The sequence below is a fragment of the Coenobita brevimanus genome, chromosome 31 (assembly GCF_032717465.1).
Source record: "Coenobita brevimanus isolate Jiangsu-jjx chromosome 31, ASM3271746v2, whole genome shotgun sequence".
NCBI lineage: Eukaryota > Metazoa > Arthropoda > Malacostraca > Decapoda > Coenobitidae > Coenobita > Coenobita brevimanus.
In genome coordinates this window covers 22475052-22547140 of record NC_136984.1, presented here as the reverse complement: position 1 = coordinate 22547140, position 72089 = coordinate 22475052, and the positions used below count along the sequence as shown (strand labels likewise).

The following is a 72089-nucleotide window of genomic DNA, read 5'->3' as shown; positions in this document are numbered from 1 at the left end:
CTAACACTTCAAGCTTAAATAGTATTCCATAAGTTGAACAAAGTCACCTGAAATTTGCACGAACTAGTGATCTTTCCATGCTGACTAAGATCGTACATGGGTAGCAAGGGAAATATTTACCTGTATGTCATCGGAATTAGTGTTAGTATTACCTTGCATGCCATTAATTTCTGTCTAATATCAACATAGTATGCGTCAACACAAGAGGATATAAATGTGTAATATGGAAACTAAATCGCCCAGGAAGAGGCATTACAATATCTTCCAAATCAGTGAAAATACGACTACATTTTTTGAAGACTCCATGTTTTGTGTGGAAATGAAACTCTAAAAGGGAGAAAGACTATGCAAGGGATAGGAAGCTGGTCCCCATATACTCTAAGACACCCTAAAACACGTATTCTTGTCGGTTGAGGAAGCTCCCTAACACCTTTTGCTAGGCGATTTATTTTAATTATTACACCTTACTCTCCTCTTCCGTGTTCCATAAATCCTTCCAATATCGCCATACTCTGCACTAATATCATACAAAATGATATTAATCAGCCATAAAAAAAAAAAAGGAATAAATACATCGCTAAGAAGTTGAGTCAAAGTTTTCTTAACCCCAAACAAACCCTAACCTAACCCGCCACTCCTCGACCACCCGCCAACCTACCCCCCTGTCCCCCCCCCAAAAAAAAAAAGCCCTTGTCCTCACCTCATTTACCTCCCTTGACCACTCACCCTCCCCAAACCTCTCCTTCCCACCCCCCTCTCTGTGTCTCTGTGTCTGCGTGTGCGTTTGTGTCTGAGTTTACGTCTGCCTCTGCCTCTGCCTCTGTCTCTGTCTCTGTCTTTGTCTCCTCCTCACTTCTTTGGTTCCTTCCACTTTCCTATTATATCACCTTCATTCCTTTCTTTCAGTCTATTTCAGTCTATTTAATTGACTGGCCTTTTTTCACACAAAGTCTTAATTCTCTGTTCTATGTATCTTTTCGTATTTGTAAGCGGGTAAGTTCAAATTAGAGATGGTTACAGGTCTTACAATAACTTTGTAGCTTCTTGTAGTGTTTTTTGTATATCAGTTAGATATATACTAGACTCGTGGACGAGCGGTTGTTATACTTGAGTAGTTTTGTAAGTAGATAATCAGCGTTCCCTTTTGTCATGCAATGACAGGAGAGGTAAAGATTAGTATGGGACTATTTATATTTGTCTTGGAAATATTAACAAAGTCTCTCACAAACGAGTGAAGTATAAAGTAGAGTCCCGCTAACTACCTTCCTGTCTCTCTCTCTCTCTCTCTCTCTCTCTCTCTCTCTCTCTCTCTCTCTCTCTTCCATGTTGCTAGCCTCCTTCTCCCTACTACCTGTCGATTCTATGGCTAACCTCCTTCTGCGCTCTGCTTCCTAAATTCCTATTTTAGCAGGGGTCGTGTCATGTGGAATATACTGATGTGAAGTTTCTAGAAGCCTGTGTGTGAGTATGTGTGTATGTGTGTGTAAGGTCACGAGGCACAGGTCGTGTGCCTGTCAAGCATTCCTTGAGTTAGAGTGTGTAAGCATGTTTACCATTGCTCGATTCTCGCTGACACTACGTATCTCATCCCCTGACTTGCTGCTTCTATCTGTCTATCTATCTATCTATCTATTTATTCATCATGCTTTCTGTTATGATTTGTAATTATAATATGGAGTCCTGACATTGCTCGGTCACACCGCTGGAGGTCCTCGACAGCAGTCATCATTGACATATGCTAATCTATTAGTACATAATATTGATCATAATATTGTATACATATAATAGTCATCTTAATATGGTAATGGTTCAGTAATATTATATGTTATACAAGTTGTATACATAATTGAACAAATACAATATGATTAAATGGGTTACTGTATTACATTTTGTAAGATGTGTATGTATAACAGACATACACATTATAATTGTGCAATGGTAATACTGCTAGGTCATTACATTACATGTGGAGTTGTCCGTTTAGTAATGTCTAATATTTCACCTAACTTGTATGAGGATTGTGGTAATACAGAATGGTGGTAAAATTTTATGACTTGTTACATAATATTGTAGTAACATTGTTGTAATAACTGTAACATTGTATGAATTGTTACATAATATTGGAGTAATGCATCACTGTGTTGGCCTTATAATTGTAGTTACATTCTGTTAATGCAACTGTTACATAACTGTGTTGGCCTTATAACTGTAGTTAGTGTTACATAAAAGTTACATCTTGTTAATGCAACTGTTACATAATTGTTACATATTGTTTGTATATACATAATTGTACCAAGTGTAACATAATGCAATAGTATGTCGTTACATAATTGTTACATATTGTTTGTAGTTACATAATTGTAGCAAGTGTAAGATAATGCAGTCGTTTGTCATTACATAACTGTTACATATAGTTTGTAGTTACATAATTGTAGCAAGTGTACCATAATGCAATCGTTTGTCTTTACATAATTGTTACATATCGTTTGTAGTTGCATAATTGTAATAATTGCAGTCCTGACACAGGGAATGATATGGTCAGTGAAGAAGAAAAACATTAGTGTGTGTGTGTGTGTGTGTGTGTGTGTGTGTGTGTGTGTGTGTGTGTGTGTGTGTGTGTGTGTGTGTGTGTGTGTGTGTGTGTGCGCACAGCATCTTTTCTTTAGCGCCCTTGTAAGTTCATTTAAAGATATTAAGGATACTTTTAAATAAATAAACCACAAGGGAATACTAATATGTAATGTAAAAAATAAATCGCAATAGAAGAGGTATTACTGAATCCGGGTTAACGAAAATAACAGCCACTAACGGACAAAACGTTAGAGAGAGAGAGAGAGAGAGAGAGAGAGAGAGAGAGAGAGAGGGTGGGAGGACAAAACACGGTGTCAGAGCAAAATAAACACGATGGAGCCACAGTCCTACTCTATTATGATGATGGAAGGAAAATTAGTGGAAAGTGCAGGTTAAGAGCCCCGGGAAACGTTATTACTGAGTGACACGCGGCAAGGGGCAGAGTGACTGATGCGGAGGCCTATTGGAGGTATACAGTATATTGTACTACCGCAATTCTGTTGAGTAAATCTGTTTAAAATATCACTTAACATTCACAAATTATACATGGATTCAAGTCAGCAGTGAGCTCATTTATTGCAGGAACACTGGAAAGCAATAATGTACATATGCTCTTGAAGACAAAACCAGAGCCAATGGGCAATAATTCACTTTGAGATGACGGAGACCGTGTAAAGTGACAGACATAGCTTTTTGATGGTTGTGTGTGCTTCAGGATGCCAAGTTTTACTTTTGAAGGTACAGTATATGTACTGTCTGATTATGATCCTAGTACAAGGGATATGATCCTAGTACTATGAGATATTTTTGTAGACAACGACGTACCACGGAGTGATTGCTTTTAAGTAAATGAACGTAAACATAGCTCAGTATGAGTAATTAACGCATATCTTTTATCTAATGGCTTATTCTGTATCCTGATAATCCTAAACAACCTCCTTGGATTGCATTTATTACTATGGAAACTCATCCAGTGTAACTGAAAATGCAGCAGTGATGATCACTATGAAGACAAGGAACACTAGGTGCAAACATGTGTAACAGCCATGTCCGTCAATTGGTTGTAGTATCGAACATCTGACTTTGCTCTATGTCCTCGAACTTTGATTCTTCTCCTAATCGAGTTTCTTCACCCTTGTCGGACCCTCAGTCCTTCCTCCAAATTTGGTTCAGATTATATCAGATCTGTCTGAGTTGACTTTTCTCTGTGGCCTTGAGATCTGACCTATAGTTATAAAAATCATCCATGGTTGACCCTTCATCCTTCCACCAAGTTTGGTTTAAATCGAATAAAAACCCTTTGAGTTATGGGGTCGAACTTTTGACCGTTCCCTGTGTCATTGAGCTTTGACTCACCTCCAAATCAAATCACTTCATCCCTGCCTTACCCTCAGTATCCTACAAAGTATGGTCTAAATCACATGAAAGTTGTTGAAGCTGACTTTGCTCTGTTACTTTGACCTTCGACTTATTGTTCTGAAAACATTGAGTTACCCACGTGGCTTACCCTCAAACCATGCACTAAGTTTGGCTATAGTCGGTAAACACTATTTGACTTGTACTGTTCAGAAGCAGTCAGGCAGATAGATCCATGTACACACGCTGTCGGATGCAATACACTCGTAGCGCTATTGCACACACAGGTGTAACGAGGCGTGTAATACATTTAAGCACAGGTGTTGACAGCAGACATAGCAGTGGTACCAGTTATCTCTATAAGGATGTCCCTGCGATGTCACGCCCTGGGATACACAATTAAAATCTGGCACTGACTGTCTGCAGAGTTGTGTATGTAAAAATGTAAAGTACGCTGTACTTATAGACAGAGTTAGAGAAAGAACAGAGAAATTAGTTGGAGAAGAACAGGGAGGCTTTAGGAAGGGAAGAGGTTGTGTAGATAAGATATTCATTCTTAGATCTTTAGTGGAAAATTTCTAGAGAAGGGAAAGAAGTTGTATGCTGCTTTCATGGATTTGGAGAAAGCATATGACAGGGTGGATAGACAAGGATTGTGGAAAGTGTTAAGAATATATGGAGTAGATGGGAAGTTGTTGAATGCTGTGAAGAGTATGTACGATGGTGCGAAGGCTGCAGTGCGTGTGGATGGTGAACTAAATGAATTTTTCTCTTTGAAAGTTGGTTTGAAACAGGGATGTGTCATGTCTCCATGGTTGTTCAATCTGTACATGGATGGGGTAATAAAAGAGGTACAAGGTAGGGTAGTGGATGTTGGAGTGGCCCTGGTGAGAGAGGATAGTGTTTGGAAACTCCCTGTACTGTTGTTTGCAGATGATACTGTGTTGTTGAGTGAAGACGAAGGGGAGCTGCAAGGCTTGGTGGATGAGTTTGGGAGTGTGTGTAAGAAACGGAACCTAAAAGTGAATGTAGGGAAGAGTAAAGTGATGGTCTTTGAGAGAGGTGAAGTTAGTGAATGTACAGCGAGGTTGGATGGTGAGGAATTGGAGAATGTGAGTACGTTTAAGTATTTGGGTAGTGTGATGAGTAAGGATGGAGGTTTGGAGGGTGAAGTGCTTGAAAGGGTACAGCAGGGAAGAAAGGTTGCTGGTTCCTTGAAAGCAGTGATAAGAAACAGGGAAGTGAGCATGGAAGTGAAAAAGTTACTACATGACAGTATTGTGATACCAACTCTAACGTACGGAAGTGAAGCTTGGACATTGTTGGAAGGACACAAGTCAAGAGTGAGAGCAGTGGAAATGAGTTATTTAAGAGGAGCCTGTGGAGTCACATGGAGAGACAGGCTGACGAATGAGGATATAAAGGAACGTTGTGGTGTGGATGTGGATGTGATAGGAAGCGTTATGAGGAATACACTGAGGTGGTTTGGCCATGTGGAGAGGATGGAGGGTGAAAGACTGACGAAGAGAGTGTATATGAGTGAGGTGGAGGGGGAAAGAGGGAGGGGGAGGCCGAGGATGAGATGGAGGGATGGGGTGGAGAGGTATATGAGAGAGGGGGGTGTGAGTTGGGAGCAGGGCAGTGTAATGGCGGGGGACAGGGCGACTTGGAGGCGATTTGTTTGTGGCCACCCCAAACGAGATTGAGGCGTCTGGCAATAGATAGATAGATAGACGCTGTAACATTATACTGCCGTGGCGGTTCAGTGGTTGCCATTATAGGTGAGAATTTCCAAGACATGAGATCACATTTATTCGGTAATTCCTCTTTACATTTTATTATTATTATTATTTTTTGAATGCAAGGAAGAAGGAACCAAAGGCCAGGAGCCCGTAAGCCGTTCCTTCAAAAAAAAAAAAAAAAAAAAAAAAAGCCAAATTCAAGATCAGTTCATTTCGAGATGCCTGGACACACTGCGTTTGAAAGACTGGAGATAATAGGATACAGGAAAAACAGGCAAAGGGAGACAGTTTCAGAGCTGACCTGCTGCATAAATGAAGGACCAGAATCGTTAATTACAACTGGTGAATAAGCTTAAAAGGTAACAATGATATATATAATCAATGTACTTAGTGGGTGGCAGAACCTATCATCCACTCACTCGTTGTAGTGATGACATTAGGTAACTCTATACTGAATGATAAGCCAAATGATTTTCTGTAACCTAGGAAACCATTCATTCGCTGGGTGGCAACCATATAACCAAAGGGTCAGAGGAATGTATGCGCCAACGAGTTTAAGTTCCAGTCTCAGAGATGACAGATTTTTCTTCTACTATGTAAGTCTTGTCAGGGACGTAAGGGGGTCTCATCTCTCTCGCTCTGGGTTCTCAGGGGCCCTCAGGGGGATACGGAGGGATCCCCCCCTCCCTTTTATCGTACCTCAATCAATTGTGTTTACAGCTTAGATGAATCAGTGTGTATATTATGTAGATAAACTAGATTTTATTAGGTTCCATACACAAAATTTAAATACCGGTTCGAGACTGCAGATTCTTCCAATTATCCAACATTTTGGTATATGGTTATAATTGTTCCATTACAGTACTGAATATTTTATGGACAAAGTACAGCATAAAGGCCACCCTCTCACCCCTTCCCCCACCGCGTGTCACATGGCAATCACGTTACCCATGGCTTTTAACCTCCACTTTCGACGAATTATGCGTCCCTCATCATAATGGATTGTGACTCCATCGCATACCATTGACTCTGCGACTATATTATATCCACCTTGTAGCCTCTAAATAACCCCATTCTTTACTATGCCAACTCTGGGATTTTCCTCCTTTACCTTTAACCTTTACTGATAATATAATCAAAGAAGGAGGAGAATTGCGTCAAGTTATCGTTATAAATAGTGCGTCAACCCTACCCCTCCCCCTCCCTTACACACACATTAGATGGCGTTGTTAGCGTTGAAAATATCGGCTTGATATCCATTATCAAAAGCTTCCAAATAATTATATTACACTGCCATATTTTACAACAACACTTTAGACCGACAGGACCTCTCAGAGTGATTAATGGTTTTGTACTTGGGGTAGGGGAGTGGAGAGGCGTAGTGAGAGTCGTGGAGAAGGGAAGAGAGTGAAGGGGAGAGGAGGGGTATGTGAGGAAAAATGAGAATGGGGAGGGGGAGAGGGGAGATTCAGTGGCTATGGAGGGGGTAGAGCTCATCTGACTGGCTTTGTGGGCGGGTCGTGGACGGTCACAAACTAACACCAGTCTGCAACAGTCATCCAAACCTACACCATACCACTGCTTTGTACCACTTTCTGTGTCACCATCTATATCTTGTATCTGTCCTGCACTATCACTGGCCACTGTCACCGTCTTCTGTGTCACCATCTGTACCCTGTGTCTCTCCTACAATACCTCTGCCCACTATCTCCGTCTTCTGTATCTCCGTCTATGCCCTGTATCTGTCTTGCACTATCACTGTACACTGCCACCGTCTTCTGTATCACCATCTGTACCCTGTATCTGTCTTGCACTATCACAGTCCACTAGTACCGTCTTCTCTTTCACCGTCTTTGCTTAGTATCTGTCCTAACGCATTTCTGAGTCTCCATTTCCCCATGAATTTATTAAAGTGAGTAGGGATAAGGCCTTGGAGTGAGGAGTGAGGGATATAGCACTAAACAAATAGGTGAGAAGTGAAAGGAGATGGAACAGCAAGGAATGGGGTGAACTACAATAAAAGAGAAGGCAGGCAAAAGAACTGATATATAAAAGCTAATAATCAGAGGAACAGAAAATAAAAAAAGAATTAATGAAGAATAACGGAATTGGAAGTAATAGAAAGGCACAATTTGAGAAGTGAATCTGTTTTGTAAAGAAGCAATACGGTTTGGATCAGAACACTAAAAAGAAGAATGTGGTGGACAGGTCGATGCTATGGGAATACACACATATGACTCAACCAAGTGGGTAAATGGGGTGTGAGAATTTGACAAGGTGTGTGTGTGTGTGTGTGTGTGTGTGAGAGAGAGAGAGAGAGAGAGAGAGAGAGAGAGAGAGAGAGAGAGAGAGAGAGAGAGAGAGAGAGAGGAAAAGCAAAGAGATCGAGAACGAGGCGAAAAGATATGATGAAAAAGAAAGAGAGAATGGTGAGAGTGAGAGACAGACTTGATGAACGCACGAGTGAGATGGTTGGGAGGAGAAGGAACGAGACTGAAACAAGATGGAGAGAAAAGGTGTGAGAGAATGTAATACAGGGTGGCATCGTGGGGACAGGGGTTGTTCCTAATTAAGGACAAAAGTACCTTGAGGTCCTTGTGTCAACGCCACCTGTCACAGGATGCAAGATGAGGCAGCAGACAGAACAGACAGGTAGAAATGACGAGAATAATATTGAGTGTGGAGAGTGGAGATGGAAGTATGAGGCATGAAGGATCTATCTATCTAAATACCTAGGCTGCTTTTCCTAAAGAAAGGGAGGTAGCCGAGACAGGACGACACACTCCCAATTTACTTATTCACACACACACACACACACACACACACACACACACACACACACACACACACACATTTATTCGTATCCTGAAGGTTGTTGAGGAAAAAAAAACGTGAATTATAATAAAGACATTGAACTTGAATATTAATGCATGGAAAGAACGAGATAGGAAGAAAAGGAGACATGCAAAAATCCAAGATGTTCTCATTTTTCATAATACAATAAAGGGAAGCTTCTGGGAATGAAGGCCGAGTAAGCAGGCCCGCATCCAGGACTGTGCACAAGGTGCACGTGCACAGGGGCCCCCACATCAAGGGGGCCCCCACCAAAAAAAAAGTTTGGATGTTTGGAGAGAGTAAAACTCCATCATTAATTCATTTTCATTCATTGCCAGACGCCATGTATCCCAACCGGGGTGGCCAAGGGCTTAGAGTTAATTGTTTTACAGGGAGGGCCATCATTAATTTAAAAAAAAAATTAAAAAAAAATCAAAACAAAACAAAACAAATCAAATCAAAACAAAACAAACCTAACCTAACTTAACCTTGAACAAGCTTACATTAGGGCTTTTGTTCAAGGTTAGGTTAGGTTTGTTTCGTTTTGTTTGTTTTGTGTGTCCGTGAATGATTTTTTGTTCTTTATCGCATGTATCGCTAGCCAGTGCATTGGTACTGTATACTTACCATGAGAAAGTAAAACATAGATTTCCCTAATTTTTCTCTTTCTATAATTGTCTGAATTACTTTTTAAAAGTTAGTGCTATAACTAATTTTCTTACGTTTTCTATGGTTTCATTATTGATATCTCGTACAGTTCTCGTTCATTTTCTGTACTGGACCTGGCTCTGATCCTTGGCTTCAGAAGTTCACACAATCACTTGTGTTCTGGCTTTCATTGCAGCAGGATAGTGTTGTCCACATCAGTTCTTGGGTATCGTATTGACGTAGTTCGTATAACTGCAATGTTGTGTTCTTATCACAGATGAACATACTGTAAGAAACTATTTTTTTCTTTTGTTTTTGGACGACATGCGCCTGGCACATTCATAAAAAGAACCTCGTTTGAACATCTTCATTAATGAGAAAAACGACAAAAGAGCCACTAAAAATGTGTTGTTGTATACGACGTACCATTATTCAAACTTACTGTTATAATATGCATTCATTGTATCCTATTAAGACACTTTTCAGTTGAAAGCAAAAAGTAACTTTTGTTCAGTAAATGAATACATCTAATAATATTTCCGCAAGGTTATCACTGATCCTTTTTGTATCTATGTATTGCATTTATATTGGCTGGGGGTACGAGAAAATTTCCTGAGATATCAAGGGGTACGGACACTGAAAAAGGTTAAGAACCACTGGCCTAGACTTACAGTATACTGCTACTGCTGCAGGTCCCCTACTTATACACTGTACCGTATGCTTGTAATTCCATGCATGTACAACGACAAGGCAGACCAAATATCTCATGAACACTTCTTGTACAAGTTGATTATAGAGAAAGGGGTCCAGGACACTTTTCCTAATGTAGAGACTGTTCTTAGACTCTACCTTGTTCTTATGGTGAGCAATTGCTCTGGAGAGCGATCCTTCAGCAAGCTAAAGCTAATCAAGAACAGGCTGCGCACATCAATGGCACAAGAACGCCTCAACCACCTCACACTGATGAGCAGTGAGCATGACATTTTGCGACAGATAAGTTTTGATGATATCATACATGACTTTGCAAACAAGAAAGCTCGCAAAGTCCAAGGACTGTCTTGAGTGAGCTTCAGTTCAGTAAGTGTTACTCAAGATTCAGGTGATGTAATTACTTTAACATTATCCATTATACAGTAATTGCTTCATATCCTGGTTATCAGATGATGTGTTTCTCTACTCCATTATGTGTTGTTCAAATAGGTATTAAAGATTTTATGTTGTTCACTGATGAAACACAAGAAAATTGTTTGTTTTTCTTAAAATGATATTACTTTTAAAGACTTTAGCTAGCGTGCATGCTGTAATTGGGGATAAAGCACTGGGAAGTAAGAATACCATACTTTTTCTCCATTTTGTTCTTGAGTGACACACACCAAAACCTGTCCAGAAGTATCCCTAAAATGCTCAGAATGCATCTCAGAGCATCTTAGAACCGTTGGCTTCTGGGGGCCTAAAGCGGCCCCCAGACCCCCTGCCTAGATGGCTTTGGCCCTTTGGGCCTCGCATTTGCCTTACCACTTTCGGGGCCCCCACATAGCCTTGTGCACAGGGGCCTCCACACACCTTAATGCGGCCCTGCGAGTAAGCCAATGATTTATGATGTAAGGGTATTATACTGGAAGCCAGGAGAGGGTCTGGGATGATTTGTGATGGAAAAATATTGAAAGCTCTATTCTTCTCTCTCTCTCTCTCTAAAAAAAAAAAAAAAAAAAAAAGCTATTATCATTTTATGGTAAACAATAATATCTCCTGCATTTCGTTATTATTTTTTTTTTAATGCAAGAAATAAGGAACTAAAAGCCAGGAGCCTGCAAAGTGTTCTCTCCAAGAAATACAAACACAAGATAACACCCACATTCAAGATCCATTCATTCGAGGTGCCTGCACACACTGCGTTTAAAAGACTGGAGATCATAGACAGTAGGAAATACAGAGGAAGACAGTCCCAGAGTTACCTATATATTCGTTAATATTTGCAGTGACGTAGGTTTCATTATACTCTTGCAAGGATCAGTGTGTCGTAGATGAAGTATTTATTATACTCTTGCAACGTTCAGTGTGTCGTACATGAAGTCTGCAGTGATATCACCCATTTCCTCAAGTCAGTGTATGACGATTTCAAGCATCAAAATTTATTCCGTGTATGGACATGATCAGTCAGTAAGTCTATCTATCAATTGCCAGAAGCCTTAATCCCGTAAGGGGTGGTCACAAACAAATCGCCTCCATGTCGCCCTGTCCCCCGCCATTTCACCGCCCTGCTCCCAGCACACATACCCCTCTCTCATATACCTCTCCACTCCATCCCTCCATTTCATCCTTGGCCTTCCCCTCCCTTTCCCCCTCTCCACCTTACTCACATACTCCCTCCTCGTTAGTCTCTCACTCTCCATCCTCTCCACATGACCAAACCACCTCAGTGTGTTTCTTCTAACGCTTCCTGTCGCATCCACATCCACACCACAACGCTCCTTCACTTCCTCATTTTTCAGTCTGTCTCTCCATGTGACTCCATATACTCCTCTCAAATAACTCATTTCCACTGCTCTCACTCTTGACTTCTGTTCCTTCAACAAGGCCCAACCTTCACTTCCATACGTTAGAGTTGTTATCACAATACTGTCATGTAGATACTTTTTCACTTCCTTGCTCACTTGCCTGTTTCATTTCACTGCTTTCAAAGAACCAACAACCTTTATTTCTTGTTGTACTTCCATCCTTACTCATCACACTACCCAGGGACTTATATGCACTCACAGTTTCCATTTCCTCCTCATCCAACCTCACTGTACATTCACTGCCTTCAGTTCTCACGAAGACCATAACAATACGCTTCCCTAGATTTACATTTAGATTCCGTTTTTTACACACTCTCCCAAACTCATCTACCAAGCCTTGCAGTTCCCCTTCGTCTTCACTTAACAGAACAGTGCAAACAACAGTACAGGGAGTTTCCAAACATTGCCCTATCTCATGAGGGCCACTCCAACATCCACTGCCCTACCCTATCCCTCTTTTATAATCCCAACCATTTACAGATTGAACAACCTTGGAGGCATGACACATCCCTGTTTCAAAATGAAAAATTCGTTCAGTTCACTATCCACAAGCATTGCAGCCTTAGCACCCTCATATACAGTATACTCTTCACAGCATTCAACAACTTCCCATTTACTCCATATATTCTTAATACTTTCCACAATCCATGTCTGATCACCCTGTCATATGCCTTCTCCAAATCCATGAAGGCTGATACAACTTCTTTCCCTTCTCTAGAAACTTTTCCACTAAAGATCTAAGAATGACTCTATGATCTACATAACCTCTTCCCTTCCTGAAACTTCCCTGTTCTTCTCCAATTAATTTCTCTCTTATTTCCGTAACTCTATCAACAAGTATCCTACCATACACTTTTCTATTACACTAAGATGACAAATGCCCCTATGTTTACCACACACCTTTTCCCTTTTTATTTTGTACAGGGGAACAATTATACCCGACTTCTAATCCTCCAGGACTCTACCTTCCTCCCAGGCCAATCTGCACATCTTCCACATCCATTCTACTACTATCTCGCCCCCATGCTTCAGCATTTCACCAGGCACTCCATCAATTCCTGGGGCTTTCCCCATTTTGACTTTCTTCAGTGTTTCCACAACTTCCATCCTACTGATTTCTTCCTCTCTTCTCACATCCCCCCGTCTCCCAGCCATTCCCTAGCCACTTATACTCGCATTACTAATATTCACTATGTTCAACAATTCCTTAAAATGTTCTCTCCATCTGGCCACTTTTTCTCCCTTTTCCACTAGTAATCAACCATTTTTATTTTTCACTCTACAACTAACTTCTTGGACATCCTGTCTAAATCTCTTTTCCTCTTTCCAGAACATATTCTTACATTCCCTCCACTTTTCACAACGCTCCTTCCAAATTCCTCATCCACTCTCTTCATTCTATCTATCTATCTATAGCCCAACGCCCTAATCCCGCAAAGGGTGGCTGCAGACAAAACGCCTCCAAGTCACTCTGTCACCCACCATTTGACTCCCCTCCCCCCAACTCACCCCCCCCCATATACCTCTCAACTCCATCCCTCCACCTCATCCTCGGTCTACCCCTCCCTCTCCCTCCCTCCACCTCACCTAAATACACCCTCTTAGTCAGTCTTTCATTCTCCATTCTCTCCACATGTCCAAACCACCTCAGTGTATTTCTCCTAATCTTTTCAACCACATCCACATCTACCCCACAACGTTCCTTCACTTCTTCATTCGTCAACCTGTCCCTCCACGTCACTCCACATGCTCCTCTCAAGTAACTCATTTCCACTGCTCTCACTCTTGACTTGTTCCCCTCTTGCAAGGTCCACGCCTCGCTTCCATATGTCAGGGTAGGGATCACAATACCATCATGCAGTGACTTCTTAACTTCCATACTCACCTCCCTATTTCTCATCACTGCTTTCAGTGTACCAACAACCTTTCTTCCCTGCTGTACCCTTTCACGTACTTCATCTCCCAAAGTTCCATCCTTACTCATCACACTACCCAAGTACTTGAATGCACTCACGTTCTCCATATCCTCACCATCCAACTCTCTTCATACTCTCTCATATTAATCTTTTTACCTCTCTCTTCCTCACTGCATATAACTCTCTTCCATCTCGCAACTTCTCCTACCCCCCTGTTTCTCATCCACTTACTATATGCTTTCCCCTTTTGTGCCACAGCTTGTCACACCTCTTCATTTCACCATGGTGTTCCTTGCACCTCCTTTCGTCTTCTCATCACCCCACACACCACCTCATATGCTACACAGATTTCTTCTGTGAATATCTTGCACATACCTTCCAAAATTCAACAAAAATGGCGTCTCTTCACCAAGCCTCGGAGTCCCCAGGGGGGAGGACCATAAATGCCCCCACCATCCGCCCCTCTCCCGGTGACGACTCGAGGTGCCTGGAACCACTGTCTGACTCTCTTCTTCATTTCTGCAACATTCGCGGCCTTTCCTCTAACTTTCTCTCTGTTGAGCACCACCTCTCCTCCACTAAACCTCACCTTCTTTTTCTAACGGAGACTCAGCTGTCTGAGGCAACTGACAGCAAACCCTTTTCTGTATCCTCCTACTTTCTCTATACTCATTTCAAAGCCAAAGGTGGCTGTTGTGTATATATACGCAACGACTTATCTTGCTCTCGTGTTCCTGAACTCGATTCTTCTGAATTCTCTACACTCTGGCTTCGGCTTTCCTGTCATTCTCTGAATAAATATATCTGTGCTGTTTACTTATCCCCTAATTGTACTGACTATCAAAAATTCTTCGACTATCTTACTTCTACGATGGAACACATTCTATCCATTTCTCCTTTCTCTGAAATCTCCATTCTAGGAGATTTCAATGTTCACCACCACCTTTGGCTCTCCTCTCCTTTCACGGATCCACCTGGTGAACAAGCCTACATTTATTCTATTCTTAATGACCTAGAGCAGCTTGTACAGCACCCAACCCTTATCCCTGACCGCCTTGGAGAGAGCTCCAACATACTTGACCTCTTCCTCACAACTAATCCTTCTGCTTACTCTGTTAATCTTTTCTCTCCGTTGGGCTCCTCCGATCTCAACCTTATTACCTTAACCTGTCCTATCACTCCGGTATGGCCTACGGACCTTCCTGGGAAACGTCGTCTGTGGCATTTTGGAGCCGCGGACTGGGAGGCCCTCAGGCAGTACTTGCTTGATTTTCCCTGGAATGATTATTGCTTCCATGGCCGGGAGCCATCTGAGTGTGCCTTGCGCATTATGGAGGTTATTCTCTCGGGCATGGAAGCATAAATTCCTTTCTCATATCCTTTGACTAACGCAAGAAAGCCTTGGTTTAATCACGCTTGTTCTAATGCTGTCCGCAACAAGGAGAGGGCCTACAAAAGGTACCAGACCCAACCCACCCCTGAATCACATCATCTTTACGTTTCTGCCCGGAATCATGCTAAGTCTGTTCTTCGCTCTAGTAAAAATAATTTCTCCATACTAAATGCTCTCAACTCTCCAACTCGAATTCTTCCCACTCCTTCTGGCACTTTGCCAAGAATCTTTCTAACAGCTTTACCTCATCATCCTTCCCTCCTCTTTTCTACTCTGATGGTTCTGTAGCTATTTCTTCTACTGATAGAGCAGATCTCTTCGCACAGACTTTCTCCTCCAATTCCACCTTAGATGATTCCGGTGCTGTTCCTCCATCACTTCCCCCCTCTGACTTCCTCATGGCTGACATTAAAATTTCTTCAGTTGATGTATTTTCTGCCATCACTGGCCTCAGTACTAACAATGCATATGGGCCTGATGGGGTCCCTCCTGTTTTTCTCAAGAACTGTGCTTCTGTGCTTACACCCTGCCTAGGCAAACTCTTTCGCCTTTGTCTGTCAACTTGTACCTTTCCTTCTTGCTGGAAGTTTGCTCTCATTCAGCCAGTCCCAAAGAAGGGTGACCACTCTCAACCCTCCAACTATCGTCCAATTGCTTTAACGTCCTGTATTTCAAAAGTTTTCGAGTCAATTCTCATTAGAAAAATTTTAAGGCATCTTTCCTATCACAACCTTCTTTCCGATCGTCAGTACGGGTTCCGTCAAGGATGCTCCACTGGCGATCTTCTCACCTACCTTTCAGACTCCTGGTCATCCTCCTTTCGGGATTTTGGCGAAAGCTCTGCCATTGCACTTGACATCTCAAAGGCTTTCGATCGAGTCTGGCATAAATCTTTAATTTCCAAACTGCCCTCCTACGGTTTCTATCCTTCTATCTGTGCATTCATTGCTAGCTTCCTTTCTGGTCGTTCTATAGCCGCTGTTGTAGACGGCCATCGTTCTTCTCCTAGATCTATCAACAGTGGTGTTCCTCAGGGCTCTGTCCTATCACCAACTCTCTTCCTCTTATTCATCATTGATCTTCTAAGCTGTACATCTAACCCTATCCAATCATACACTGATGACTCCACCCTTCACCTTTCCATTCGGTTCCCGCAACGCCCATCTCAACAGTTACTTCAACAAACAAGGGATGAGGCTATGGCACACCTAATGTCTGACTTGGCTCGTATCTCTGACTGGGGTAAAAATGATATGGTTGTTTTTAATGCATCTAAGACTCAGTTCTTACACCTATCAACCCGACAAAATCTTCCACAGGTATACCCACTAATGTTCAATAATATTCAGCTTAATCTTGCATCATCCTTGAACATGCTTGGGGTTCATTTACTCGGGACTTATCTTGGAAAGATCATATTACATCTCTTGTAAAATCTGCTTCCAAGAGATTGGGTGTGCTAAGCCGACTCCGCTCTTTCTTTACCCCTGCACAATTGTTGGCTCTATACGGGGGTTTTATCCGCCCCTGCATATAGTACAACTCTCATGTGTGGGAAGGCTCCCCACATACAGCTCTTCTCAATAGGGTGGAGTCAAAGGCTTTTCGTTTCATTAACTCTCCTCCTCTTACTGACTTCCTTCAACCTCTGTCTCTTCGCTGCACTTTTGCATCTTTATCTGTTTTCTATCGCTACTTTAATGGTCACTGCTCCTCTGAACTGTCTGCTTGCATTCCTCCACCTCTACGACGGGCGCGTAACACCCGTCTGGCAGCAAACTCTCATCCCTTTTCTGTCCAACTCTCTAATGCAAGAGTTAACCGTTACTCCCAGTCTTTCATTTATGCGACAGGTCAACTCTGGAACTGTCTTCCTCTGTCTGTATTTCCTGCTGCCTTTGATCTCCAGTCTTTCAAACACAGTGTGTCCAGGCATCTCAAAATGATCGGATCTTGAATTTGGCTCTCTATTGTATTTTGTTTTTCTCTTGGAGGGAACTGTTACTGCGGGCTCATGGCCTTTGGTTCCTTCTTCCTCGCATTTAAAAAAAAAAAAAAAAAAAAGTCCCCCATCTGCTCCAGTCCATATTTACCCAATTGCTCCCAACTTCTCTCTTATATTGTACCATTTTTCCATCCTCTTGCAACCTTTATACCGTCCTTGTATGAACTACTTCCTCCTGTCCTTCCCTTCTTCTATGTCTCCATTTCATTTGGACCTTGATTCTCACCACCACCAAGTGGTGGTCAGAAAGTCCACTCCCCCAACCTCTATATGATCTTGCATCCAATATACACCTTCTCATCCTATCATCCACACACAGTTAATCAATCATTGCCTTCTGTTCATTCGGTGCACCACCCTCCCTCCTCATCCCTCGCCACGTATACCTGTGGATCAATTTTCGCCTGAAAAGGGTATTGGCTATCACCAACCTCCTTCCGGCACAAATGTCCACTAGAGCACTGCCATTCCCACCCATCTCTGCAGGCACACACCACTCACCAACTACTCCATCCAAGTCCATCTATCTAGAAAATCCAACTACTCCAACCAAGTTCATCTATACAGAAAATCCTCCATATCTACAATAGCAAACTTACAATAAATTTGTCACATATATGTACAGTTCCCTTCAAATATTCTGTTCTTCCTCTGCTGCTCAATGACTTGCAACATTAAAGCTGAGCAAAGTTCCGTACAGTCACTGCATTCTGTTTGGTTAGTTAAACAGTTCTGTTGATGGTTAGTTATAATCGCCCTGGCTATTATAATGAGTTACAGAAGGGAAGGAATAGGTACGGAACTTTTGAAGGTAAAAGCACTTGGTGTGTTGGAGTATGGTAGACTAAATACATCACCACCCCCTTCATCTAACATCCCCGTCTCATGCTGGTGTGTAAGTGCTGGCAGACGGCGTGGAGTCGTGTTGTATGGGTGTCAGGCGTGTACTGGATTAACACTTGTGCGGGGGTGATATTATGAACAAGGGGATGGGGGTATGATAGAGTGGGACCATGTGGAGATAAGCAAAGGAGGGGTATGTGGAGGAGAGGAAAGGGGGAAAGGTGGGAATGCAAGTTGGGAATGTGGGAGAAAGAGGAGACTACTTGGTAAAAAAAAAAAAAAAGGTGATAGAGTTAAGGAATAAGAGAGAGAGAGAGAGAGAGACCCTTGAAAAAAGAAAAAAGAAAAAGGGAATGTAATTTATTGTAGAATAATATGGGTGAGAACAAACAAAAAGAGAAGGGTAAGAGCAGGGGAAAGGAGCTGAAAATAAAGAGAGGAAAGGGACAGGCAGGGAATGGAGGGAGAAAGGAGGAGGCGGAGAGAGAGAGGAGGAAGGGGGGAAAGGAAATTTAGGGATATATAAGGGGCGGTTATGAAGGTGGGGAGGAATGAAAAGGGGGATAGGGGAGGCAATGGAAGAAGGGGAAGCAGTGGTGACGGGGGAGAGAGCAGGGGAGGAAGGGAGGGGTGGAATGAAGGACTGGTGATGAGAGGGGGAAGGAGGTGAAGGAAAAAAATCCCTTTTTAGTTCAGACGATACAAGAATTTCAGGATACGAGCTGCTTAACCAACTGACGTTATGGAAACCACCCATGGAAATCTACCAGTCACTACATCCCCACCGAGCCGTAGATATTCTCAGGTTTCGAAGGGCATTGTGAAAGAGCCCGAGAGTGCGATCGAGGGCAGAAGGCAGGAGATGGGGTCAGGTAGGAGGTCTGCTGTCACGTTAAGATAGGCTGTCAATCACATCTCGCTATAACTGTGTACAATAAACTCCGTAACCCAAGAGTGCCTATAACACATCACACCAACGTTACAAGGTAGACAGGGAGGCCAGTAAGACAGAGTGTCACCCATCCCGCAACGAGCTTTCCAACGCCTCACAATTTTATCAATAGCTGCCCACATTAATCTCCACTTCTGAGCTACGATTATCTAAACGGGCAGCACCATCAACACTGGTGACTGTTGCAACCTTCGATACGTCTACGATATACCTACAATCTCCCTCAATCTAATTAACAACTCGGCTACGTCTATCAACGCAACAAAATTTATGCAGTATATACATGATCTTCATCATGATTATCATGATCATCATGATCATCATCATTTATGCCTCTTTCCTCACCCTTGGATGGAGGAAATCATTGGGAAAAATTAGTGTAGGCAACTGTGTGAGCCAGTGATGAGGTGAACTCTAGTTCCAACCACTCAACTGCTTCACAAGACTCGTCCTCACTGCGGCTCAAAGATGTTCAATTGTGCTCCCCTCTGTCAGGCGAAAAAACTGGCACACCCCACGTCAGAAATTTACTGCCGTGTGTGTACAGGGACAGACGCCATGAGATGCTTATTATCTGTGCCTCTCTTTGTAATTTAGGCTTGAGACTTTAGTGGGTAATCCACATATTGTCCTGGGATACAAAGCCACTGCTTCAGTCTGGTTACCACAATTACCTCTGCTCGGTGCTGCGCTAAGTACTCATGTTACGTACTAACCCACAAATGGGAGCCAGAGTCGAGTGGCGGATTTCTTCGTCACTTGTAATTACTGAATCAGAGAATGTCTTCTCGGTCAGATAATTTGGGGTTACACAACAACTCATTCACTCCATTACACTCCTAACAATTGCTCAACCACTCACTTATTCTTCTCTCACTAGCACTCATTAAATAACTCCGATACTATCATACCACTTAATCGCCTATTGGTTTCACTTTGATAATCACTTTAATTAACTGAATCTCTCCACCACTATCACCATTCAGTCACTCATTTATTCCATTTTCAGTTTCTTAATCACTGACTAAATCACAGCATCAGCCACACGGATATAATTTCTAGCATAATATCATTTCGAAGACCTTACGTTTTAGTGGATAAAGTAGACCCAAGAAAGACATAAAAGAGGTTGTACAGAATAAGAGGTTATTGTGCCCCATCGTTAGGACGTGATGAACCACATTCCTGGGGCTGAGTGGCAGAACAGTCCCAATTCCATTTCATTAACTTAAACTGACACCAACTAACATAAACATAAACATTTTGAAGGGTAATGCATTGCCTATTACCTTGAGAAGGAATTAGATGATGATATTTACCAGGCGTGATAGCGAAGCTAGTATTGTTTTCAGTTTTCTGTTTGTCTGTCTGTCCTATCTGTCTGTGTTTCTGTTACCACGATAACTTCGCAACCGCTCAAAATATCATCAAAAAATTATGGAGGTGTGTAGTAGGAAAAAATACGATCACAATTCCGAAATTGGTGGCGCTAGGTCAAGGTATGTGTTACCACGATAACTTACCAATCGTTCAAGTTATCATCACAAAATTTTCCAAGTGTGTAGTGGGGATGAAAATCTGTGAGTTCGAAACTGGTGAAAGTATTGCAAGGTTAAAGGCATATTCCGAACCGCGCTAGATACGTATCGCCTCCCAACTGGTGTGCATGATTCCCCTTAGGTGGGGCCTTAGTTACAAAGATGATTACGATTATGATGATGATGACGATGATAAATGACAGAAAGGATTGACAGCCTTCAATCCACTAATTTACCTTTACTCAATTTCATTACCAGCTTTTCATGTGTTAACATTGCTTTAAATTACATCACTGGTGAGGTAGAGGAGACAGGTAACAACCACGTGTACACTTTGGGAAACATCAGTCGCTAGTGTAGTGATGTCTGAGGCTAATACAAACACATAAAACACAGCGACCACCGTCCATTAACTGGTGAGTACACATGCAAGACAAACATGATCGTGGTTATCAAATAGGATACATAAAATACTAAGAAGTTCATTACCAGTTAGACCTCTACACGCGCCCAAAAGGTGTTTCACTCATCCTCTGTTTGCACCTTTCTGTATTGAAAATGGGTCGGTCCATATTCCCACGTGACTATTTGTCCGGAAACAAGTCAGAAATTAGATATACAGTATATTGGCAGGCAGGGGGAGGGGGAGAATAAGAGAAGAGTGGATGAGGAGACTGGACAAATGTGAGTGTAAATAAGGTGGAATGTAAGAACTATTTTTCAGAGGAGTCAAGAAAGTAAAACAGACTGAGAAGGGAAGCAATAGACGAATGAAAGATAAGAATGGCAGAATGATGGTGGATAAGAGGGAGGAGTCAAGCAGCTGGAGAGAACACTTCAAGGAACTGTTGAACATACAGAATAAAATTGGTGCAACTAGAATTGGTTGCAGAATGGCTGGGAAAATAGAGGCAAATACGGAGGAGAAATATCAGTAAGAAGAAGTTATCTGAAACAGTGAAGAAAGAGAAAAGGGAAAAAAAACCTGGATTTCATGGGGTGTGTCGTGAAATGGTGAAATATGGGGTAAAATAGACATAACATGGACAGAGAATATGTGTGGTCTGGGACGAAGATAGGGTCCCAGACGATTGTAAGTTCGGTATAGTTGTTCCTCCATTTAAACGAAATTGGGGAAGTGAAGCGTGTGACAGCCATAAAGGTATTTGTCTACTCAGCGCAATGGGAAATCTCTCTCTCTCTCTCTCTCTCTCTCTCTCTCCACACACACGCAGACACACACTCACACACACACACACACACACACACACACATATACATATATATATATATATGATATATATATATATATATATATATATATATATATATATATACATATATATATATATATGATACTTATCAAAAGAGGAAAATAGCCGAGGATTTGTTGGAAATTAACAAAAGAGGTTCCGTAGATCAGATGTTAGTTTTAAGATGTTTTGTGGCAAAGTATCTAGAGAGGGGAAAGAAGTTGCTATCATCATCGATCTGGAGATAGCATATGAATGATCTAATAAACAAGGAATGATCAAGGTATTAAATGGAGTAGATGGGAAGCTGTTGAATGCTGTGAAGAGTATGTAACAGGACACTATAGCTGCAGTGCATATAGACAGTGAACTAGGCAAGTTGTCGGACAAGAAATTGGACTGAAACAGGGATGTGCAACGTCCTAATGATTGTTAAGTTTATATGCGGCTGGAGTTATAGGAGATTCAAGGTAGAGCAGTTGGTGTTGGGGTGTCTAATGAGAAAGCATAGGATCTGGTAACTTTATGTATTGTTTGAATTTGTATGCGAGGAAGAAGGAACCAAAGGCTGAGTCCGCAAAACAGTTCTAAGACAAAAAAAACAATATCAAAGTCAGCCAAATTCAAGATCCGTTTATTTCGAGATGCCTGGACACACTGCGTTTGAAAGACTGGAGATCATAGGAAGTAAGAAATACAGACAGAGGGAGACAGTTCCAGAGCAGACCTGTTGAATAAATGAAGGACTGGGAGTAACGGCTAACTCTTGCATTAGAGAGCTGGACAGAAAAGGGATGAGAGTTTGTTGCTAGACGGGTGCTACACACTCGTCGTAGAGGTGGAGGGATGCAAGCAGACAGTTCAGAGGAGCAGTGACCATTGAAGTAGTGAAAGAAAAGAGATAAATATGCAACAGTGCGATGAAGAGACAGAGGTTGAAGGGAGCCAGTAAGAGAAGGAGAGTTGATGAGACGAAGCCTTTGACTCCTCCACCCTGTTGAGAAAAGCTGTATGAGGGAAGCCTCCCCACACATGAGAGTTGTACACTAAACAGGGGCAAATAAAACCCGTGTATGAAGTCAACAACTGTGCTGAGGTAAAGAGGGCACGGAATCGGCTTATCACACCTAATCTCTTGGAAACAGATTTTACAAGAGATGCAATATGATCTTTCCACGATAAGTCCCGAGTGAATAAAACCCCAAACATGTTCAAGGATGAAGCAGGATTGAGCTGGATGTTATTAAGGATAGAAAAGGTGTATGTTTGTTCACCAAGTGAATCAGTGCTGACGGTACTTTGTTGCTAAGGCAAGAAAAATGGGAGCTACAAGGCTTAGTGAAGGATTCTGAAAGTATATGTAGGTAGTGGAAGGTTAAAGTTATCGTGTTTGACAGAAAATGGTCATAAAATGCACAATAACACCAGAGAGTAAGAAAATGGGGATTGTGAGTACATTGAAATGCTTGGAAGTTTAGGGGTTCGAGAGGGTGCAACAGGAAAGAAAAGTTGCTGGTTTACTGAAAGCAGTGACACGGAATAGGAAAGTGATCATGGCAGCAATATGAGTCCCATTCTAACGTTTGGAACCGAAGTTTGTACCCTGATGGAACAACATAAATCAAGGATGATAGAGCAGTGGAAATGAGTTATTTGAAAAGAACATGTCGAGTTACATGCATAGACAGATAAATGAAGAAGAAAATGACCGTTGTGGTATTAATTCTGATGTGACAGAATATGATAAGAGAAATACTCTGAGATGGTTTGGCCACGTGGAGGGAGCTGAAGGTGAGACTGACTAGCAGAGTGAATGTGAGTGAAATGGAGCGGGAGAGAGGGAGGGGCAGATCAAGGATGAGATGAAGTGATGAAGTGGAGAGGTATATGAGAAGTGGGGGGGGGGGGCTTGTAAGATGGAAGGATGGCAGCAAATGGCTTAGGACACAACGTGGGGTGATTTGTTTGTTGCACTTCATTACGGGATGATGTGAATGAGGTAATACGATTTTGAGAGTAATCTCTACAAGGTAAAGGTCAGTAAATTCAGCCCTCAGACCAACTGATGAGTGCAGGTGTTGCATACTCTGAGTGGACTGTCTTCATTATTATGAAAATGTTCATTACATAATTCGACGGGTGCGCACACACACACACACACACACACACACACACACACACACACACACACACACACACAAAATATTTAGTCAGTGGGTGAACTCTTTTGGTGTTGGTTTTTCGACAGACGGCACAACATAGGTCATAATGAGAATCCAGCTGTTCACTGCTATAACCTCGATGTTCATGAAACCTGAAATTCTTTGTTTACGGAAGTATGGCACACTTTCAAGACAGTTTTATGAACTTGACTTTCTCGGAGATCCATCAGTTCCTCTTGATATTTAATCGGTAAAAATCTGTGGATTTTTTTTTCTGGTTCATTTATTCTGTAATATGAAACATTCTTGGAAGAATCCTTGATAATTCCAAAGACCTTCCAACCATACTCATACACATTCCTGGAATCCTAATTCGGGTCACAGCATTGGGTTTGAAAACCACTGCCTCAAACCTTACCTTCGGTTCTCTCTCTCTCTCTCTCTCTCTCTCTCTCTCTCTCTCTCTCTCTCTGTTCATCTGTCCATTTCTTATGGGTTTCTAGCAGATAGTCTTTAAAGTATTTAAAAAAGAAAATCACAATGCCTGTTTTTATTAGTACTGTACAGTATAACAATTATACATCATTATCAGTCTTACAAAACTTCCTTATGTTCTCCCAGGTTGTTCTGCTTGTACGAAATTAGGTAATATATATTCTGGGGTTAAGGTGAGGTTGTAAGGAGTGGAGGGTTATAAATCTTTGAGCTTAACTTAATCTAGATTTGTGTCTTAGTGCTGCCAATTTCCCGTTACTCGATGGCAGAATAAAACACTAGTGCGTCCCCACATCCTTTCCATGACATTTCTTCATGAGCAGGGTCATGTTCTTGTGTTAGTCTCTGGCTGTAACTCAGCATTTAATTAAGATAGAGAGATGGCAATTTTAGGCAAAGTTGATATGAATTGGGTACAATGGCAGTGAGAAACCAGGGTGATCAAGTTTGCTTGTTTTTATTTATTTATTTTTTTTTTTCTTAGATCAAATTGGCCATTTCGGATCTATAAAAATTTAGCTTTATGGCCAAACTACCTTAGACAATGTTTTGAACCGTTTACGGCCAGTGTCACCGACTCTTAGAGGTAAATGTACGCAATATTTACTGAGTTCATTTATGTTTTATAGTCTTTAATTCATTACTAACACAATCAACCTTTTTTATGTGGACATTTTATGATTTCCAGTGCCAATTCTGATGCTCATTGATGCTGATGATTACTGCATCTTGGTTAAAGTTTCCCTTCTAGCTGACAACCAGAAAAGGTAATATACTTGATAAGATTATTCATGCATTTTTGTAAGATCTTATTCTGTACTGCATTAATTTCCCCATCCCTCCCCACTTTTAATGTGGACGTTTTGTAATTTCATTCTAGTGTTATATTTTGGCATATAACTGAGGCTCCTAGGAGACGGTGCACTGGTTTTTTGGGAGGGTTTACATATGAAACACGCTTCTTGAATAAGTGATTTTATCATATGCAGGGAGGTTGTTTTGCAATGTAGTATTCGGTTAGTTTAAAGTGGTGCCGGAAGTACCAGAAGAATATGATTTTTTTTTTACAGCATGGTAAATCAGTAGGGCAGTAAATATCAACAGATGCCATCAACACTAGCTTTCACCAAATTTTCAGCAGCTTAATACAGTTTGACTTATTTTGGAGTTAATTATGCCATTTACAGATATAGTCGACCTTGTAGCCCTGGCGGAAGGCGCGGGGGAAGGGGATAAATTCAGCCATTGCCGTACACTGATGATGGTGCTCCTCATCCCGTGTACTGCCATCTAGTTTCCTGGATGATTTCTCAGGCACAAACTGTTCCCATGGCACTGACGGCACCATAGTACAAGAAGATGGTATCACAGAGTACCTAGTGTTTTATTTGCATTTTTGACTACAATAGAGGATTTTATTATACTTATGACAGGCGTTTTGGATGGGAGGGGTAAGATATAGCCTTCATTACTGCCTTCCCAACTAAAGAACCTTCTTAAAGTAAATAAAATGGTGTAGGTGCAGCAGGGGTAATATGAGTATGAGGTCCTGTCATCCCACATACTGGCAACTGGTTTCGTGAAGGATGACCCAGACGTACACTATTCCTAAGACATTGACGGCAGCGTAGAACCAGTATAATCCGGCCAGCGTCAGCCCCTCCACCATCGCAGAGTATAACTGGATGTTCAGGAAAAGTGTGACACCGCCCACCAGGAAGCATACACTCGTGGCCTGTTGCAAGAAGAAAAACAAGGCTTAATCACCGTAGTCTAACTGGCTAGGGAGATTTCGTAGCACCTGTTCCTTAGCGATTTTACCCGCCCTGTACCCAAGACGTATGATGCACATTGCAACTTTTTTTCCTGCTCAGTCCTGACTATGTACGATGCACGTTTTGCTATTGCAAGGTCCATCGTTTGCACATTTTTCAAATTTCGTGCGTGATTTTTGGTACGTATACACGGGACACCTTTCTCTATCACACCTTAGTACATTTTAGTACATTACTGATAACGTGTGCTTGAGATAACACTATGATGGCTATAATAGTAAGACCTGTAAATATGCGATAATATGACACTCACTATAACAGTAACGCCTGTAAATATGTGATAAGTTATATAAGGTGGAAACTGGTGTAATGTTAGTGAAAAAGTAAAATGTATGTTGAAATATAGAATGTAAGCTGAGACATCCCCCCTGTGGCGGGGGGGACACAATCTGGCCGCACTATGGGGTGGTACTACTACTCTGCGGCCAGGTTGTGTTAGGAAGAATACTGCCACCGTATTCCCTGCGTGTCGTAAAAGGCGACTAAAAGGGGCGGAGTGAGGGGAATAGGGACCCCCTCCTCTGTTTTTTTAGTTCCTAAAAAGAGACAGGCCAGAGAAAGGGATGGGGGATGGAGTTATCCCCGTACCCTGAAGATTGGGTCTATGAATGTGCGTGGATGTAGTACGATTGAGGCTAAAAGGGAGGAGATTGGGAGAATGTTTGTGAGAAGAAAGTTGGATGTGTTAGTTTTGAGTGAAACAAAGATGAAAGGGAAGGGTGAGTCTATGTTTGGACGTGTGAATGGAAGATTGTCAGGTGTTGATAGAGGAAGGGCAAGAGAAGCTGTGGCCTTGTTAGTGAGTCCGGAAGTACAGCAGTGTGTGATTGAATGGAAGGAGGTGTCATCGAGACTGATGTGGGTGAAAGCGAAATTTGAACGTGAGTTGTGGGTGTTTGTGAGTGCATATGGGCCTGGTAGTGAAAGGGATGAAGAAGAGAGGGAGTCTTTCTGGAATGATGTTGATGAGTGTCTGCAGAGTTTTGGAGCCAATGTGAATGTGGTAATGATGGGAGATCTGAATGCTAGAGTGGGAAATGTAGCAGTTGAAGGTGTAGTTGGTATGCATGGTGTGCCTGGAAGAAATGAAAATGGGGAACGAATGATAGCGATGTGTGTTGAGCGAGATATGGTGATTGGAAATACGCTGTTTGAGAAGAAAGATATTTATAAGTATACATGGGTGAGACAGGAGGGTGGAAGGGTTGTTGATGGAGCTTTGGTGGACTATGTGGTTGTGTCTAGGAATGTAATAGGAAGATTGTTGGGCGTGAGAGTTCTGAGAGGGGAAGGTGGAGGTATGTCTGACCACTACCTGGTGGAGGGAAAGTTAAGAGTAGGTAAGAGATGGGTGAGAGCTAGGAGGGTTAGGTGTGGCAGGGAGGTTTTGAAAGTGAGTGAGTTGGATAAAAGAGAGAAAAAGATAGAGTATCAGGAGAAATTGAAAGATGAGTGAAACGCAGTGAAAGATCAGGAAAATGGTAGTGTGGAGGAGGAATGGCAGTTGTTTAAGAGTGCTGTGGTGGGGCATGCAGAAGAGGTGTGTGGTGTGAGACGTGTGGGTGGTGGTCTAAGAAAAGGAAGTGAATGGTGGTGTGAGGAAGTAAGTATGGCTGTGGCTGAGAAGAGACGTGCATATGAAGTGTGGCTGCAGAGGAAGGATGAGATGTCATACGAAAGGTATAAGGAAAAGATGAATAGGGCGAGAAGGGCCGTGCGTGATGCTAAAGTGGCAGCAGATGAGAGGTGGGGTAGGCGGCTGACAGAGAATTTTCAACAGAATAAGAAAATGTTTTGGAAGGAGGTGAAAAGGGTGCGGAGGGGAGAGTCTGGGAAGGAAGAGTGAGTAAAAGCAGAGGATGGAAGGATATTAATTGAGATGGATACAGTAAGGAAGAGATGGGCAGAGTATTTTGAAAGATTGTTAAATGTAAAGGAGGAAAGGGTGGCTAAGATTGTGGCAGATGGAAGGGTGCAAGGAATAAATGTATTGGGAGAGTTGAATGATTCTTTGATCACTAAGGACGAAGTGGAGAAGGCAGTAAAGGAGATGAAAACAGGGAAAGCTGCAGGTATGGATGGGTGTGCTGTGGAATGCTTGAAGGGTGGTGGAGTGACTATTGTTGACTGGTTAGTAAGATTGTTGAATGTGTGCTTTGTGAAATGTATGGTGCCAATTGACTGGGCAAGTGCTTGCGTGGTCCCGTTGTATAAAGGCAAGGGTGATAAGTATGAATGTACTTGCTTTAGGGGTATAAGTCTGTTGAGTGTTGTAGGTAAGGTGTATGGTAGTGTTAATTATGAGAGTTAGAGAGGGTACAGAGGGAGTGATTGGCGATGAGCAGTGTGGCTTTAGGAGAGGGAGAGGATGCGTGGATCAGGTGTTTGCTGTGAGACAAGTGTGTGAAAAGTATTTAGCGAAAGGCAAGGATGTGTTTGGGGCATTCATGGATTTAGAGAAAGCGTATGATAGAATTGATAGGGAGGCTTTGTGAACTGTTTTAAGATTGTATGGACTTGATGGAAGGTTGCTAAAAGGGGTGAAAAGTTTTTATGTAAATAGTAAAGCGTGTGTAAGACTGGGAAATGCTGTGAGTGAATGGTTTCCTGTGAGAGTGGGGCTACGACAGGGATGTGTGATGTCGCCTTGGTTGTTTAATATTTACATGGATGGTGTTGTAAGCGAGGTGAATGCAAGAGTTTTAGGTGGAGGTCTGAGTCTGATGAATGTTGATGGTGGAGAGTGAAATCTGAAGCAGCTGCTGTTTGCAGATGATACTGCACTGTTTGCTGATTCAGAGGAGAGATTGAGACAGTTGGTAGAGGAGTTTGGAAGGGTGTGTGAAAGGAGGAAATTGAAAGTAAATGAGAATAAGAGTAAAGTGATGAAGTGTACGAGGTTGGTAGATGGTAGGGGGATGAATATAGTTTTGAATGGGTAGTTGCTTGAGGAGGTAGAGTGTTTTAAATATCTAGGGTCACATGTTGCTGTGGATGGACGAATAGATGCAGAAGTGAAATTTAGAATAAATGAAGTAGGAAAGGTGCTGGGAGGAATGAAAAAAGTGTTTAGATGTCACTTGCTTAGAATGGATGTAAAGAGACGGCTGTATGAGGGTGTTGTGGTACCGACTGCATTATATGGGGCTGAAACATGGAATATGGGTGTAGCAGAGAGGAAAAGTTTGAATGTAATGGAGATGAGGTGTCTGAGGAGTACGTGTGGAGTGATGCGTATGGATCAAGTGTGAAATGATGAAGTGCGAAGGAGAACTGGAGTTGTTCGGGAGATGGCTGGTAGAGTTGAGCAGAGGGTGTTGCGATGGTTTGGGCATATGGAGAGAATGGATAATGAGCGATTGGTGAAAAAGATAACTAGATCTGATGTGAGAGGTGTAAGGCTGAGAGGAAGACCACGAATAGGATGGATGGACAATGTGAAGAGAGCGCTGGATGCGAAAGGGATGTCTGTTGAGCAAGGAAGAATGGCTATGTGTGACAGAAATAAATGGAGAGAAATTGTGAATGAATAAGTGATGACGCAGCCCTGAGGGGATATTCTCCCGCATTTGGTCTGATCAGCTAGTCAGGTTAGCTATGGGTAAGGGGATGGGTCTGTTATGATGTGGCAGGGGTAAACCAGCTCTGCTGTCGGCCCCTGCTGCGGATGTCACTGATTGCATTGCGCAGTTGACCCTTGTGCGATGTGGTGCGGTGAGGATCTATCCGTTCTCCCCTTTGGGGCTAAGATGCGAATGAATGTGTTTGAATGGATGAGTAAATGGGGAGTATGTCGTCCTGTCTCGGCTACCTCCCTTTCCTTGGGGAAAGCAGCCTAGGTATATAGATAGATAAATATAGATAGAAGCTGAGACAACAGTCATAGTGAGTCAATTGTGCAAGAACTCGGCAATTTTCATGTGTTCGTCAATGAAACAATGCTAATATAGCATATATTTTTGTGTGAAAACCAATACATTCTTGTACTACATGTAAATTTTTACCAAATTAATAAATATGTACGTATTTTGAATCGTTTCCAATAGTTACCTCTACCATAGAAAACGCGACAGTAACAGCACAGCTACAGAGAACATACTATCAGATATTCAGAGGGTCACCTGTCGAGACCATTTCTAGCCTCAGTTGAGCACTTTCTTGGTAATTTTCCATTGTTTCTCACCAAAAGCGAGGTTTGAGCCTCTCCCACAAAATAAAAAAAATGTTTGGTTTTGGGGATGGGTTTGGTAATAAATTGGTTGGTACGGGGCAGGTTAACCTGCATATGAAAGGTGCTACGAGGCTCTCAGCTGCGACGCCCCTCTCTGTAGCTTAAGGCAGTGAGCAGATGGTGAGTTATTCATTCACTGTCCTCGGATACAAGGCCTGAGGGCCATCCAATTACCACATTTGCGTCCATTAGGAATTGCCCTAGCTACCGTACTCTTTTTACCCAGCAGCCCACTAACGGTGCTTCATCACTTGAATCACGTGACGCTAATTACATGCACCAGGAATCGAGCCCTGGTACCATCAGGCATCAGCTTCTTGTTAGCAAAACGACCTGCTCAGCCACTGCAACATACAAAATACTATGTTATTTCTAAAGTTTCTGATCTCTTCTTAGAAACAAAACAAAACAAAACAAAACAAAGCACCTTTCATATCACAATCCTCTTTCCAATCACCAATATGGGTTCAGCCAAGGACGCTTCGCTGTTGATCTTCTCACCTACTTTTAAGACTCATGGTCATCCTCCTTTTGGGACTTCGACGAAAGCTTTGCCAATGCACTTAACATCACAAAGGCTTTCGATTGAGTTTGGCACAAATCATTAATTTCCTAACTGCCCCCTTATGATTTCTATCATACTCTCTCTTCCTTCATTTCTAGCTTCCTTTCTGTTCGTTCTATATAGCTGCTATTGTAGACGGCAACCATTTTTCTACTACAGCTATCATTAGTGGTGTTCCTCAAGGCTCAGTCCCATCACCAATTCTCTTCTTTTTATTTATCAGTGACCTTCTAAGCTGTTCTTCTAACTCAGATCATTCACAGGTAGATGACCCCATCCTTCACCTTTCCATCCGTTTCTCTCAGCATTCATCTCAGCAGTTACTGCAACAAACAAGGGATGAGGCTATGGCATACTTGATGTCCAACTTGGCTCATACTGTATGGCACACTTAATATCAGATCTGACTCATATTTCTGACTGGCATTAAAGTAATCTTGTTTTTAATGCATCAAAAACTCAGGTAATTAATTTTTCAACTCCTCAAATTCTTCTGCAGGAGAGTATCCTCTAATTTTATACAATATCCAACTCAAATAAGCATCATATTTGAACCTACTTCGGGATTCATTCTCTCGGGATTTGTCTTGGAAAGATCATATTACCTCTCTCGTAAAATCTGCTTCCAAGAGTTTACGTGTGCTAAGCTGACTCAGTGATTTCTTTACCCCTGCACAGTTGTTGACTTTATACAGGAGGTTTATTCGCCTCTGTGTACAGTACAACCCTCATGTATGGGGAGGCTCCCCACATACAACTCTTCTAAGCAGGGTGGAATCAAAGGCTTTTTCTGTAATGAACTCCCCTTCTCTTAGTGGCTCACTTAAACCTCTGTCTCTTCGCCGTACTGTTGCATCTGTATCTCTTTTCTCTCGCTATTTCAATGGTCACTGGTCCTCTGAACTGTCTGCTTGAATCACTCCACCACCACGGCAGGTGCGTAGCACTCTTCTAGAAGGAAAGTCTCATCCCTTTTCTCTACAGCTTTCCAATTCAAGAGTTAACCGTGACTCCCAGTCCTTCACGTATGCAACAGGCTAATTCTGGAACTGTCTTCCTATGTCTGTATTTCCTACCACCTATGACCTCCAGTCTTACACAGTGTGTCCAGGTATCTCGAAATGAACAGATTTTGATTTTGGACGTCTATTTTTATCTTTTCTTGGAGGGATCAATGTTGCGGGCTTCTGGACATTGGTTTCTTCTTCCTTGCTTAAATCAAAGAGTAAAGTAATGTATGTATAGAAAATATACAACAAAGTTTCATCATATACTATAGTTTCAAAATGGCATCCCATACATAAGGCATAGGGGTGTGCACCGGCATGTACACGAAGCCCAGCTTTAAACATACAGGCAAAAATATCCTCGCAATTTAAGTGCAACCCTCATCGAAAATCCTTGCTAATCTTTGTACCAGTCTAGTTATCGGATCGCATATAATTACATTTTAACTACCAGGTGATCGGTGGTTTCCCAAATCACGTTTTGTCCTAAGGTATAGATTAAGCAAAAGATAGCATATTTTATATGGTGTATAAAACTCCTTCACTGGGTACCGATAAAAACATCAAGTAAAAACACTTATGAATGTTATTGTAGAATTATATTCAAACTCTTCATCAACTGTTCCAACTTCTCTCTCCATAATTTTGTATCTGTTTATCTATCTATCTGTCTTTCTATCAGTGTATGTATAGCAAGACGTCACCCAGTAAGGGGTGACCACAAGCAAATCTTCTCTATGTCGCCCTGTCCCCAGCCATTACGATATCCTAAACCCAGTTCACACACCCCTATCCCATATACCGCTTCACTCCATCACTTCATCTCATCCTAGGTCTTCCTGTCCCTTTACCCCCTTTCACCTCGTTCATATACACTCGCCTCGTTAGACTCTCACTCTCCATGCTATCCACTTGGTCAGACCACCTCAGTGTAATTCACCTAACCCGTTCTTTAACATCCACATGCACATCACAACGTTCCTTCACTTCCTCATTTGCCAGTCTGTCTCTCCATGTAACTACACATGCTTCTCTCAGATAACTCATTTCCACGGTTCTCACTCATGTCTTGTGTCCTTTCAACAATGTCCAAGCTTCGCTTCCGTACGATAGAGTTGGCATCACAAGGCGATCAAGCAGCAACTTTTTTACTTCCATGTTGACTACCCTGTTTTATATTAGACCTTTCAATAAACCAACGTTTCTTTCCTGTTGTACCCTTTCAAGCACTTCTTCCTCCAGACTTCCATCCTTTCTCACCGTACTATCCAAGTACTTAAATGGATTCACATTTTCACTTTCCTCACCATCCAGCCTTACTGTACATTCAGTGACTTAATTTCTCTCGAAGACAGCGACTTTACTCCTCCTTACATTCACCTTTAGAATCCGTTTCTTGCACACTCTCCCAGATTCAATCACCAATCATTGCACTTCCCCTTCATCTTTATTTAACAATACAGTATCATTTGCAAACAAGAGAACAGGAAGTTTCCAAATGCTGCCCTCTCTCATTAGGGCCGCTCCAATATGCACTGTCTTACCTTGTATCTCTTCAATAATTCCATCCATACACTACTGAATGATAATGGAGACATGACACATCCCTATTTCAATCCAACATTCAGATATGATAATTCACTCAGTTCACCATCCACATGCACTGCAGCCAGCAACCTCATGCATACTCTTCACAACATTCAGTAGCATACCATTTGCTCCATATATTCTAAATATTTTCCACATTCCTTGTCTATCCACTATGTTCTATGCTTGTTCAAAATACATGAAGGCCGCACACAACTTCTATCTCTTCTCTAGAAGCTTTTCTATTAAAACCTTAGGAGGAATATGTGGTTTATACAATGTCTTTCCTTCCCTAGACCTTCCTGTTCTTCTCCAATTAATTCCCATACTGTTTCCCCTAACTCTGTCAGTATCGTACAATCTACTTTTCCTATTACGCTAAAAGGACAGATCCCCCTATGATTTGTACATACTTCTTTTTCCCATTTACCTTTGTACGTGGGGGAGGCGTGGCTGATTCGATAGAGAGGTGGCCTGCAGTCCTTATGGACCCAAGATCGGATACCGGCTGGGGCAGAGAACAGTTTAAGGATATGAATATCATAAAAGCAGACTTTACTGCTCTACCAAAAGTGCCGGAAACAGTGAAAGTACTCACGCTAGTATGAATACATCAGCCCTGTATGAAACAGCCCATATCATGTATTCAATATGGACGGTGGGTGTTGGCGTCAAAGTGGCGACATGTGGAGTATGGTGTGCGGGAAGAGTACTCGGCCTTGGGAGCAGGCTATGAAGCCTATGTCCAGAGATGGACACATACACACACACACACACACACACACACACACACACACACATATATATATATATATATATATATATATATATATATATATATATATATATATATATATATATATTGTTACATAGCCTATGATTTCATCATCCTTTGTATAATTCTAACGTACAGTATGCTGCATGTTTGATCACGATTCGCCTCGTGGCTTCCATAGTGCGTGTTCTACCTCACTCCCCCCTTCTCCCCCTTATAGTAGAGTAAGTCGTTCTTTCTGTTGTTCAGAGCAGGAGTGTCAACTCTTTGTCTTCTGTGGCTTCATTTGCGCGTCCTTCTTACAAGTTGTATCAAGCTCTGCTGGCCCCTATATAATGAGCTCAGTCTCTGCAGTAATTGCCACTTAGATCTACTCCTCATTTTGTTCACACCTCTCTCCTCCCCTGTACAGTTGTTATTATTTTTGTGAGTGCTCAAGAAGTCTCCAACCATCTAGCTGCTGTGTAATTTGAGTATAAGTGTTATTACATTTTTTCCTTGTACTGTATAGTATAAGGTGTTAATTCGTGGGCCTGGTGAGGTTTTTGTGATTCATGTGGAGTTTTTGATGTCAGCCATCATTAATAATATTTTCTATCTGTAATAATATATCTTGCATTCACTAAGCATCATCCGGTTTTCTCATTTTATCAGGGCTGACTTAGATAAATTTACTCTTGCTAATTTCGTGTTAATAGAGGCTATTGCAGTTAACCATATATTTAACCTGTTTTTTGCCATTACATTAGGCCTATCTTTATGAGTCCTGAATGTTTAGTTGTTAGTTTGAGCATTAAACTTTAACTTGTAATTTTACCTAACTCCTTTTGTTTTGAACCTGGAACTTTGCGGGACAGTAGTGATTTTTAGTATTCTCACTTGAAGTGTTCATTATCTCTTTCTGTTCCGTAACATAAATTTGGCGACCTCATATCAGGATATTCAGGATATTATCATAAGGATATTGCTTGATATTTTGTGACTGTGATTTATTCATGATGTCTACTATTACTACACTTGATGAAGCCAAAGATTTTTTGTCAAATATGCAAACAGTGTGTGATGTAGAAAACAGAACAAAGAATGAACTTAAGCTTGTTGCTCAACAATTGGGAATTGCTGTTCGCTCTCATCATTCTAAAGATCAAATTGTTGACATGATTAATAAAAGCTTGTTTAATGTAACTCCTCCAGATGAGCAAACGCAGATTGAAATAGCTAAGTTACAGCTAGCCCTGCAGGAGGCTCGTGCTAAGGAGGCTGAGTTTCAGGCAAATGCTAAGGAGGCTGAGTCTCAGGCTCGTATTCAGGAGGCACAGACACAGGCTCAGGCACAAATTGAACTTGCTAGGATTCAGGCAGACCATGAGTATCTCATGAAACAAGGTGGAACTGGATCATCTTGCTCTGATGATTTTGATGTGGCTAAAAATGTTAAACTTGTCCCTCCTTTTAATGAATCTGATTTAACAAAGTATTTTCAGTTGTTTGAGAGGGTAGCTACAGGTTTTAATTGGCCAAAAAAGTATTAGCCAATACTCCTTCAAACTGTTCTCACCGGTAAAGCTCAAGTAACTTATGCATCTTTGCCTCAGGATCAATGTGATAATTATGATGTAGTTTGCCTCAGGATCAATCTGATAATTATGATGTAGTTTGCCTCAGGATCAATCTGATAATTATGATGTAGTTAAGAGCTTGATTCTTAAGGCCTATGAGCTTGTTCCTGAAGCCTATAGAGTAAAATTTAGGACAACTTATAAGCAAGATAAGCAATCCCATGTTGAGTATGCAAAAATCAAAGAAGATCTGTTAGAGCAGTGGTTAAATTCTAAGAATGTAAATTCTGATTTTGATAAATTTAAGCAGATGATTTTGTTGGAGGACTTCAAAAGGTGTATTAATAATGATGTAAGCCTATATCTTGATGAGAAAAGAATAGATAATTTGTCTGATGCTGCAGTTTTAGCTGATATGTTCTCACTCACAAGAGATATTCTAAAGAAAAAAGGAAAGCTGAGAGTAAGTACGTTGCCTCTACTCAGAGTACAGGTAACAGGAAAGAGAATAAAGATGATGTTTCTCAGGAAGTAAATACCAGCTCCACCTCTAGATTTCAGAAAAGTAAATGTACTTATTGTAGTAAGCTTGGTCATACTACGGAGAAATGTTTCAGGAGACAGGGTGATGTGAACAAAAAGGAGTCTTTAAATATTCAGTCAATTGGTCTAGTGTCCACCCTTGAGGGTTCCCAGAATTCTTTAATCGAGTTAACTGAACCTGCTTTGAGGGGTAAATTAAATTCTCATGATGAAGCTCCTCTTTTGAGCAGTAACGTGGGTGACACTCTCAAGAGTTCATGTGCTAATTTCCTGTCTGATGGTTTTGTCAGTCCTCTGGACAGTAATGACAGGAAATCAGTTAAAATATATCGTGATACAGATGCTTGCCAATCCCTTATGCTAACCAGTGTTCTAGGCTCTAATGTTAATTCCTCTGATGAAACTGTAATCTTACAAGGTGTAGGGAATAATTACTTCTCTGTCCCTCTGTGCAGAGTGAATTTAGAGCCTGGTTTTGTTAATGGTTCCGTTATGGTTGGGTTTGTTGAGACACTCCCAATGTCAGGTGTAACTTTCTTACTTGGAAATGATATTGGTGGAAGTCAAGTGTGTCCAGCTCCTCAGTTGTCTAGTAAGCCAGTGGCTGCGACCCAGGATTGTGATGTCCCTGATGTGTTCTCTGCATGTGCTGTCACTAGGGCTAGGTCTAAAGTTACTGGTGACTTAGAGTATAATGATGATGATGATGTTATCCTAGCTGACACTTTTCTTGCTAATTTGGACCACTCACCAGATGAGGCAATACCCCGTAGTGTTGATAATTTGTCTCGTCAAGAGTTGGTTGAGTTGCAGGTTGCTGACCCTGAGTTGAAAGGTCTAGCTAACTCTGCTTGCAGTGAGGAAGTCAGCTGGTGCTTCTATTTGTTATTATATAAAGTCAGGAGTACTTATGAGGAAGTGGAGACCCCCAACAGCATCAGCCGACTGTGAATGGGAGGTTGTACATCAAGTTGTCATCCCTCGTGTTTGTAGGCAGGATATCATTAGAGTGGCTCATGATTCCAGTTTGGCAGGACACCTTGGAGTGAGGAAGACTGTGGCACGCATTTTGAAACACTTCTACTGGCCAAGTATCTTCAGAGATGTTTCCTGGTATTGTAAGTCTTGTCACACCTGTCAAGTTGTGGGGAAGTGTAATCAGACCGAAAAGGTTGCACCTCTAGTTCCCATTCCTCCTTTTGAGGCGCCATTCACCCGTGTCTTGGTGGATATTGTGGGCCCTCTTCCTAAGACTTCTTCAGGATTTTCTTATGTGTTGACCCTGATTGATATGGCTACTCGTTATCCTGAAGCCATTCCACTTAGAAATATCTCAGCAAAGAACGTGGTTAAGGAAATGCTAGGGTTCTTCACAAAGTTTGGTCTGCCCAAGGAGGTACAGTCAGACCGGGGAAGTAATTCCATGTCAAATGTTTTCAAGCAGTCTCTGAAAGAGTTGGGCATCACCCAGATCACGTCTTCAGCTTACCATCCCAAGACCCAAGGAGCGTTGGAGAGATATCATCAAACACTCAAATCGATGATCAGGAAATACTGTTTGGAACATCAGAAAGACTGGGATAAAGGTCTTCCATTCGTTGTATTTGCCGCAAGAGAATCTAAATATGAATCACTGGGCTTCTCACCCTTTGAACTACTGTTCGGCCATGAAGTAAGAGGACCCCTTAAGCTACTCAAGGAATGCTGGCTGTCGGAGGAAGATGACGTCAACCTGCTGGAGTATGTGATGAAGTTCAATGAACGGCTGTCCACTGCTTTACAGCTGGCGAGAGAGAATTTAGGAGCTGCTCAGGAGAAGATGAAGACTTGGTATGATTAGAAGTCCAGGTTACGCCACTTTCAGCCAGGAGATCAGGTTTTGATTCTGCTACCGGTGCATGGGCAACCTCTTGAAGCTAAGTTTAGTGGTCCTTATTTCGTGGAGAAGAAACTCAGTGATGTCAACTATGTCACCGCCACACCAGATCGTAGAAAGAACAAGCAACTTTGTCACATCAACATGCTAAAGTTATATCACAGGTGGGACGAAAATAACCCAGTCTGCACTGTAGCTGTTCCACCCGAGTCTGCAAGTGAAGTTCTCCCATGCAGCATGAGCCTGAGTGATAGTTTGGGGAAGAATCCTGATATCATGAATGATCGCCAGACTAAGCTTTCTCATTTAGCTCCCGAGGAAAGGCAGGAGTTTTCGGCATTACTGCAGGAGTACCCGCAAGTGTTCTGTGCCACTCCAGGAAGAACCACTGTGTTGATGCATGATGTCGATGTTGGAGACGCAAAGCCAATTAAACTGCCTCCTTACCGTGTGAACCCAGTGAAAGTTCCTCTCATCCAGAAGGAGCTTGGCTACCTGTTGGACCACAAGATGATTGAGCCCTGTCAGAGCGAGTGGAGTTCTCCTGTCACTCTAGTCCCTAAGCCAGGTGGGTCACAGCGGCTTTGCATCGACTACAGACGTGTTAATCAGATAACCAAAACAGACACTTACCCTGTCCCTCGCGTGGAATTTTGCATAGACAAGATCGGAAAGGCTAGGTACATAAGTAAGTTTGATTTGTTAAAGGGATACTGGCAAGTACCTATGACTGAACGTGCTAGGGAGATCTCATGTTTTGTAACACTAGGAAAGACTTTTGCATGTTCTGTAATTCCATATGGTATGAAGAATGCACCAGCCACATTTCAGAAGCTCATGAATGTTGTAACAGAGGGTTTGGCAGGGTGTGTTGTTTATATTGATGTATTAATCTTCAGTGACAACTGGAAAGATCACCTATGCCATGTCAGTAAATTTCTTGAGCGTGTGGTTCAGGCTAATCTTGTAGCTAATTTATCAAAGTGTGAGTTTGGTCAAGCTAAAGTTCAGTACCTTGGGTACGTAATTGGTGATGGACATGTTGCACCACCAGGAGCTAAGGTTCAGGTTATAAGTGATCTTCCCAGACCTAAAAGTAGGAAAGAACTACAAAGATTTTTGGGAATGGTAGGTTATTACAGAAAATTTGTTCTTAACTTTTCAATTCTTGTATCACCACTTACAGACCTACTGAAAAAGGGAGTTAAATTTGTCTGGACCGATAACTGCGAACCCTCTTTCAGCAAACTTAAAGCTATCCTATTAAGTCAGCCAATGCTCGCTACTCCAAATTTTGATAAGCCTTTTAAGATGGCTGTTGACGCAAGTGATACAGGAGCTGGGGCTGTTTTGCTGGAAGAGGATGATCAGGGTATTGAACACCCTGTATCTTATTAAAGTAAGAAGTTCACTCCACCTCAAAAGAACTACTCAACTATTGAGAAAGAGCTTTTGGCCTTGATTTTGGGTTTACAGCATTTTTCATTTTATTTGTGTTCTGGTTTTGACCCCATAGTCATTTATACCGATCATAACCCACTGAAATTCCTTAGTAATTTTAAAGATAAAAATCAGAGATTGACAAGATGGAGTCTACTTCTTCAGGAGTATTCATTAGACATACAACATGTCAAGGGGAAAGAAAATATTATTGCAGATTGCTTATCTAGACTTTAGACAGATTGTTTTAGAGTAATAAGAAATTTATTTTTCTTTGTGGGGAGGTGTTACATAGCCTATGATTTCATCATCCTTTGTATAATTCTAACGTACAGTATGCTGCATGTTTGATCACGATTCGCCTCGTGGCTTCCATAGTGCTTGTTCTACCTCACTCCCCCCTTCTCCCCCTTATAGTAGAGTAGGTCGTTCTTTCTGTTGTTCAGAGCAGGAGTGTCAACTCTTTGACCTCTGTGGCTTCATTTGCGCATCCTTCTTACAAGTTGTATCAAGCTCAGCCAGCCCCTATATAATGAGCTCAGTCTCTGCATTAATTGCCACTTAGATCTACTCCTCATTTTGTTCACATCTCTCTCCTCCCCTGTACAGTTGTTATTATTTTTGTGAGTGCTCAGGAAGTCTCCAACCATCTAGCTGCTGTGTAATTTGAGTATAAGTGTTATTACATTTTTTCCTTGTACTGTATAGTATAAGGTGTTAATTCGTGGGCCTGGTGAGGTTTTTGTGATTCATGTGGAGTTTTTGATGTCAGCCATCATTAATAATACTTTGTATCTGTAATAATATATCTTGCATTAGCTGAGCATTATCCGGTTTTCTCATTTTATCACGGCTGACTTAGATAAATTTCTTTCTATCTATCTATTGCCAGACGCCTCAATCCCGTTTGGGGTGGCCACAAACAAATCGCCTTCAAGTCGCCCTGTCCCCCGCCATTTCACTCCCCTGCTCCCAACTCACACCCCCCTCTCTCATATACCTCTCCACCCCATCTCTCCATCTCATCCTCGGCCTCCCCCTCCCTCTTTCCCCCTCCACCTCACTCACATACACTCTCTTCGTCAGTCTTTCACCCTCCATCCTCTCCACATGGCCAAACCACCTCAGTGTGTTCCTCATAACGCTTCCTATCACATCCACATCAACACCACAACGCTCCTTTATATCCTCATTCGTCAGCCTGTCTCTCCATGTGACTCCACAGGCTCCTCTTAAATAACTCATTTCCACGGCTCTCACTCTTGACTTGTGTCCTTCCAACAACGTCCAAGCTTCACTTCCGTACGTTAGAGTTGGTATCACAATACTGTCATGTAGTAACTTTTTCACTTCCATGCTCACTTCCCTGTTTCTTATCACTGCTGTCAAAGAACCAGCAACCTTTCTTCCCTGCTGTACCCTTTCAAGCACTTCACCCTCCAAACCTCCATCCTTACTCATCACACTACCCAAGTACTTAAACGTACTCACATTTTCCAATTCCTCATCATCCAACCTCGCTGTACATTCACTGACTTCACCTCTCTCAAAGACCATCACTTTACTCTTCCCTACATTCACCTTTAGATTCCGTTTCTTACACACTCTCTCAAACTCATCCACCAAGCCTTGCAGCTCCCCTTCGTCTTCACTCAACAACACAGTATCATCTGCAAACAACAGTACAGGGAGTTTCCAAACACTATCCTCTCTCACCAGGGCCGCTCCAACATCCACTACCCTACCCTGTACCTCTTTTATTACCCCATCCACGTACAGATTGAACAACCATGGAGACATGACACATCCCTGTTTCAACCCAACTTTCAAAGAGAAAAATTCACTTAGTTCACCATCCACACGCACTGCAGCCTTCGCACCATCGTACATACTCTTCACAGCATTCAACAACTTCCCATCTACTCCATATATTCTTAACACTTTCCACAATCCTAGTCTATCCACCCTGTCATATGCTTTCTCCAAATCCATGAAAGCCGCATACAACTTCTTTCCCTTCTCTAGAAACTTTTCCACTAAAGATCTGAGAATGAATATCTGATCTACACAACCTCTTCCCTTCCTAAAGCCTCCCTGTTCTTCTCCAACTAATTTCTCTGTTCTTTCTCTAACTCTGTCAATAAGTATCCTACCATACACTTTTCCTATTATACTAAGAAGACAAATGCCCCTATGATTACCACACATTTCTTTTTCCCCTTTTCCTTTGTACAAGGGAATATAAATTTACTCTTGCTAATTTCGTGTTAATAGAGGCTATTGCTGTTAACCATATATTTAACCTGTTTTTTGCCATTACATTATCCTTATGAGTCCTGAATGATTAGTTGTTAGTTTGAGTATTAAACTTTAACTTGTAATTTTACCTAACTCTTTTGTTTTGAACCTGGAACTTTGCGGGACAGTAGTGATTTTTAGTATTCTCACTTGAAGTGTTCATTATCTCTTTCTGTTCCGTAACAATATATATATATATATATATATATATATATATATATATATATATATATATATATATATATATATATATGTGTGTGTGTGTGTGTGTGTGTGTGTGTGTGTGTGTGTGTCTATCACTCTCATCTTAAATGTCGGGAGCAACTGCCTAGCCCCGGGCTTCTACGCTCCTCATGAGGCATTGTAGGATTGGATAATGGATGGATGGATGGATGTCTATCTATCTATCTATCTATCTATCTGTCTGTCTATCTATATATAGCATACATATCTATATTATATATTTCTATATGATAGAAACATCCTTGTTGAGGTGTCCTCCCCAGAACAAAGCTCCCGATTATTGGCTGTAACCTCTGTTCCTGGTGCCGATGTTATCTGTGATCCTTATGCTTTCTTTCACCAAAGTAAAGGTGTAATTTTTTCTCGTGAACTCCTCCAATATTCAGAGGTACAGTTGTTGGAGGAACTACAATCTTCTTGGGTGGTGAAGTTTAGTGCTTACAGAAAAAAATAAATGGTGTTTTGACCCCGACTCCGCCTTTGTACGTGACATTTGATAATTTAATTGTACTTACGCCTGTGAAACTGGCTTGACTATCACTTGCAGTGAAGTCATATCTATCAGGGGTATGGACATATTAGCTATTTTGCCACTGTACACGGGCTAGCCTTCCTGGTGTCTATGCCTCCTATGGCAGACCAAGTCATACCAGTGACTGTCCAGGACCCCTTAAATGCTATAATTGTGGGGGTCCTCCTTCTTGACCTTCTAGAAACTTCTCTAACTACTACCAGGTGAAGAAGATTTTCTCTATTCATTCACATGATAAAGTTTCGTTTCCTGAAGCAAAGAGAGCCCGGACTCGCTTCTTCCAGTCCTGGGTTACTTATGCTGCTGTCCTTTCTAGAGTGCCTGTGCACTGCTATGTATTTCAGAAGCTGCCTCACCTCATTCCACTGCCCACTTATCCATCTCGTGGTTTGCCGGATGCTGTCCCAGGGGTTAATGCATGTGAAAGTGGTGTTCGCCGACCCTCTAATCCTACTATTTCTGTCCCCACTTCGGTGGTTGAAGGTTTGCTCATATCTGTGGTGGTGGCGGATGTCCTCGTTGATGTTTCTCCCTGTCCTGCTATGTCCACCATGCCTGAAGGTCCATCTGTACCTGCCAAACTTCACGGTGGTTCTTCAGAGTCCTCTGTGCCTGAAGATCATTCACCTAAGGTATCTGTTGTGGAACCATTTATCAACCTCTCTCCTGTTTTCTCTGCCTTGGACGCTCTGGGGTCTAGCCAGGTCCAGGCTGAAGTTGATGGTTCGCCTGTGGCCTGGTCCTCACCTGGGGATAGTGTTCCACAGGCAGTTGGTGCTTCGGTTCTGTATGCATAGGATATCATCCTCACAGGGTTCTGGTCCTGTGGACTCTGCTTCTATTTCTGGGGGTTCTGGTGATGGCACGGGCCGTCCTACATCACCCAGGACAACCTCCAAGCCACCGTCCAAGTAAACCGTTCTTCCACCTCAGAGGAGAAGAGTTGTAAAACTTCCTTCTTCCTCGTCCCCACGTTTGCCTTCGGATGTTTGGCGTAGGGTACGAGTTCCTGGTGCTGAGCAGTCTCATCCAAAGGGCCTTTCTAAGCATTAGTCCAAGCCTGCTCATTTGTCAGGAGATGCACAGTCCTTCACATTATCCTGATCCTCCCTTCATTATGGATTCTATCATTCAGTGGAATTATTGATGTTTATGTGCCAGATGGGAGAAGGTGTGCCATCTTGTTGCTCAATTTTCCCTTGTATTCATACCCATCCAGGAGACGATGGTTGGTGATGCTGTTCCTTCCTGTCTTTCTGGCTGCCATGCCTTTTATTCTGGTCCTGTGCCAGGCCAAGGTCGTCATGAATGTGCTGCTATCTTCCATGGCCAGGATATTCCATTCACTTGCCTGGACTTTTACACTCCCCTGCAGACTGTTGCTGCCCAGGTGTTCTTACGTCGGCAGTATACAATTTGTAATCTTAATCTTCCTCCTAGTGCTACTGTTGAAAGAGAGGATCTGGAACACTTTATCTACTGCCTTCCTTCTCCGTTTCTGTTCCTAGTGGATATGAATGGTCATCATCCACTGTGGGGTAAGAATGAGGCCAACTCTTGAAGTGTTATGCTGGCTCCCATAGTGGAAGATGAATAACTGGGTGTTTTAAATTCCAATGAGATTATTTATTTCCATAGCCAAGCTGAGCTTTTACTGTTATTGATTTGTCCTTGTGCTCACCTGATGATTTAGATTATAACTGGGATATGTTGCCAGACCTGTATGGCAGTGACCATTTCCCTATTACTTTTAACTGCTACTAAGGGTGAACCTCAGCCTCATCTTCTCACTGGCATCTGGATAAGGCTGACTTGCCATTCTCATGGAATAAAGTTCCATTGCGCTTTCTGTCAATAAGTTTGGCTGTATTACTAAGGTGGTGTCTTATTTCACTGACGTGTTTCATTAAGCGGCCCTGTTATCTATTCCTAGAAAGAGGGGTCAGTTTCCTAAACATCCGGTTCCTTGGTGGAATCCTGAATGCAGCTCTGCAATGAGAGCCAAATGAGTCACCTTCTGTCTACTTCGTCGCCACCGTGGGGATCCGAAGGGTGTGAGCTCATATGAGGCGGGTTTTAAAGAAGGCCAGGCATTCATCCCGGAAGGGTTATGTTTCCTTCATCAGTTGGAGGACTTCCCTCACTCAGGTGTGGAGCCGGGTAAGGAAATTTCAGGAAAATTTACTCTTCCCTCTCCTCCTGCTTTATCTGCAACAGATAGAACTATGACTGATCCATTTGCTGTTGCAGAGATGCTCGTTGTTTATTTTTTCAGTGTGTCACAGACGGATACAGATTCGTCCTCTGCTTGCCACCTTCAACGCTGGAGTCTCGTGGTTTTAGTTTTGCCTTTTCTCGGGAAGAGTCATACAGCATCCAGATTTCTATATCTAAACTCCAGACAGCTCTGTCGCAGTGATATGATTCCACTCCTATCTCTGATGATATTCCGTGTGCCTTTTTACATTACCTGTCTGATGAATCCCTTTCATTTTTGCTGCCATTGTCCAATAAGATCTGGTGTACTGGGAAGTTTCTGGCTTGTTGGGGTGTTGCTGTAGTTATCCACATCACCAGTCCAAATTAGGACCACCTATAGGCGACTTAATAAACGCCCATTTCTCTGACTTCTTGTATGTAATGTCTTGGAAAAGATGGTCAATGGTCGGCTTGTGTGGTTTTTGGAAAAAGGTGACTTCTTATTCCCTGTCCAGTACGGTTTTCGTAAAATACGATCTACCACTGATGTCCTACTGTCTTTGGATATTCTGTCTGTGAGGCTTTGTCCATTAACCAACATACGACACTGCCTGGCATCTTGGCATTTTACTTTCTCTCCGTGAGTTTGGTCGTCGTAAGCACTTCCTGTTTTTATTCAGCAGTTTCTCTCTAACTCTTTCTTAGGGGTCAGAGTGGGAACAAAGCTTTCTAATGTCCGTGCACTTGAAGATGGGGAACTGCATGAGAGTATCCTTGGTGTTACTCTCTTTGCAGTGGCCATTAGCAGTGTAATCAATGAACAGCCAGATGGTGTACGTTGCTCACTATATGTGGATGATCATTCAACTTCCATTACTGCATCTAGTTTGTCTTCGACTGAGAGGAAGTTACAAGTGGCTTTTAATAGAGTTTCTGTTTGGGCCGAGTCTCATAGTTTCCTTTTTTCTTTTACAAAGGGATGAGGAGAGTGGTAGCTGAACAGGATGCCACTGACAGAGGCGTTAATGAACAGTATAGAGCCCTCAAAAACAACCTCTTGAGAGTTACAATATGCGGTTGGACAAGAGGCCCACCAAGACACAGTAACTTGGTGGTGGAAAGAGGGTGTAGAAGCTGCAGTTAAGGAGAAAAGAAGACTTGTCCAGGATGGAAGAAGGGTGGTAACATGGGGAAATGCGTGACTGCCAAGCGTAAGGCTAGAAGAGAGATATACAGGATGAAGTCTGAGTCACAGAGACTTTTACTGGATAACCTAAAGCGTGTGGAAAGGAAGAATGTGATATATTTTAAGGTGGCAAATCAGGTGAAGAGGGATAATCGGGATATTATAGGTGAGCAGTGTATGAAGAATGATGAAGGAAAGGTAGTGGTGAACAGTGGAGATATTAAAGATGTATGGAGAGAGCATTATAGCCGGTTGTCGAATGAGGAGTTTGACTGGGACGGGGAAGGTTTAGAGTCAGCAGATCCAGTGTTTGGCCCTGGTCATCTGATTGACGCTGCTACTGTGAGTGAGGCAATAGGCAGGATGCAGGTGGGGAAGGCAGTAGGTGTGTCTGAGTTGACTGTCTAAATGTTGAAGGCTTCAGGAAATATAGGGGTGAGGGTAGTCACTGACCTGATAAATATGATTATATGTGAGTGTGTTATCCTAGATGATTGGCTGAAGAGTGTAACTGTAAATACGTACAAGGGAAAGGTTGATGCCCTGGAAAGAGGAAATTATAGAAGTACAAAGCTTTTAGATCAGATAATGAAGGTAATGGAGAGAGTTCTAGATGGTATGATTAGAGAAAGAGTGAATATTGATGAGATGCAGTTTGGGTTTATGCCAGGCACGGGGACCACTGATGCCATATTCATTGTTCAACAGCTTCAGGATAAATATATAGGAAAGAAAATGGAACTGTACTTTGTTGATTTGGAGACAGCATTTGACAGAGTTGCTCGAGAGATGGTGAAGTGGGCAATGAGAAAGCTTGGGATGGAGGAGTGGCTGGTTAACGTGGTTATGGCCATGTATGTGGGTGCTCGTACCCAGGTAAGAGTGAATGGAGATTTGAGTGATGAGTTTTCCGTGAATGTTGGTGTGCATCAGGGGATCAGTTTTGTGTCCCATGTTTATCATGGTACTTGAAGCCCTCTCACGTGACTTCAGAAATGGGCTTCCGTGGGAAATGTTGTATGCTGATGCTTTGGTGTTGACTGCAGAGAATGAAAGGGAGAAGGAAAGATTAAGGAAGTGGAAAGATGGTATGGGGCCAAGGACTTAAGAGTAAATGCAGATAAAACAGAAGTGATAATAACTAGGGTTGGGGGTGATACTGTCAAAGAAGAGGGAGAGTGGCCATGTGCAATTTGCCACAAAGGCATGGGAAGTAATTCCATCTTGTGCAGTGTTTGTGATAATTGGGTGCAAAAGAAATGTAGTGGTATTAGAGACAGACTGCGAGATAATGCTGATTTTATGTGTGCGGCGTGTCGGGGAGAACAGTTGGATTTTGTCAGGCATGAAAGGATTGACCTTACTGGTGAGTGTGTGGAAGTTTTGTTCTTTGGGAGAAATGTTATGTGCTGGAGGTGGGGCTGGAGCTAGCTCTTTGGCTAGGGCGAGTAGTGGTTGGAAGAAGTTCAGGGAGCTGTTGACTCTCCTGACTCTGAGATCTCTACGTGGTAAGGATTCTTTGTATGCAGTATGTGTTAAGAGTGTAATAATGTATGGTAGTGAGACCTGGGCAGTAAAGGAAGAGGATATTCGCAGGCTCAAATGTACAGAAATGACAGTGATTAGGTGGAAGTGCAGTGCATCCCTGTGTTCAAGGCCTGGGGGGGCTGGGTTTACGATGGAGAGTTGCGAGGTACGATGGGACTGGAGTGTATTGGTGTTGTGATGAGGAGAGCTAGATTGAGATGGTTTGGGCATGTGAAGAGAATGGGGATGATAACTGGGTGCAGAAAGTGAGAAGTGTTAACATTGGGGGTGGGACTGAGAGAGGTAGACAGAGAACGACGTGGGACGAGGTCATTAAGTGTGACTCTGGGTTAAGGGACTGAACAGGGAGGCTGTCATAGATCGAGCAGCATGGAGAGCCACCATTAGGTGGCCAAGGCCAATGCATGCAAGCATGTTGTAGCCTTCAAAAACGAAAACGAAAGACTGTGACTGTGCATTTTTGTCGTCTTCAGGGGGTTCATCCAGACCCCAACTTGTATCTCATTGGTAAGAGAATATCCTGCGTGGAAGAGACTCTGCTTCTGGGTCTTCTATTTGATAAACTTGGGTTCCTCATATTCGGTATGTTAAGGAAGCCTGCATAGCCTTGAGTCTCCTGTGGGTTTTAGGTACCTACCCTCAGACCTTCCTCCTCTTGAGCAGGTCCCTTTTATTTTTCTAAACTTGAATATGGGTGTGAAATCTACTCTGAATCAGATGCCCATCTGCGGACGTTAGGTTCAATACATCATGCTGTTGTAAGTCTGGCGTCTGGGGCATTCAGGTCATCAATGACTTCAAGTCTATTGGTGATTGCTTATGCCCTCCCTTTCTATCAACATCACCATTCGTTGATGATGAGGTGTTGGTATCATCTTCACTGCCTTCCAAACTCAGCGCCTTGTGCTATGGTCTCCCAAGATTCCCAATCTTCTGTTTATGACACTCGTCCTGGTTTCCCAAAGCCCTTTGCTTGCAGGGTTCAGTCCGTTATGTTAGCCTCTGCTCCATGCCTGGCTGTTTGTCCAAATCGGATGCCGAGAGTGGGTTCTTGGCTACTTCCTCGTGTGACATTTTGTAGGTCCTTTGCTGGTACAAAAAAGCTCACTTTTCTCTCATGTGTCCCTCTCTCTCTCTCTCTCTCTCTCTCTCTCTCTCTCTCTCAATAATTCAGAACATGTCTTAACTCATTAGGACTCTGTCCGTGTCTATACTGATGGATCTAAAACTGATGCTGGAGTAGGCTTTGGTTTCATCTTTCATTCAGTCGGGGTGGTAGCCTTCTTGGTATTACTTTAGTATATATGGCTGAACAGACTGCGATTTAATGTGCTCTCCAAATTATTTTTACTCTCCCCCGGTCTGTTTTGTGATCCTAAGTGCTTCTTGCAGTGCTCTGTCTTAACTGGAGTCTTTTCATTCATCCCATCCACTGCTATTATCAATTTTAAAATGTCTATTTCTCCTTGGCACTTGGCCGTTGTGTGGACTTTTGAGGGGTTCCTGCCCATGTGGAGATGTCCTGGAGTGAGCGGGCTTATCTGCTGGCTGAGGCATCATTGACTCGCCCTATTGCATCTGTGGGATTCCATACACCTCTGCATTGGCTGCCAGAATGTGATTTTTACCCCTTTGTTGCTGAATAGACTCAGCGTTGTTTGCAAGATGCTGGGATGTAGTGGGGACTAACGATCTGTGTAGTTTGTGGTGAGGTGGGGTACTTCACTTACTGAGGCTTGTCTCGACAGTGGGAGACAGCTTTGTGGCGGCTGAGAATTGGTCACTCCGGGTTCTCTCATGGATTATTAATGGAAGGCTCTCCCCCCTCCATTTTGTGAGGATTGCTTGGTCAACCTGACTATTCAGCATTTGTTGGTGGAGTGCCCCAGTCTTGGGGATTTATTCCATCAGTACCTTTCTGAGCACCAGGCAGGTGGTGGGTCATGCCATTTTTCATCGGTGCGTGAAGAGATGGCCTGCTGTGTGGAAGGGGGAACCATCAGCTTTGTGGTGGCAGCTGGACTACTGCATGAGATATTTGATGATTATTTAGTGCTTGTTGGTGTTTTAGTGATTTTTGTGTGTTTGTCTGTGTTTTAGTGTTTATATTTTCTTCCGACTTTTAGATTAACTGGAGTTTTTTACTTTGATGTCCGGCGGCACATGACCCTATCAGTTGTGCTGCCAAATTTTTATTACATTTAATCAATTAATCAGTCAATTCCAGCCTACAGATCTCTTCCTCCCTTCTTACCTACCTCCTTCTCCCAGCCATTCCCTAGCCACTTATACTAACGTTACTTTCATTATCTATGTTTAACAGTTCCTTAAAATGTTCTCTCCTTCTGCTCGCTTTTTCTTCTTGCCCCACTTTTAGTCTACCATTTTTATCTATCACTCTTTTACTATCTTTCAATAACCCTGTCTAATTCTCGTTACCTCCTTCCAGAACAATTTCTTACATTTCCGTTATTTTAAACACAATTTCCTTCCCAAATATTCATCCACCCTCTTCTTACTCTTTCTTACTACTCTTTTCACCTCTCTGTTGTTCTCTACATCCTCCAGGCCTCTGCCTCCCATTCCCTCGCTGTATGCTATCTTCTTTAGTGCTACAGCTTGTCTCCCTGTTCATTCCACCATGCTGTTCTTTGCACCCCTATTGGTCTTCTCTTCACCCCACACACCGCCTCACATGCTGCAGAGATTTCTGTGAACACCTTGCCCACACCTTCCACCACCCTTATATGCTCCGATTAATATCAGTCCAACCGCTCCCCCTCTTCTCTCTTATATTCTGCCTTTTGTCACCCTCTTGCAACCTTTCTACCCTCTGTCAATGGACTGCTTCCTCCTTCCCTTCTCTCCTTCTGTTGGCCATACCCAGTCCCTTCCCCTTCCTGTACAAGTGTCCACTATAGCACTAACATTCTCATCCACTTCTGCAGGCATTCCCCACTCGCCAATTACTCCATACAGCTTTGCATTCTCTACCTTTCCATTTATATCTCCAATCAAGAACATTCTTAGTCATTTCAGACTTTTCTATGCATACTTCTACATTTGCCCAGAACTCTCCTTTCACTCTGCTTGCACGGTATGCTGTGGAAACATATACAGACAACATCACCCAAACTTGTATTCCTACTTTCAGTCTTACCCACACAATTCTTGGGCCGACTGATCCATACTCTCCTACATTCTCCTTCTATCTCTTGCAGACAACAATACATAAACCCTGCTTTGCCCTCTTATTCTCACCTCCTACCGGACAAATAACCAATCCATATTTCCACTCTATCACATTCTCACCTAACCAGTTGGTCTTATTCAGTCCACATATGTCCACTTCTGCATCCTCAAGAACCTGGACAGCCTTTCTCTCTCTTTCACCTCATCATTCACACCCTCACATTCCACACCGAAATCCGAACCATGTTCTTTGTCTCCTGTTGGTAAATCCTGGCTCGTGGCTTTTTGTCTGATTGTCTTTTTCTTTTCTTTTTTTTCTTTTTTTCGAAGAGGGGCACTAATCTTCCACCAACCCACTTGTTGACACGTAGTGAACCTGTATTGGTTGGTTGTTAGGTTACCACCTAGTGTATTATAATGATGTCCTGGCTTACAGGAAATGTTCTGCGTGTCACTCAGTGTAGAGTCACCTTCAGGTAGAGTAGTACTACTGTACACTGAGTGAGTGAATGACAGGCATCCCCGCCAACCACAGACATGAAGTATCTATTGTCTCTCTAGTAACCCAGGAGAGTATGGCTAATAATAATAATAATAATAATAATAATAACTAGAACTCTGTAACTGTCCTGAGGACAGTCACTCGTCTCTAACTACTGTTTCTTACACTGATCATGACCCCATTGGGGAGATGTGAATTTGTTTTTTTCTATCAACAATAGCCATTACCCAGACACATCCTAAGCCATTCAGATGCCCTGCGCAGGTTCCATTGAGATCTCCAGTAGACACGCCCAACTCATCTCGCTCACAACATAATACTGACATGATTATTTCTGTCGTACCCTTCCAATGCGCATAAACGATTGGATTTTTTTTTCTATCAGCAATGGCCCATGGCAGGACACATAACCTGGGCCCCTTCAGATTCCTTGCACAGTCCCCAGTTCTCCTGGAATTGTCACGACACTCTGAGATGAGAGTAATAAATAATACCAGCGAAAACAATAGTCATCACCTATGTAATAGGTGCAGACTAACTATGAAATTGTCCTGCAGACAGTCATTAGTCTTCACCTACTTTTCTGGTTGGAGAGCCTTGACTAACGGTCACTAGGACATGAACAGGATGCTTCAGTCATGTTCATAGGACATTGTAGGATACATTCTACACTAATTTAGTGCATATTGGTCCAAGTTCACCTTTCAGATTCCTTGTCAGGTCGCACTGAAATCCCCAGTAGACTCGGTCAACTTATTTCGTTCACTTATAATACTGATATGACTCTGTCGTGCCCTTCCACTGCACAAAAAAAGATTTGGAACTTTCCCTCTGCCAGCAATGGTCCCCACCAGGACAAATAACCTTGGCCCCACAGGTTCCTTCCACAGTCTCCGGTTCTCCAGGAATAATCACGAGACTCTGCGGCCTGATTAATAATGATATCAGCAAATACAAGTCTCAGCCTATGAAGTAGGTGGATGCTAATAATAATAGTTATTATTATACTAATCATCATCATCATCATCATCATCATCATCATCACCACCACCACCACCATCACCACCACCACCAGTATCATCATCATCCGGACCTCCTTTCCCACCCTAGGTCGGAGGGAGGAGTAGCAACGTACAGACAGCCCAAGTTTGCCCAGTCCATTGGGTCACATTTTCATTTACCTATCATTCAAGCCCTCGGAATCCTGGCTCTATCTGATACTTCAAAAACATTCACCACATTCTGTAGCTTCACATGAACGTATCCAGTAGAGTCAATTCGAATCTGTTACGTTAAAAATGGGTGCCAAATCTCTAGTCATTTACTTCTTCTCTCAAAACTCATCAATGCAACTTGATCTCTTGTCAGTCCCCTAGCCTCACCGACTACTATACCTCTCTTCCTCACACACTCATCAACCAGACCCCTCCACTTTCTCCTTGGCCTACCTCGCCACCTCTCTCCTTCAAATTCGCTCAGGTATACCTTTCTCATCATTCTATTGTTATGTTGACCATACCATCTCAGTATGCTTTCTTCGATTCTAGTTTCCAGACTTCCTCTCTTCATATCTTTCACGAATCACATTATTTCGTATCCAATCCACTCTCTGTATTCCACATACATTCCTCAGCACTCCCATCTCCACTGCACTCACTCTTGATTTTTAATTTTCATGCCACACCTTAGTCTCACATCCATATGTTAAAGTTGACATTAACACTCCTTCATGTAAGCCTCGTGCAGCTGCAACATTCAAGTTTCTGTTTCTTATCAAGGCTTTCATAGTACCAGCTACTTTCCTTCCTTGTGTCACTCTACTTTCCGCTTCTCTCGCACATTTTCCTCTCTTTTCTATCACCCAGGTATTTGAACTCTCTCACCAATTCCAGTCTCTCCATTCACTGTAATATAACACAGGGAGTCACCTTCACTTTCTATAACCATCATATTACTCTTTTCTACATTTACTTTCAAGGCACAACGCTCACAGACATCAGCAAAACTCAGTACATGTCTACCAAGTTCATGTCTGGTATTTGCACGTAGTACTGCATCATCAGCATACAACAAATTTGAGATATTCCATCCACCATTCCCAACGCATCCCTCTCTAGTGTTTTTACTTCTGTGTATATATATATATATATATATATATCTATATATATATATATATATATATATATATATATATATATATATATATATATATATGTACATTGAACAACCATGGAGATATCATACAATCTTCTCGCACGCCCACACCGAACGTGATCCATTCACTTAGATGGCCATTTATCCTTACACATGCTTCACTACCATCATAAAAGCTCTTGATAGCACCTAGCAGCTTACCATGTACACCGTACATATGCAAACTTTCAACAGTCCTCTGTTTGCTTTGTCGTATGCTTTTTCCAGATCCATAAATGCCATAAACACCTTATAGTCCTCTCAAGCATTCTCCACCATCTGTCTTGCTACAAATATTTGACCAACACATCCTCTGCCCCTCGAAAAGCCACGCAGTTCATCATTCACTACGACTTTTAATATCTCTCACTTTCTCTATAATAATTCATCCATATACCTTCCCATCCACACTTAATAAGATTATGCCACTATAATTCTTGCATTCACTTCACTCACCTTTATTTTTGTACAGGGGTAGATTCACAGCTTTTTTTCCCCACTCTGCTGGCACAGTTTCATTCATCCATGCCTATTATCTCCAACAAGAATTCATTCCGCTTTCTCCACTAATTTAATCATCTCTGCATATGCCTCATCAACCCCCGCTGCTTACCCATTTTTCAGCCTCTTCACAGAGTTCTTCACTTGTGCGAGTGTCAAGTCTCCTGGCACTGCATTCCTTCTCTTTACACCCCCCGAACAAATCATGTTTACAGTAGCTCTGCTCTCTATTTCCATTCATCAGGTTTTCCAAATGTTCTTTCCATCTGATCCTTACTTCATCCCCATGGGTTTATAATCTACCACTTACAACTTTCACACTTTCACATTTCTTTCCGCTGTCACTTCATTTCCGCACCTCTTTCCAGAATAAATTCCTATTTTCAGAGTAATTTGCATTCATTTTCCTTTCTAGATCATCATTTACCTCATTCTTTTTCCTCTTCACTAGTCTCTTTGTGTGCTTCTTGCTCTCAGTATATTCAGTTCATTCTCTCTCTCTCACTCCTGTCATCACACAGTGCATACGGTATGATCACAGCCACTTTCACCTTTTCAAACTTGAACTTGACACACATACATCTCAAGCTGACACATTTGTAAACACTCATTCCATTCTGCCATGCCCCATTCATCAACAAATCCACTCCTTCTTTGCCCTTTCATGGCAGATCTTAGGCCTCGTTCACATGGAGTGGGTGATACCTGCATCCTAGCTGATGCGCGGGTGCGCCTGCGCCTGCAATCCTTTTCAAACAGGGTGGGTCAAACCCAGCCACCAGCGTGGTTTTCACGTTTTGCAGTTTGAATTGTGTCAATCGACTGTGATTGACTTTTCCTCCTTTATCTCATATTTGCAAAGGAGGAGAAGGCGTGGACATAAATTACAGGTGCATCCCTTGATTGCCCAAAGAAGCACGACTGAGGCATTCAACACCCTTTCTCAAGACCTGACAAAGAATAATATTAAATTTTTCAACTTTTTCGGCATGTCAATAAAAAAGAAGTGTGTGGCAATCATAGAGGCATTTTTCTTCTTAGTATAATAGGAAAAGTGTATGGTAGGATACTTATTGACAGAGTTAGAGAAAGAACAGAGAAATTAGTTGGAGAAGAACAGGGAGGCTTTAGGAAGGGAAGAGGTTGTGTAGATCAGATATTCATTCTTAGATCTTTAGTGGAAAAGTTTCTAGAGAAGGGAAAGAAGTTGTATGCGGCTTTCATGGATTTGGAGAAAGCATATGACAGGGTGGATAGACAAGGATTGTGGAAAGTGTTAAGAATATATGGAGTAGATGGGAAGTTGTTGAATGCTGTGAAGAGTATGTACGATGGTGCGAAGGCTGCAGTGCGTGTGGATGGTGAACTAAGTGAATTTTTCTCTTTGAAAGTTGGGTTGAAACAGGGATGTGTCATGTCTCCATGGTTGTTCAATCTGTACATGGATGGGGTAATAAAAGAGGTACAAGGTAGGGTAGTGGATGTTGGAGTGGCCCTGGTGAGAGAGGATAGTGTTTGGAAACTCCCTGTACTGCTGTTTGCAGATGATACTGTGTTGTTGAGTGAAGACGAAGGGGAGCTGCAAGACTTGGTGGATGACTTTAGGAGAGTGTGTAAGAAACGGAATCTAAAGGTGAATGTAGGGAAGAGTAAAGTGATGGTCTTTGAGAGAGGTGAAGTAAGTGAATGTACAGCGAGGTTGGATGGTGAGGAATTGGAAAATGTGAGTATGTTTAAGTACTTAGGTAGTGTGATGAGTAAGGATGGAGGTTTGGAGGGTGAAGTGCTTGAAAGGGTACAGCAGGGAAGAAAGGTTGCTGGCTCTTTGAAAGCAGTGATAAGAAACAGGGAAGTGAGCATGGAAGTGAAAAAATTACTACATGACAGTATTGTGATACCAACTCTAACGTATGGAAGTGAAGCTTGGATGTTGTTGGAAGGACACAAGCCAAGAGTGAGAGCAGTGGAAATGAGTTATTTAAGAGGAGCCTGTGGAGTCACATGGAGAGACAGGCTGACGAATGAGGATATAAAGGAGCGTTGTGGTGTGGATGTGGATGTGATAGGAAGCGTTATGAGGAACACACTGAGGTGGTTTGGCCATGTGGAGAGGATGGAGGGTGAAAGACTGACGAAGAGAGTGTATGTGAGTGAGGTGGAGGGGGGAAGAGGGAGGGGGAGGCCGAAGATGAGATGGAGGGATGGGGTGGAGAGGTATGAGAGAGGGGGGTATGAGTTGTGAGCAGGGCAGTGATATGGCGGGGGACAGGGCGACTTGGAGGCGATTTGTTTGTGGCTAACCCAAACGGGATTAAGGCGTCTGGCAATAAATAGATAGATAGAATAACCACCTCTGAGGAACTGCATTATAAGTTGTATGACCATCGCCTTCGGCAGGACAGCAAAATGAGGGATTCAATTAAACCTGTTGAACGCCTTGCTGTTGTGATAAGGTAAGGCCTACAGTTATAATTCAATGGAATTTATGCCAACTAATAGCTTCCATTTGCAACATGAGAGTGTATGTGAGTGAGGTGGAGGGGGGAAGAGGGAGGGGGAAGCCGAGGATGAGATGGAGGGATGGGGTGGAGAGGTATATGAGAGAGGGGGGTATGAGTTGGGAGCAGGGCAGTGAAATGGCGGGGGACAAGGCGACTTGGAGGCGATTTGTTTGTGGCCACCCCAAACGGGATTGAGGCGTCTGACAATAGATAGATAGATCGAATAACCACCTCTGAGGAACTGCATTTTAGAAAAATTAGGGATTCAATTAAATCTGTTGAACGCCTTGCTGTTGTGATAAGGTAAGGCCTACAGTTATAATTCAATGGAATTTATGCCAACTAATAGCTTCCATTTGCAACAAGCTAAATGAATGCAATAGCAATAATAGGGACATGGTGATCTCCACCATCATCTTCCATTAGGTACTGTAACGATAATAGGCCTACTACATATAAATATAACACAGGAACAATTAGATCACTGATTTCATTTACCAAAAAGTACATTAGTAACGATTTATTTGAGGGGAAAACATGAAAGCCAAGCACATTTACTAACATAACTGAATGTCTCATTAAATGCCACATTCCTCATAGTGTAGAGTACAAAATGTTCAAGTCAAAGAAGTGTAAGTGGATGTACCAGCAAAATTTTGCTCAAAAGAAGAACTATAGTCTGATAAATCAGATGGTAGAGCTGAGGCTGAAATACATGTAGGCCACTGAACATATGACCCAAACGTCTTTGGTGAGATTTGTTCTGATCCTTGTGTGATGGGGATTGATGACGGATTGTTACAATAGGGTGATGCTTATGCAGTGTAGGGTGCCAGGTGTGGCAGACCGTAATTGTAGGTTGGATGCTGTGGTAAATCCTGAGCTTTAAATGAACAGGCCTTTTTAATGTTCTGGATCATACTGATAATACCTGCCTGCATAGTGCCATAATTTAAGTATAGTGTAAGTTAGTATAAGCTAGTATTGTAAATGCAGTCTTAAGTTTAGGTATTGTTGTAAATATAGTTCGTACAGTTCATAATTTAGCCGTTAAGTCCTATATTTAAGTTTAGTCTTTGGTGATATTCATAATGTAAGCATGATTCTGTTACTGATAGTACTAAGTCAAGTATTGATGTGAATATGATTAACTTTTATTACATATGAACCAGCTGTTTCCAGCAAAGATGTGTAACCGCGGAAGTTTTAGTAGTGATTAACGATCACGAATGTCTTCCTTCATACTCTGATCTAGAGACTTACATTCCGAAGTTAATAGTATTCCCCTTTTAAACTGTGTTTTGGTGGATTGAGAGTTATCTGAGATATGATTGTTGATGAGAGCCATTTGTGAAGCGCGAAATTCATGTTATTGTTCGTGCTGACAGCCATGTAGGTACATGAACCGGCTGGCATGGAAATAAATTGTTCGGATTCCTAATTGATTTAGCTTCGTTATGATTAAAGTTCCTGTACGCCTATTAATTTTAAACATCGTAAGTCATTTTTCTTACATGTTTCGAGTGCAAATGTATTCTTCATATTCTTTGGAGAGCTTAGTAGAAACAATAATAATACAAAGTAATCAGTTAAAGTTTTAGCCGATTCTGGATATTGTGATCGTCTAGTATAAAAGGTGGGGAGCTGCGCCAAACAGTCACACACACCACAAGGCCAGCCAGAAGACAGGACGTGTGTGCTGGGCAATCCCCAGGTCCTGTCCTCCCCACCTTCTTTTTTTTTAAACCAGCCCATACCCCACTGACCGGGCTAATGTATGGCCCGGCCTGCACTATATGTGCAGGAAATCTTTGAACGAACGAACGAACGAACGCCAAACAATGAGATCTCTGCTCCTCTCTCCATCGTTCACAGGTTAGTGCCTGAACTCTCACTCCCCCCCCCCTTTTCTCTCTCTTGTAATGAAGTCCTTATGTACGTTAATTAGTTAATTTGGTGATATTTCCTCTAATCCTACTTGTACTGAATAATGAAATCGCCGCTACTCTCTCTATCATTCACAGATCGCAAGTTCTAGCTATGGCCTAACCCGTCTCACACTAAATCACACACCCTCCCCTTTTTCTTTGTTCCGGCAATCAAACAGTATATTGGCTGGTCCATGTAATTACTGTATCTAGTCTGTATATGATTCTTGAGTTATTGTACAAGATAAGTCATAAGAGAATATCTCTGGTGGTAATCTTTAGGTTTCTTCTCGAAGAGTCCGTCAGAGACCTCGGGAATAATGTATCCATGTTTATCAGCAGTCTTTCAATAGGAATTTAGCTTGCAAAGATTCATATTTCTTGAGTTATAGATCCTGAATGATTATATTTTGTTTTTTCTGTCTTATAGTTCGAAGAGTTATCTGTCTTTCAGATCTTAATGCTTAGTAAGTCTTATGTTAAGTCATTTTGAGTTTAAATTTTGCTATCCTCTGAGGAGTGGTACAGAAGAGATTGAGTGGCCTGCAAAGGGTACTAATATCTACCCTGCTCACGCACTCTCATATAAGATCACACTTCCCCATTTCCCATAATCTTCCAAATTCTCAAATCGGATCACACTACCCCATTTCCCATAATATCTAAAATTCTGATTATTACACAGGTGACCAATTTTCAGCATTACAGTCTAAAAAATAAAAAAAACTCATCATGACGCCTGGAACTGCAAAATTTCGTCATCGGTAAATTCCTCAAGTGAAGGAAGGAGCCCTTTAAAAACGGACAAATGATGGTCCTCTTTAGTTGATACATGTTCCAGGATCTCTCTCTTGATGTCAGGTTTCTTTCTCTTTGGAGCCGGTGTCATATGCACGGAGTGACTTTATGCTGGAAGTTACCATTTCCCTCTCAGTTAAGCCTAAATTAACCGAACCTAACCTAACCTTAACCTACCCTTATCCTAAATTAACCTAACCTAAATTAACCTAACCTAAATTAACTTAATCTGAACTAATCTTAATTCACGATATGACTAATTTCACAATATGCCTGTAACATACATATTTATCTTTATTTATATATATCCATATATCGACCTATCGTTACCTACAGGTCGATAAGACATGCAACTATGTTCCTCACATGTTTTTCATACAATGTTGTTGATAAATGACACAAAATTTGAAATAACATGCAGATACTTTCAAAATAGAAGCTAAACGGCCACTCGGCGCATGCGCACTGAGCAAAGCGGTAACTTCCAGCATAAGTTCCTCCGTGCATACGACACCGGCTTAAAACTAGATATTTCTGTGGCACTATCTTGACCTGTCTTGCAGGATTTCTCACAAATATCGCTTTTCTTCACCCAGTCCTCCAGGAAATTTGTCAGGATTAACTTCAATGCTTGACCCTGTTTCCCTTATGTCCATAGTTACCTTCAAGAATGACAGCTGCTCATAGTAGATGTAATTCTTTCATATCTTCGCTGCTGAACCACTCTTTCCTTTCCTCTTTTTAACCGATTTCATATACTGATCCCTGACATTTTCCATCTCTTTATTATCAATTTACCTGAAACGGACAAGGTATAGAAAGCTTTAGAACCTACCCATACAATTGCATTTTATCTGATTACTATTTTTTACATCATAAGTTATTATTGTTCTCTCTCTCTCAGGTACCTCGCCAATGGAAACACTTTTACAGATTTACTCTACACCTACAGAATTAATATCTCTACCATATCTAATATTGTCAAAAGTGATTGTACCAGTATTTGGACTATCCTCAGGAATGAATGCATCCCCCAACCTAGGACGGAGAAACTGAAGGAAACTGCTGATAAGTTTGAAGAAAGGGCGAATTTTCCACACTGTTTCGATAGTGTTAACGGGATACATGTTCTAGTGATCAAACCACAGCACAGTGGGTCACTGTGATTTAACTATAAGGAGTACCTTTCTGTTGTTATGATGGCAGTAGCTGAGAGTCAATACCGGTTTGTGTATGTTGAATATTGGCTCCTGTGGCAAAGACAGTGACCCTACAATATTCTCAAACTCAGCATTTTGGAAGTCAATTGACAATGGAAAACTGAAACTCTATCTATCTATATACTTAGGCTGCTTCCCCCAAGGAAAGGGAGGTAGCCGAGACAGGACGACACACTCCCCATTTACTCATCCATTCAAACACATTCATTAGCATCTTAGCCCCAAAGGGAAGAAGGGACAGATCCTCACAGCACCACACCGCACAAGGGTCAACTGCACAGTGCAATCAGTGACATCCGTAGCAGGGCCCAACAGCAGAGCTGGTTTACCCCTGCCACATCATATTAGACCCATCCTCTTACCCGCACCTGACCTGACTAGCTGATCAGACCAAATGCGGGAGAATATCCCCTCAGGGCTGCGTCATCATTTATTCATTCACAATTTCTCTCCATTTATTTCTGTCACGCACAGCCACTCTTGCTTGCTCAAAAGACATCCCTCTCGCATCCAGTGCTCTCTTCACACTGTCCATCCATCCTATTCGTGGTCTTCCTCTCAGCCTTACACCTCTCACATCAGATCTAGTTATCTTTTTCACCAATCACTCATTATGCATTCTCTCCATATGCCCAAACCATCGCAACAAACTAAAACTCCCTGAACCAAAACCTTTATCAAATGATCAAGGAGTTAATGTGCCGTATGTTCTCGTCAGTCATGAGGCTTTTGGTTTGCACCCTAACCTCATGTGCCCTTTTGTAGGGAAAATTTTGAGTGTCCAAAAACTTGTATTCAACTACCATTCAACGAGAGCTAGAAGGTTTGTGGAGTGCACATTTGGTATTTTTTCAAACAAACGAAGAATCTTCCATCGTTCACTGAATGTCTCTTTAGACTTGGCAACAAAAATCGCTCTGGTATGCCGTATACTACACAGTTTTGTCAGAAGAAAAGAGAGCATAGCATTTGAGAACACTATCACAGTCTTTCAAGATTGTGTTACATACCGCCAAATTCAACGAGGAACATTGCAAGCAACACAAGTCCGTCAGAAATTTGCCGACTACATGAGTGAACAGGGTTCAGTGCCATGGCAAATGAGTAAAATATAGTCTCATACTATGGGACTGCAATGATTAATCCAGTAAAGTGGATTGGAGTTGCACAGTGATTGTTAATATCTTTTAAGAATATAATTTCTCCAGAAAATAGACCTAGTAAATTCAGTCATTGTAATTTTTCTTAAGATTTAAAGTCCAATTCAAAACCATTTGCAGAACAAGTTTAATTACTAATTCATACAAGTTAAGATTTTCATTCTCAAAATTTTGAATATGTTTCACTGTCATAACGTTGTAGTTTTCATGTAAAGAACTAAATAATAATGATTTTTCACTTACCATAGTTATTTTTATCTGTGTCTGATAAACTCTCGAAGTCTTGCTTACTTTGGGTGTAAATTTCTCCCCAGTTTGTGTCATGCATGCCCGGGATTTATAATATTCACGGGACTTGTCCCACAAAACTGGTCTCTCTTGCACTAGTGATATCAACAGTTCTGTATCAATATCTGCATCCATATTGTTCCCACAAAAAAGGTAAAAATGCAAGAAAAAGTTAACACAACCTGTCACGTTGAAGTACAACAGGCTACTGAATGAATGACATCTGTCTGTGGAGAGATGCGGAGGGGATGGGTTTGGGCCACTATGTGTGAAAAAATGCATTGAAAGCCAAGCCCAAGTCAGCCTGTGTACAAAAGTGGGTGCGCGTGCACCCCAAGGGGAATCCGTGCTGCATATCGCCCATGCACGGGCAACACCCACCTCCTGCGCCATGTGAAAGGTAAGATTTAAAACGTCAGTCATGAGTTTGAGCAGGTCCACAATTACACATGGACGCGGGTAAAACCCACTCTGTGTGAAAGAGGCCTTACACATTTTACACCCTCCCACTCTTCCACTTCTCACCCTTTCATCTTTGTTTCACACAGTGACATCACGGCATATCTCACACTCTTGAACACATTCACCATCTCCATCCTCTTGCTATCTTCATTCACATCTCCCACATTCCACATGGCCATGTGAATCTGCCTATTTGGTTTGTGCTCTGGTCAAACATTGGGCCCTCCAAGGCTCTTCGGAACATCTGCCGTAATTAAGTGATTTTAGATAGGAGAATCTGAGGAACACTTAACCCAGCCACCCCGTGTAGCAAAGGGTTTCCTGAGTACAGGAAACCATTTGGCCTGTTGCTCAGTGTAGAGACCATAAAGCATCCCTACATTGAGTAAGTGAAGTGGATGATGGGTGCCGCCATCATCATACAATCTAATAATAAGAAGATTAATGATTAGGAAAATAATAAAAATAATAACAATAAAAACAATAATAATAATAATAAATATTAATATTAATAATAATAATGTTATGTCCCAGTCCCACACTGCCACAGGCTCCAACAGCAGTAGTCCAGTATAGGAAGAACGTTGCCCAGTGAGTTGTTCTTCCTATGGTCAGCCTTTAGGTTTGCACTGCACACTATCAGCTGAGGCGAAAATAAACACTGGCTTCTTAAAGTTCACTGTCTTTATTTTCCAAATAATTCCACTTAATGCTTGACACTTCACTGTTTTCTCAAGTTCCAGTGATATACAAACTTCAATAACCCGTCACTGTTTGCCACTGTTTTCACAAGTACCCGGTACCAAGAAAATACAGTTGTAACGCTAGGTGTTTTAGGTTCGGCTTCCCGTTCCGTAAACACCTAACGTGTAACGGGGTTCTCTTTCGAGACCGGGGCTTAGACAAATGAGAGAGAGGTAGGACACAAATACTCCAGGCAATAACCTTACACGTGTATTACTCAGTCAGACAAGGGAATCAGCAGATGTTACAGACACAATATTCTGGGTGATCATAAACTCTTATAACTAGATAGGGTTGATGGTATACTGTCAGGGAATATAGTGAAAACAACACTCGAGGCGGAATATTCTGAATTAGTATAGTCCAGGGTCTCTAGAGATGTTTCTCACTAAGGGGGGGGGGATGTAAGGCACTGGGGTTTAATTTTGATTATGGTAGTATGAGGCAGAGTTCAATGGTAGCGTGTTCACTTTGTTATTTTCTACTTGTAAGGGACTTTTGATTAATTATCATTACTAACTCCACTGCTTTGGTGTTTATCTTATTACTGTATGGTAATTCACTGTGTCTGTTCTTTTTGCTAACACTTGGGTCTATTACTATCACTGTTCTGCCTCATCACTGCTTTATCACTATCATCTCACAGTCACATTGACTATGGTTCATCTGGCGTCAAGGGTGCAGCTCAGGGGCAACACAGCTCCGCTACTGCTGGGGCTAGGCACCTCCAGGGGAGGCCGTGCTCAGGGGACACGGGACCACGCACAGGGGCGTCTGCTCTCGTCCTGGGCTGTGGGTGGCGAAGGGGCCCGTACTCTCTGGGCTGGGGACAAGAGTGTGGCCCTCAGGGCTGGGGCCAAACAACTGCCTGAATCGGTTGTTCAGGCTCCTGATGGAGGGGGAGGTCCTCTGTTGTCAAGGTGTAAGGAGTTTCTGCCCGGGCATTCTGGGGAGGGTCTGGGGTTCCCGAGGACTGCGGTCCCCAGGGCTGGCAACGCCGACAGGGAGGGGCTGCGGCACCAGTCTGCATCAGGGTCCATCAGGTGAGTTTCCTCCAGAGCCAGTCGTAGGGAGCAGAGGCCAGGGGAGGCTATAGGGCCTCTCCAATACTCCTCTATGCCTTCTACATCAGGGGCTGGAGAACGAGTGTCAAGCCCGCGTGGCGGGGAATATCTCGGCTGCTTCCTGCCGTAGAGGCCGGCTACTGGCCATGGCTTCCCAGGGGTGCAGCTACAAGCTGCCAAGGCCCGGCTATTGGTCGTGGCCTGAGAGGGTAAGTAACTGCCAGCAAACCCAGGGGCACCTTCGGAGCGGCTACAGGCCATCTGATGAAGGTAGGAACGGTTACAGGCCGACTCTGGCAGGAGGGGTGTAGAGCGACTACAGGCCGTCTGACGAAGGCAGGAGCAGCTACAGGTTGACTCCTTCAGGAGGGGTGTGGAGCGGCTACAGGCCGACCCCATCAGGAGGGGTTTGGAGCGGCAACCGTCTGTCTCCGGAAGAACACCTTGGCGAAGGCGGGAGCGGCTACTGGCTGTCTCCTTATTACCTTCAGGATGGCTACAGGCCGTTTCCTTAGCGAGGGGTGAGCAGCTACAGGCCATCTCAAAGAGGAAGACACCTTCAGAGAGACTACCACCCATCTCCTGATGAAGGCGGGAGCGGCTACAGGCCGACTCCTTTGGGGTGCTGGCAGGAGCTGGATTGGCAGCTCCACCCCTTAGCTGGTTGGTGGAGGCTCGCCCAGAAGGTAATGCCATATTCCTGCTGTGGTGACGGCAGGCGGGCTCTGCGTCATAGAGGCGCACGGCCTGGGCTGACTTAGGCCATTGTCACACCGAGTCCCAGTGCACTGCTGCTGCTCCTCCATGGGCTCCTTGTGGGGGTGTCCAGGAGTTCGTCGGGCACTATGCTGTATTCCTTGTGGGGGTGGCTGGATGTTCCAGCAGGCACTATGCTTCATTTTACCACCGTCCGCTGGGAAAAAGTCACGTCCTCGTGACTGGAGTGGTTGACGTGTGTATCGTGGGTGGCGTAGATCGGCTGTAGATGTTGGAAGAGGGCGTGCCAGGCTGTGGTGGTGGTGTTCTCATCCTGCTCTGTGTCACAGGTGAGGAAGAGTGGACGTGGTGGTGGAGGAACGGAGGAGGTGGAGGAGGTGGTGTGGTCCTCGGACTCATCGGTTGCATCCTAGTGACAGTGCCCATACAGCTCGTCGCATCCTCATGGTGGTAGTTGTTGCCCATGGTGTCATGTAGTGCTGCATGCTTGAGACGGAAGGTAGGAGTCGGGTTTTGTGCCTGGGTAATGTGGCGTAGTGTCTCTGGGGAGTATAGGTGGCTGGGATTTGGGTCTGATGTGAGCATGAGGGTGTGATGGTTTAGGGGCGGGGTGGGAGTGTGATTTTGTGGGGAGGTGGGTGGGGTGGGGGATTGGATGTATTGGAGAGGTGGATGGGAGAGGCACCCAGAGTGGGTGGTGGTTGTTTTGAGGGTCGGTGTGGGTGGTGACATGGGTGTGCGGGGTTGGTGTGGGTGTGAGGTGCGAGGGGTGCATGCAGTTGGGTGGGGGTGGTTGAGGCGGTGTGTGAGGAGTTATGAGTGGAGGTGTGGGGGTGCAGTGGGTTGGAGGGGACGGCGGTGGGTGAGGACTGAGGTGGAGGTGTGTGGGTGTGGGCGGGACACGTGGCGCTGGGCGTGGGAGAGGAGGCGGCAGGTGGTGAGGAGGTGGGGGAGCGGCGGGGAGCTGGTGGCGTTGGTGAGTTGTCAGGTGAGGTGTGAGGCGGCGTGACGGGAGGTGAGGTGGAGGCAGCGGGGAAGGGGGATGGAGAGAGAAGTGGCGGGGGGGAGATGTAGCAATCATAGGAGTCAGGGGGAGGGTTGGCGGTGGTGGTTGGTGGTGGGGAAGGCGGAGTTGGGATTGGGGAGGGGGTGGTGGGGAAGGCGGAGTTGGGATTGGGGAGGGGGTGGTGTGTCTTGCGGGCGGGGGTGGAGGGGGGGCCAGAGCGGGTGAGGGCAGGTTTTAGGGTGGGAGTGAGTGGTGAGGAGAGTGTGTGGCCCTTTGGTGCTGTGGCTGGGTGTGGCGTGGCGGTGGAAGTGGTGCACCAGGGCGGAGTAGTTTTGGGCTGAGCTCCAATGCTGCCCGTGGGCGAGGCGGTGGGGCTTGAGGTGGGTGGTGTATGGGGGTGTGAGGGTGCACTGGCACTGGAGGTCGGTAGTGGTGGTGAGGTGACAGGTGAGGTGGCTTGAGGAGCAGGTGGTGAGGAGGGAGTGTGGTCTTGTGGCGCCATCCCGGTGTTTGGTGGTGGAGTGGTTTGTGCGGTAGCAGGGTTCTGTGCTTTCGATGTGGGGTGGGCAGTGGGTGCAAAGCCAGGGGATGGTGCAGGTGTGGGGGTGGTGGCGGGCGGTGTGCGGTGCTGGAACCGTGGTGGCTTGGTTGGAGTTGGTTGTATTGGCGGCAGTGGTGGGGTGGCAGGGGCTGAGGAGTGGGGTGTGGTGGGTGGTGTGTTGTCGGAGGCGAGGAAAGGCGGGAGAAGGAACTGGTGGTGGTGGGGAGGTGCGGCCTCGTGGTGCTGTCTGGATGTTCAGTGATGGGGCTGTGCAGGTGGTAGCAAGGGGCTGAGCTTGTGATAGAGTGATGGGTGGTGAGGTGCGGAGTGTGGTGGGCAGCGAGGCATCTGGTGAGGTTATTGGGGATGAGCTGGGGGTCCATGGGGATGGTGAGGTTAAGGGTGCGGTAGAGGGGTTGAATGAAAAAGATGAGGTGGATGAGTGTGCCTTAATTTGGGCAGCAGTGACCAGGCATCTTGCCCAAATTAGGGTATCATCTAGATTCCCATCAAAAGTCAAACTTTCCAATTGGGATAGTGCCACCACTTTCCCTAGTGATGGGGTGATGGCTTGGATCATGAGTCTCATGAAATTCTGCCAGGTGAGCTCCGGAACAATTTTTGGTGCTATGTTAGCCGCCGCTTTGCCCAACAGTGGGAGTGTAACTGCATTTTTTTGTTGGTCATTTTCAAAACTGATATCTAGTAAAGGTTTGATGATTGCCAGATATGTGTGAACATCATACTGTTTGGGGTTGAACTTAGGCCATTGCACGTGCGGTTAGGTTGCAATTTTTCCGGTATTTCCTGATTACCTCTCTTGTATGCCCAGGTCAAGAAGCACCACTGTCCACCAGTGTACTGCTAGGTGTTTTAGGTTCGGCTTCCTGTTCCGTAAGCACCTAACGTGTAGCAGGGTTCTCTTTCGAGACAGGGGCTTAGACAAATAAGAGGCAGGACACAAAAACTCCAGGCAATAGCCTAACATGTGTATTACTCAGTCAGACAAGAGAATCAGCAGATGTTACAGACACAATATTCTGGGTGATCATAAACTCTTATAACTAGATAGGGTTGATAGTATCTCGCAGCATACTGTCAGAAAATATAGTGGAAACAACACTTGAGGCGGAGTATTCTGAATTAGTATAGTCCAGGGTCTCTAAGCGAGTGGAGATGCTAGAGATGATTCTCACTAAGGGGGGGGTGTAAGGAACTGGGGTCTAATTATGATTATGGTAGTATGAGGCAGTGTTCAATGGTTGCGTGTTCACTTTGTTATTTTCTACTTGTAAGGGACTTTTGATTAATTATCGTTACTAACTCCACTGCTTTGGTGTTTATCTTCTTACTGTATGGTAATTCACTGTGTCTGTTCTTTTTGCTAACACTTGGGTCTATTACCATCAATGTTCTGCCTCATCACTGCTTTATCACTATCATCTCACAGTCACATTCACTACGGTTCATCCAGCGTCAAGGGTGCGGCTCAGTGGCAACACAGCTCCACTACTGCCGGGGCTAGGCACCTCCAGGGGAGGCCATGCTCAGTGGACACAGGACCACGCACAGGGGCGTCTGCTCTTGTCCGGGGCTGTGGGTGGCAAAGGGGCCCATACTCTCCGGGCTGGGGGCAGGAGTGTGGCCCCCAGTGCTGGGGCAGAACAACTGCCTGAATAGGTCGTTCAGGTTCCTGACAGAGGGGGAGGTCCTCTGTCGTCGAAGTATAGGGAGATCCCGCCCGGGCATTCTGGGGTGTCTGGGGTTCCCGATGACTGAGGTCTCCAGGGCTGGGCAGCGCCGACAGGGAGGGGCTACGGCATCGGTCTGAGTCGGGGTCTGTCAGGTGAGTTTCCTCCAGTGCCAGTCGTAGGGAGCAGAGGCTGGGGGAGGCTATAGGGCCTCTCCAACACTCCTCTACGCCCTCTATTTCAGGGGCCGGAGAACGGGTGTCACGCCTGGGCGGCGGGGCGGCTCTCTGCTGCTTCATGCCGTAGAGCCCTGATACTGGCCATGGCTTCCCAAGGGCATGGCTACAAGCCGCCAAGGCCCGGCTACTGGCTGTGGCCTGAGAGGGTAACTGCCAGGAAACCCAGGGGCACCTTCGGAGAGGCTACAGGTCGTCTGATGAAGGCGGGAGTGGCTACATGCCAACTCCATCAGGAGGGGTTTGGAGTGGCTACTGGCCGTCTCAAGGGGAACACCTTCAGAGCGGCTACAGGCCGTCTGATGAAGGCTGGAGCGGCTACCGGCCGTCTCCTCATTACCCTCAGAGCGGCTACCAGCCGTCTCCTTAGTGAGGGGCAAGTGGCTACAGGCCGTCTCAGGTGGAACGGCTTCAGAGTGGCTACAGGCCGACTGAAGAAGGTGGGAGTGGCTACATGCCGACTCCGTCAGGAGGGGTTTGGAGCAGCTACCTGCCGTCTCCAGAAGAACACCTTCTTGGCGAAGGTGGGAGCGGCTACCGGCCATCTCCTTATTACCCTCAGGATGACTACAGGCTGTTTCCTTAGCAAGGGGCAAGTGGCTACAGGCCGTCTCAAAGAGGTAGACACCTTCAGAGAGGCTACCGGGCATCTCCAGATGAAATCGGGAGCGGCTACAGGCCGACTCCTATGGGGTGCTGGCAGGAGCTGGATAGGCAGCTCCACCCCTTAGCTGGTTGGTGGAGGCTCGCCCGGAAGGTATTGCAGTATTCCTGCTATGGCGATGGCGGGCGGGCTCTGGATCATAGGGGTGCGCCGCCCAGGCTGACTTAGGCTGTTGTTGCACCGAGTCCCAGTGCATTGCCGTTGCTCCTCCGTGGGCTCCTTGTGGAAGTGTGCGGGAGTTCGTGGGGGCACTACGCTGTATTCCTTGTGGGGGTGGCTGGATGCTCCAGGGGGCACTATGCTGCATTTTAACAATCTTCACTAACACTGACACTGCAGTACACTCAAACTGAACCAAAACTAGCTGCACTTCACTCAATCTGACCTGAAACCCAACTAAACTTGTAATAATCTCTATCCCATCTTATATAAGCTTGCATTATTCGAGAGATGTCTACATTCTATGAGAACAACTGTTGCCAATTGCGGCGATATCAAAACACGAAGAGTTTTCTTACATTACAAAACACTCTAAATCATTTACCATACGAACTAATATTACATAATTTAACAAGCAATCACTTAAATCAAATATTATAGAGAAAAAGAGCACAACATTTAATGCTAACTTATAGAATAACTATGTTCACAAACAGCAGGCAAACTGGCAACTCTCTTGTAACAGAACCGGAACTAGCTACCATACACGAAATGCCGAGAAGCTTCTCGAGCACCTAACTGGCAAATCCCCTTTCATAACACTAACACCTCCCTAGCTCTTTGGCATCCCAACAAAATTAAACAGTATATATAAACATAAACCTTAATCCTAATGAAACATCTAACTATACACAAAATAATCCTTCAACTTATCAGGTTTTCTTCTATGTTGCTTCTAACGATGTCCTTGCTCCTCCACACAGTCCACTCCTTCAGGAAGGTCTTGATCCTCTTCTTGGATTGCTTCTTCTCTTGGGGAACTGTCACCATCCTCTTGCACTTCAGCTCCTAGGTCCTCCTCAGTATCCCCGGCTGAGGGTGAGCACAATTCCTCGGAGACGTCCCAGCTGCACTGTCCTGGCCCATGGTACTGCCACAGACGGTTTACATGTACCATCTTTGGGCAAGACTTCCTGTCTCCAAGAATCCGATATGTTACATCTGATAGGCGGTCCAACACACTGTAAGGCCCACCCCATGGGCTCTGCAGCATCGGTGACTGTCCCTTCTTATGCTGAGGATTGTATAACCAAACTTGGTCACCATCCTTGAAGCTCATTTTACTTGCCTTGGTATCATACTTGCACTTCATCACCTCTCCTGAAAACTTGAGGGCTCCTCGCACTTGATGATGTACCTCAGCCATCCTTTCATGAAGGTGTTTCGCATAGCCAGTGGTGTCTGTAGGCAGCTCTCCACCAAGTGGTCTCCCCATTAACAAGTCAATGGATAAGTGTAACTCATGGCTCAACATCAGTTTTGCAGAAGTGTAGCCAGTAGACTCATGGGATGCAGACTGATATGCCATCAACAACGCAGGTAATTTCTGATCCCAATCTGTTTGTCCATCAGAGCAGTACTTGGCCAGTTCTTGTCCCAGGGTTCAATTGAATTTCTCCATCATCCCATCTGATTGTGGCCTTAGTGGGGTCGTCCTGGTCTTCTTGATCCCTAGTAACTTGCAGAACTCATGGAACACAGCAGACTTGAAGTTTCTACCCTGGTCTGAATGTAGCTCTTGTGGCATCCCAAAACAACAGAAAAACTGGTCAACCAACACCTGAGCAACAGTCGCAGCCTCTTGATCAGGGATAGCATTGGCTTCTGGCCACGTTGTTATATAGTCCATGGCGACACATATTTACCGGTTTCCTCTTTCAGTCAGTGGCAAAGGTCCAGCAATGTCCACCGCAACTCTTTCCATCGGTGCACCCACCTGGTACAGCTGGAGGGGGGCGCAACCACGTTTCTTGGGTCCCTTCTTGGCACAAGACACATCACAGGCCTGACACCACTCTTTAACATCCTGACGCATGCCAATCCAGTAGAACCTCTGTTGCAGCCGGTTTAGAGTTTTCTTCACTCCCGGGTGCCCATTAGTGATCTCATTATGGGACTCTTCCAAGATCTCGAACATCACCTTCTTTGGAACCACCAGTCGCCAATACTTGCTGAGGCCATCAGGTGTCTCCCACTGACGCTCCAGTAGTCCATTGTTCAAACGAAGAAGGTCTCACTGACTCCAGTAGCTCTTGGTCGCAGGGCTTAACCTGGAAACTTCTTCCCAAGATGGTCGGAATGTACTCCGCTGCAGCCACTCTAGCACTGGTTGTAAATCTGCATCCTCTTCAGGATTTCATCTGACGCTGGCCCTGTCACTGCAGTATGGCTGCATTTCTTACTATGATCTTCCTTTTTACTACACTGCCAGCACTCTGGATCACAAGGCCGATGACTCAGGCTGTCAGCATTGCCATGTACCCGCCCAGGACGGTGTTGCACCTCAAAATTGTGCTGGTCTAGCTTCCTGAGCCAGAGTGCCAGTTGTCCTTCCAGATTCTTTAATGTTTTCAGCCACTTGAGTGCCGCATGGTCCGTCCTGATGATGAAATTTGAACCATACAGGTAAGGATGGAAGAAATCAAGGCTCTTCATCACTGCCAAGAGCTCCTTATGGGCCACACAGTAGTTCCGCTCTGGTGGGCTAACCTTCTTGCTGTGATGAGCAACCACACACTCTTTGTTATCCTTCTTCTGTGACAGGACTCCACCAGTACCACAGTCACTAGAGTCACAGCCCAAGACAAAGGGCTGATTCTGGTCTAGGTACGTAATACTGGAGAGCTTGCCAATGCATGCTTCAGGTCGTCGAAGGCTTTCTGAGTCTGCTGTCCTTGCATCCTTCTGCCTTTTCCCCAACAGCTGGTGAAGAGATGCAGCTATCGTTGCAAAGTCTTTGACGAAAAGCCGATAGTAGGTGCACAAGCCCA

The 72089-nt window shown here is 43.5% G+C and overlaps 1 pseudogene; it reads right to left on the bottom strand.

Annotated features, from left to right (window-relative positions):
• Window positions 1–59238: 59238 nt before the first annotated feature.
• Window positions 59239–62109, bottom strand: LOC145395522 (uncharacterized; annotated as a pseudogene).
• Between the last annotated feature and the right edge of the window lie 9980 nt (window positions 62110–72089).